General features: G+C 42.0%; 1 protein-coding gene across 1 annotated transcript; it reads left to right on the forward strand.

Annotated features, from left to right (window-relative positions):
• The first annotated feature begins 11,287 nt into the window (after positions 1–11,287).
• Positions 11,288–35,783, forward strand: LOC147618067 (adenylate kinase 4-like). Its single transcript, XM_086775310.1, has 7 exons — positions 11,288–11,424; positions 11,546–11,672; positions 11,919–12,064; positions 12,175–12,294; positions 34,428–34,595; positions 35,156–35,245; positions 35,351–35,783. The coding sequence occupies exons 2-7, from the start codon at positions 11,564–11,566 to the stop codon at positions 35,447–35,449; spliced, it is 732 nt and encodes a 243-aa protein (XP_086631436.1). The 5' UTR covers positions 11,288–11,424; positions 11,546–11,563; the 3' UTR covers positions 35,450–35,783.
• Positions 35,784–72,089: the final 36,306 nt, after the last annotated feature.

Genomic DNA, 72,089 nt, shown 5'->3' on the forward strand with positions numbered 1-72,089 from the left:
ACATAACTTTTCTAGCTCCTTGGTTCTAATCTTTGAACTCTTTCACATCTGTAGTAGTTGGATTGATCTCCGATATCTCTGGTGCCTCTTCATGCTCACCTTCTATGTAGTCCCAGTAACCCTTTCCCATCAGGAAATTTGTCAACCTGAACCTCCAAGCATGGAAGTTGTTCTTATCAAGCTTCTCAGCAACAATATGGTTTATGCCATCATTTGACATCTTGCCAGATACACAAATTTACCAGAAATATCACTATGGCTTGTCCTGCACAAGCTACTATTTTTTTGTAGGAGCGGTACTGTATTGCACTCAAATGTCACAGCCAGTGACCTCAATGTGCATACATACACCCAATGGCAACTGTTGACCTCCTTACAGCACACACAATGTCTGCACAACCAATCTGTCTTCCCGCAGTTTTAAAACAGAGTTCTGCAGAGAATCAATGACTTACCCGCAGTGCTCGAAATCGCCTGCTTTCCGAAAAACGGAGGTCCTAACACGCCCAAAAAGAGACTGGCATAATTATAGCACCAACTCATTTAGTTGGGTTCACACTATAGAGAACCCTAGTATGTATTTGGTTGAGTACCTTTTCATATGTGTGTACTCTTATCTTTGTATATGGTGTGTTGAGTGTTGGGTGAAGAAGAAGATTTTTAGCCTCTCACCTTGTGTATTCTATTTTAGGGTTTTGTGAGTGTGTGTGTGCTTGCAAGAGCTCAAGCTCTCTTCTCCCCTGCATCTTTTCATGGTATCAGAGCCTGGTTCATGCTAAGAGCTGAGGTACACGCAAGAGAAGTACAGGAAGCGGTACGAGAGTAAGAGCTTCATCTATTCTTCCCTATTTGTGTTGGCGACTACACCCTTGTCAGGAGCTCTACGGGAGGCACCGGCAAACGATCTCTGATTGAGGAGCTTTCTTCGTCGTGGGAGTAAAGCTATAGGGCAACTATATTGTCCTATCGGGCAAATATTTTTCGGGCCAAAAACGCATCACCGTTCAAGAAACGGAAATGCCTAAGCTTACAAAAGCTAGGCGCTGAAAACGAAACAAAGCTTTGACAAAAGTCGAGTGCGAGGCTAAGAAGGTGATGGGCTAAAACAAAAAAAGAGGATGAGGATAAACCAGACCTGCTTTGAGTACAAGACCATTCAAGACATACACAATTGACGAATAAAAAGTGGTCCGATTGACGATAAAAAGGTTAAGGAAGATGGTTTATCCACATCATACGATGGCCTAGCTGAGGTCAAGGAAATTGATATTACAGAGCCAGGGGAGGAAACCATGTTTATACACTCAATGCCCACCTCTCAGCATGTATCTCACTTTGATATATAATGCACATTTGTTAGGCCCCCGTTATGAGGAGTAGCCATGGTGTATATGTATAATGCACATTTGTTAGGCCCCCATTATTATGAGGAGTAGCCATGGTGTATATGTATAATGCACATTTGTTAGGCCCCCATTATGAGGAGTAGCCATGGTGTATATGTATAATGCACATTTGTTAGGCCCCCATTATTATGAGGAGTAGCCATGGTGTATATGTATAATGCACATTTGTTAGGCCCCCATTATGAGGAGTAGCCATGGTGTGTATAGTGGGAACCTCGGCTTAGATGCCGATGGGGTCATTATTGTTACCATTGATGATGGTTAGGAGATAGTCAGGGGTACGAGCGTTAGCTGGGGTCGAGGGCATCGCCCCGCCTGGGGGTCCCAGGGGGGCTAGCAGCCCCCCTGGCGAGGGCGGGAGTCCCTGAGGCGACGGTATGAGGAATATTCCCTAGAATATTTCCTTCGATACTGGGTCCATCATTAGTGGGGCGATGGTCGGTGGGCCGCGTTCTTGATACGCGGGCGGTGACTGTGTCTATGTAGTGTAACTGCCCTCGTTGTATACGCGTCTACCACACCGCCTACAATACTATATATGGACATGGTTGCCACCCATGAGCTAAGGTATCCAATGCTTGTGAGTATCCACCCCCTTCTACACTTGGTATATACTCCATCCAGAGTCTGTCTAGATCACCATCTAAGCTTTACTTGAGAGCGCATGGGTGGAAAGCATCATCACTTGTACCTCTTTGGTATAATCAGAATTTTAAATTCTCTCCATTGTGTATCTATTGCATTGTCTATTGTGCTTTGTCTTGCTATCTCTTTCCGCTGTGTCATATTCTTATAAACCAAACCTCTTTATATCGCCTAAAGACTTGACTCCAGCTGAAGAAAAGGAGCTCATTGCTCTCCTTAAGGAGTTTAAGGATTGTTTTGCCTAGAACTACAAAGAGATGAAGGGTGTACCACTTGAAGTGGTACAACACACGTTCCCAATCATGGACGGCGGATCAAGACCAACCAGCAAAAAACATACTAGATGAATCCTAGATATGTAGCAATTGTAAAGGAGGAAATTGATAAACTCATTGCTGTGGACTTCAGATAGAACATACGGAGTGGTTATCACCAATCGTGATCATGCCAAAGAAGAATGAGAAACTTAGGGTCTGTGTCGATCTCAAAAAGATTAATGTGGTTAAGAACGGTGTCTCCATGGACGAAGGTAAAGTCAAATTAATTTTGGAACTACCCCACCCACCACTTCATAGCATTTTATACTGAAATTGCCAGAACATTATATAGGTTACTCATTGTCTTCAAATGGACTGAAGAATGTCAAGAAGCATATGATAAATTGAAGAAAGCACTGGCCAATGCACTGTTATGGGCTACCACACCTCCAAGAGGGAACTCAACACATTCACCTAAAGGATGAGCAATAGATCACAACTGTCATAGGGCACTTACCAATCCTTTAAACTTGAGTCCCTTGAGGCCTCCAAGCTCACTTGTTAAGCTCCAACCTCCAAGCTCCACCTCCACGCTGTCACCATAGAGTCTCTCGCACCGTCGCATAAGATAATCACTCTCTCTCTCACTCTTCCACACAAGCATAGAGAAGAGGAACAATGTTAGAATTCTCTTTCTCTCTTAATCTCTCTCAAGAGACAAGGAAGAGCTCTTTATAGCACAAAGGGGATTGTGTCCTTTCATTATGAAAAAATGCCTTATATACATTTGGCCCTTATTCAAACTTGGGCGCCCAAAACTTAGTTAACTATTGGGTAGCCAATATCTCATAATGCACAACTTTTATAGTTCTGTTTCATGACACTTATTAATGTCCTCAATTGGAGGATCATGTTTGTTAATCCAAAATGGGATTAACATGCACCCAGCATTCTGAGACCACCCAATTGGGACCTTATATTCCATGTACACATCAATGCATCGAGCTTCGCTATAGGATGTGTATTGGCACAGCGTGGTCAGTTCAAATTGGACTACCCAGTCTGCTTCGCTAGTCGCCAATTGAATGATGCAGAAGTGCATTATACCACCAAAGAACGAGAAGGTTTAGTCATGGTCTATGCAGTCAAGAAGTATCGACATTACCTATTGGCCAACTTATTTGTATTCTTTGTGGACCATCAGGCCTTATTATACTTGGTGAACAAACCTCAATGGGAAGAATCACACGCTGCTTATTATTAGAATTTGACTTCACGGGGTCACAGTAAAAAAGCGAACACAGCATGTGTTGGCCGATCATATTACTACTTATGGGAAGATAACTCTGTAGTACCACAGCCCAGAGTGCTTGCAGATCTTGGAGGAATCAGAAGTCAAAGATACCACAGCCCAGAGTGCTTGCAGATCTTGGAGGAATCAGAAGTCAAAGACAAACTAGACAAAGTTGGCCTAGGACGAATGGCAGAATGTCTCAGTAAGGTGAGAACAACTAGAAATTCATTAGGATGGCCACTATTTGCATACAATTTCAACTTGATCAAAGCTCCATTTATAGTTTTTTTGGCAGGGGCCTATTGCTACTTTCTACTTGCAAGAGGACGTGCCAACCCTCGTTGATAGTGATTTTTCACTCTCCATGGCTTCCAAGCTCATTTGGACCTTCTTCTCCAAATTGAGGAGGTGGTGCCAAAACAAAGAGCCATCGTGGAATAGGACATGAGTGAGCTCAAAGCAAGGCATTAAGGCTAGGGAAGTACTAGAGCCTAGAAGCCAAGCTAGTGGTGCCAAAACAAAGAGCCATCGTGGAATAGGACATGAGTGAGCTCAAAGCAAGGCATTAAGGCTAGGGAAGTACTAGAGCCTAGAAGCCAAGCTAGTTTTTTTTCCTTGTGTGGAAAAAATGAGTAAGCCAATGTGGAGTTTTATGAAAGCCATGATTGTTACTTTGTGGAAGTCATGTGCCCACCATGTAAATACTTTGTCACATGCTAAGTGGCTTTCATTACCACATTACCACTACAAGGGGATTGTTGGGAATATTTATGGTAGTGAAAATGTGTAAGGGGTTAGTGAATAAACTAGTGCTAGGTGGTTGTGTAAACTAGAACTCTAGTGTGTGTGAATGTAGGCTTTTCGCCCCCATTCACACACACATGCACTTAATAAGTGCAACAATATTCAAAATGATGGTTGGTGTTAGTTAACATGTTCATATGTGAGAAGGCCGTCCAACACAATCTCTCTCTCTCTCTCTCTCTCTCTCTCTCTCTCTCTCCTTGCCTCTCTGGCCACCCTGTTATCATGAACCCCTCCCTTGCACACAACCTGCCTTAACATCAACCCAAACCCTACACACGTTACACCCAGAACCTACACGCATCACGATGAGGCCTAGTAAATTTGTCATCCTTTCCTAAAGTTAAAAAAATAATATCCAAAAATCGATTAATTAATGCGAAACAAAATTTGACACCCATTATTTATTCTCTATATATGCACCCAAATATATATTTTTTTGGGTTTCCATATATTAATTAATCAACAAAAATGTAATTAAGAACCTCATCATTGTGGACGAATTAGCAACTATCTCGATGTGGACACGTGTTCGTCTCTCTGGACGCATTGTATAGGCACATCGAGAAGCATGCAGAAGGGTGAGAAAGCTCATATTCTATCGCATCCATCCTCTCTCTAGGTTTACACTGCTCTGAGCATTGCATCCCTGAGAACTAACAAATAGCTCTGTTGGTTGGGATCCTCATGCCCTGCGACACACGCTGGCGTTGGAGGAGAGGTTGGGTGGGCTTCTTTGGGAGGGGATGGTGATGGGAACTGAGGGAAGTCTAGGGTTGCTAGGGTCGACGGCGGCCAAAGACAAGGCGGGTAGGGGAGTATAGGAGGGGCGGAAGGGGGTTTGGGTTCACTCTCGAGACGACGACGACGAGAAGGAAGGAGGTCGAGCGTTAAACTTAAGGTTTATGGTAATATAAATTAATGCCCGTGCATAGCAGGCATTAATTAATAGAACATGAATAAAAGTCTCAATATATATATGTCATCTATTTCTTTTTTCTAAGGATCAATAATAATTATATATATTACCTCACAAACTGTCCAAAAAAACTTGAGTACAACCAAGTAACCTATAAACTACTAAACTTTACATATCATTTTTATCCTCATTTAGGATTTTACACATAAAGTCCCATCTCTCCTCCTCCATCAAAAAACACGAATGCTCCTAAGAGATTTGATAGCCTGGCACGATGTAGGCCCCCATCATTGCTTTAGAAGTGCAACCACAAGGGGATTGTTTTTCTAGCATTCCCCCTCTCTTAGACCAAATCTTGACAGTAGGTCTGGTTCCCCCTCTCTTAGACCAAATCTTGACAGTAGGTCTTGTTCCCATAGGATTTTCTACAAATGCAACAAAAGTATGATCATCTTGCTTTGTTTTCCGGTACCACCTTTGAGTTTTTGGTCCAAATTTAGGGGGTCTCCTCTTCCCATCCCAACACCTCACCTACATCATACAATTCAACATTAGGACCTTACTCCTAGTATGTTTGAAGCTCCACCAAACCGTGGACAGGAATCAACTTATGTTCTTTTACAACTTTAGTAACAGCACATCCAGCTTACTAGACCTCATTTTATTCACATTGCAAACATGCCAGCACATGCACATTTATGCATCAAGTCTGATTCTTGCAGGCCAGTGCTTACAACCTTCATAAACACAATGGCATCCCTGTCAGAACATATTTCCCATAGGACATAGGCTCTGATGATGTTAAATAATCCAGAATGTTCATCAGTGATGAAAGCCATTTGCCCAAGATCTAATCCCCCTAAAATGTCTGGATGCCCAAACTCTTCTCAATCCATTTTGACAGCTCTTGAACCATGTTCCTTTGATTGCTAGGCAATCCCAAAACACATGTTTACCATCTTCTAGTTGATGACTTACACTTGGGACAACTACCACTGGAGATTTTTTTCTTTTGTAGTTTGGAGCCAATAGGTAATGGCCACATACATACCCTCCACATAAAAACCTAAAATTTCTTGGGAATCTGGCTATCCCAAAGACTCTTCCACCTCTTTTTCTAATTTAGGGGGCTCTAATTAACTTTCCAAATTTTATTGCAATACACTACACTGGCATCTCCTTTTCTCATTAGTGCATATAGCTCTCTGGTTTTGCCATCCTTTAGCTTAATGCCATTAAGCCAAACCCAATCTTTAATCCAAACAGAGATATAAGAGGAAGTAGAGCACAACTCTCTTTGAGATAGATCCAGTACTTGGGTCATCAAATCCCTTTCTCTACCATATAAGTGATATTCCAATATTATATGCTCCACATCCTTCCACCCCACTACATCACAATCCCAACAGTCACCCTAGTATTTAAGACCTCTGTTATTGAGTTTCTTTGCAGAGGAAATATCAAGTAAGGCTAGAGGGGGGTTAAATCTGTGTGTCCACCAAATACCCAAGCTAAACATTGAATTGCCAGTCACTCTGCCACCCCCATCCCAAGAAGTGAAATCTAGGCAAGCTTTCCATCTCTTGCATAACATTTTACAAACTGCTGAACTGGTAACCTTCAAAGGAGCAAATGAGAAGAGTTTGTCCTTCCAATTTAAGTCAATCCATTTACCTTGAGCCACCACATTAGAGAGTTCAACTAGTTCCCTCATTAATGACCAAGTAGTATTCTGAGATAAGCATCTAGGGAGCATCAGAGCAGTGCATTGAGTTGGCATATGAATAATACCAATGCCCCCTTCTCCTGTAGGAACTGCTAGTTTGTCCCAGGCTAGCCAAGCAGAGGTTTTTTTAAAATGCCATTCCTCCATAAAAAGTCTTGCCAAGATCCAACACATGACATAGAAACATAAAATAAGCATTCAGTACTGCATTGTAGATATCAACTCTACTGAACTCTGATACCCTCCCATTTTATTTTTTTTTCCAAAAACCTAGTTATTGCCCACTCTACCAATTATTTATTAAGTACCCCAACACCAAAGGGGACTCCAAGTAATATGACAATATGGCCCTTTTGAACTACTCATAGCCCCATCTTTGCATATCAAAATCATTATTCTCAGTCAAGCTGATAATTCTGGACTTCAAAATATTACATTTGGAACCAGAGGCACTGGCAAACTCTTGTACTGTCTCTAAAGCCAATCTAACATTATTGTTCTCAACCCTTAGAGATAGTAGGGAATCATCATCAAAACATTGAATAACTAGTTGTTCACTATGCTTAAGCTTTAGCCTAGTAATGTTCCCATTTTTGTGGGCCATTTCTAGGGAAATTACTAGAGGGTGAGAGGCAATAGCAAACAAAAGGGGGGGCTAGAGGATAACCTTGTCTCACTGATCTATTAATTTCAAACCCACCTACCACTCTTCCATTCAGCAGCACCTTAGAGTAACCTCCCCAAGCAAGAGTGTGAATGAAAGTTGCTATTTTGGTTCCAAAACCAAGTTTTTCCATCACCCTTGCAACAAAGGACCAATGAATTATGTCATATGCTTTCCCTAGATCCAGTTGTAACATGATGCATTTTTTATGGGTTTTAATAGCCACATCTCTTCCCAACAATGCAGCAAATATATAATCATATATTGACCTACCTTTGATAAAGCCATATTGTTTTATTGACACCACATCTTGCAGCACTGGAGTGACTCTAATAGCAATCACTTTGGCCAAGATTTTGTAAATCAGAGTCAACAATGTGATGGGTCTCCAATGACCAAACCTGTTATTACAGGCTGTTTGTTTTGGAATAAGCTTCACTAGACCTTCTTTGAAATCTTTATCCATAATCCTTGTATTGAAAGCTCTCTTATAAAAATCACCCACAAAGTCCTTCAAGGAAGACCAAAAGGCTATAAAAAACTATGTGGATAGCCCATCCCAACCTGGGGCTTTATCTCTCCCCAATTTTAACAAGGCACACCAACATTCTTCTACATCAATATCCCTTTCTAGCCACCTGGCTTTGTCTGGATCCACATTTTGACTCAGTAAGCCTAGCAACCTATCTTCGGCTTGAAATCTCCTCATAGAACAATCTCCCTTCATACTAAGAGTAAACCCCAAGAATTTTACCCACTTCATAGCAAGAGTGTTCATATCCTTCAAGGGGGTCCCATCCTCATCCAGAATGTTCCCCAAAACCTCACTATCACTCTTCCTTTTAGGAAGTTTGAATAAGCTACTATCTCGTTTCCTTTTGTTATTAAAGAATTTCCATTTAACCCACTTCTCCTGTTCTCTGGACCATATATCCTCCTCTTCCTTAATACTAGCTTGGCATTTAAAGTACAAGGCAATATCCTCTGCATCCAAACCTTTAGTTTGTCTTTTAACCAGAAGTTCCTCTAGTAAAGTAGCCCATTTCCTTTTTTCCCCTCTTCTTTCCTCAACTCTCAATTTGCCCACATTTCTAATAATCCCTTGCATTTTATTGGCAAACTGCCTCCAGGCACCGTTGGCCCCCTTTCTCCTTTTAAGTTTTCTAATTGCTTCTTTCGTATAATCTACAAAAAGAGGGTCCTTAAGAAGCAAGTTGTTCACTCTCAACTTCCTTGTGGGGTAATGAGAAAGATCCATGTCAGCCCCAACATTGATATTCTAGCCCCATCTCAGAGGCAAATGATCAGAAAGAGTAGAGTTGTAATCTACAGAAACCTTCAGAGTGTGAGGGACCCACACAGCCTGCTAATTAAAAAAGACCCTATCAATTTTGGAAGATGAAGACGGATATTGAAAGCTAAAATAGGTATGACCCGAGTTGTCTCTCTATAGGTATGACCCGGGTTGTCTCTCTTGTCACCTAAATACCAACTGTCCTTAAGGCCAAGTCCCCTTCTAAAATCTTCCCATTTTCCTTTCTCCTTCCCTAATAGGACAATACTTCCACCACAGCTATCCACCACCTTTTCCACCATGTTAAAGTCCCCTAGGACAATACAAGGAACTTGAATATTTAGGTTGGCAATCCAATTCAACATATTACTCCTAATTTGATGATTGTGAGCCCCGTAAATGTTGATAATCCATATTCTTTCCCCATTTAACAAAACCTCAATTACTAAGATTTTGCGTTGGCAACAACACTCCGATTAAGATCCCTCCTCACTATGGTCATAACCCCGCTGAATCCCAAATTAATCCCACCATAAAAGATTGCCCATTCACTAAACCTATTTAATCTAGAAACTTTCCCAAAAAGAATATGTTCTTGGATTGCCCATTCACTAAACCTATTTAATCTAGAAACTTTCCCAAAAAGATTATGTTCTTGGATAGTGAAAACTGAGAGACCCAGGCTTTCACTAATCCCCAAAACAAGGCGTCCTTCTTGTTATCATTAATGCCCTTAACATTCCACGTACATCTAGTAAATTCTAGGTAGTTCTTCATTAATGCCCTTAACATTCCACGTACATCTAGGTAGTTCTTCATGAAAGGGTAGTCTTCGGCACCATCTCAACCTCCTCTTCATTTCTTATATTATTCTGTTCATTTTGAATTCCTTTCCAAGCCTCCCCTACCATAAAATCAAATCTTTGTTAAGTTGAAGGGTGGCTATCACTACCAGTAAGTGGACTGAAAGGATTAGAATAATAGACTGGGCTCAAATTTCGAGGAGAATTCGACCTTCTACCCTTTAACCCCTGGCTAGAATGGGCTTTCCTGGCTTTTGCTTTCGCATGTCTAACGTCGGATTTCCCTTTAACTTTAATCCATTCCCCTTCCAAAGTACCTTTCCCAGAATCATTCATTACTTCTTTACCTTTCTCCTCATTCTTCTGGCTTTCTCTTGAAGATTTAGCTTTGTCCACTCCACTCACATACCCCCTTTTAGTTCCTCACTTTTAGCGGCAATCAGGTCAGGGCAATCTTTGGCAATGTGGCCGAAACCTCCACACCTAAAACATGCAATAGGGAATGCACCAAATTTAAGGCTTAATTCCAAGGTAACGAGTTGGCCTAGGTCAACATCAATTGATTTAGGAGTTTCAACAGAAGTATTCCAAGTGATACACACACTATTGCCCTGCCTCCCTCCCACCTCATCATTAGGAACATACAGCATTGGACCTAGAGCTTGGGCTATATCCCGCAAAGCAGGCTTGAGCTAGGGGGGCAACCTGACTACCTTAACCCACACAGGACATGCACTTTGCATACTTTTATTGACATCAAATAACGGATCAAAAGGAAAAACATGCACCAGGCGTTGCCCAAAGAACAGAGGCCCTTTATCAAATAGCATAGAGACAGCATGCCCCTTGATAAAGAGGACATTAAAAAAGCCTTTTCCCAAATAGAAGATTTTCGATGTAACGCTATTATGTAGAATACTCTCTTGAAGCTATCTTCCTATTTCCCCTTTGGATGGAGGTTTACCCGAACAGAAAAGGAATACATTGCACATTGAGAACAATCCTATTTGGCTTCTAACGAATTCCTGGTTGAGCTTCAAACATACCTTATTTTTGGTCTACACACATAATCTCTCATTCAGCCAGTCCGACACGCACTTCTCTTGGACCTCTCCGCCACAATCTCTTCTCCACGCCACTTCATTTCCTCCTCCACCTCTAGATCCCTACCCCCCCATCCATTCGCACTCTCTTCCTCTCCTTGGCACACCACCCATTAGACGAATCAGCCATGCAAGGCCCAGATCATCGACGTACTGGCCGCATACAGTAGCACGTGTGGAGTTAAAAGCCACTAACCCACTCTCTTGTGCACGCATCACCCGTCGCCTCACACGCTCTCCCTATACAAGGAGTGTTCTCTCTCTTCTTTTTTTATTCATCTATTTCTATTCTATGTTTCTTTGGAAAAACAATTTAGTGTAGCTATGATCAAAGGTTACCAAAATAAAATTTCAACGAGCGTACTCAGGAGTCGGCAGAACAATTTTATTTTTGGCCGTCCCTGAGGCATAAACATCGCTGACAACATCAACCAAAACACCGTCCCAATCAAAGAGAGAGAGAGAGAGAGAGAGAGAAGGGAAGACACACAGAGCTCGACACTCTGCAGGTACTCCCTCGCTCTCTTATTGTAATTTGATTGTAATTTCAGAACTTATTTATCGTATTTCCTGCTCTCTCTGGAATTGGGTTTTCTCTGCGCATTTTACGTCCTTTTGTTGTTTTTCCAGGCTCAAATTTCTGTGAAGATGGCAGCGTCTGCTGATCTGGTCGATGTGAAGACCACAGACCTGATGACAGAGCTGCTTCGCCGGATGAAGTGTGCTTCTAAGCCAGACAGGCGTGTTATTCTCGTTGGTATTTTCCCATACACTTCAAAACCCAACTCCTCCCTGCCCCCCCGTTCCGTTTACAAACAACAACGCTCGCAGGCTGGATTGTCCAGAGCTTATTTTTAAGTATGAAAAGCTTGCCTTTCCTGCCTCAAGTTAAAACCAATTGCCATGGCCTATCCTCTTTCCGCCACATGTGCAAATCAGTTGTGGGATTGTGCTGTATCCTAGTAGTCTTAATAACAAGCTCCAAATTCTCATTTGTGTGCAGGCCCTCCTGGATGTGGAAAGGGAACCCAATCACCTATCATGAAAGAGGAATATTGTCTTTGTCATTTGGCATCTGGAGACATGCTTCGATCAGCAGTGACGGCCAAGACCCCTTTGGGATTGAAAGCAAAGGAGGCTATGGACAAGGTAATACTAAAAGCATGAAGCTTTACTTTGTTATTATCAGCTACAACAGTAACGACGGTAAGCCTGCATCCTCTTTCATGGCTCACTTGGGCGTGGTGATGGAAGTACAGGGGGAGCTTGTATCTGATGAGTTGGTGGTGGGTATCATTGACGAGGCCATTAAGAGACCGTCTTGTGAAAAAGGATTCATCCTTGATGGCTTTCCAAGGACTGTTGCTCAGGCTGAGAAGGTTTTAATCTCGTCCTTTTTCTGAATTTCCTTTATGTAGGGCCTGTAATACTTCGATGTGTATTGCAACTACCTTTAGACACATGTTATTTATAACTTTCTCTTTTCAACTTCAAATTGCAAAGGGCGGCTAGGAAATCTTTTGGTGCAAGATAATTTGCGTTTCTTTCTTGGATTTGATCGCTGCTTGAGTGCATGAGTTTCCAGAGGCATGATCAAGTTCTAGTGTGACATGAGTGGGGATGAGTACTCTCAAGGTTGTACTTTGATTTTTGTTAAGTTTGGAAAATAGCCTGAACTTTCCATTGGTATATCTTTGTGCAGTATTAGTGGACATGCATATTTCTTTTAGAGTCTGGGTCCAAGTTGTGGCCAGCTGGTTTATATCAATTCCTTCTATCCAAAGTGCTGCAATTGCTCAACCAGCTACCCCGTGTGTTTGTGTGTATGTGTGCTTGTGTTTTCTTTAGTTCTTGCCTTCATCATGGTTGAGTTTGCCCTTCACCTCAAGTGAAGTGACAGAAACTCAGTTTGATGGTTTATTTATGAAGATTTGTCTACTGCAGTGACTTCTTTATGAGCATGAACGTGTATCTACTCTTGGGTGCTCATGATGTGAGTGGGGATTAGTCTTTGCTATGCAGGATGGAGTTAATGATTTGGATCAGCTTGTGCATAGCGCACGCTCCTTGCATTGTTGGTTTAGGCAACATTTACTTAACTATTTACTTGATCTCTTAGAACAAAAGCAACAAACAGAATGCTGTGCACCATTTGTTATGTGTGGATGTTGTGCCTATGAGTGCTCTGCACATTTTACTGTTAGTTTTTTCTGGAATTACAAGCCTTGTATGTTACGACCCTGTATTTTTCCCTCTGGACAACAAGCAGGTGGGCACGGGCACGGGCACGGGCACGGGACACACAGTGTGGACAGGCATCAAGTTTGTGTATGAAAAGGAAAACCTATAATTGTGGCCAGCCCAAGTGTGAAAGGGGACAAAAAGGATTTTTAAAGTTATAAGGTTTTTAAACCTTTGATTGCTAAAAATATTATTACTATATTTTGAAAAGCATGTGTTTATTCTAAACCTTTGCTTTTGGCTTTTTTAATCAAAAGCGCATCGCTTCTATTTAAATCGATGGGTGGCGAGCATGAGGTGGCCGTATGGGTGGTCGCCGTATGGAACTTCAGGGGTGGCCGGGTGGGTTACGTGGTGCTGCTGCTGCCGCCTGATCTGCTGCTGCTGCCATCTGCCGCTGCCGCCATCCACCGCATCCGCCGCCGCCGCTACTACTGCAGTTGGCCGCTGCTGCCGCCGCTGCTGTCGCTGCAGTTGGCCGCTGCTGCCTGCTGTTGCTGCCGCCACAGCGTTGGTTGCTGCTACTGCCGTTGGTTGCTGCTGGGCGCTGTCAGGCAGGCTGTGAGTAGCTATAGGTGCCAGATGGGTTGCTGCCAGCAACACAGGACACCAAACAGGCTGCCAGCAACCATCAACCAGACATGTGGGCAGCCAAGCAAACGTCAGCCAGTCGGACATTTCTGATGGCCGGTTTCATGGTTCCATTGCCGGGATATCGTCGACTTTCTCAAGGAGGTGAGCCCGTGGTTGTCACATCAAAAGCTTCGACATGTGGAAACTGAAAAGGAAGTACAGGAGACAATGCAGGATTATGAGTCTTTGCCTATATGAGGTGAAGAGCAAAAGCTAAAGATGAAGCTCAGGAGAAAAGACACCAAGGACAGGAAGTAGTCAGCCAGTAACAAGAAAGCAGATGAAGTGTTATGGTGCAAAAGATAGGTTGAAGGCTATGACTTTCGACATTTTGTCACCAGTGGTATCTTCACGGAGGCTTCATGGATTCGGAAGGCAGCTTCTTTCTATGTTTAGCAGTGGTGATCTACTATGCTTCATTGGGGACTTGTGCTTACCACTTGGGTGGAGTACAAGCAGGTTTTGGGTGCTTGTGGATGTATCCGATGAGGCTCAGATGGAAGAGGAGGAACTTGATGAGGTTCTTATTCCCGAGCAGATACTGGCACACAAGGAAAGAAACGTACAAGGTAAAGTTTCCCATCGCTATCCTGTGAAGTTCAAGAACTATTCACCAATGGATGCGAAGTGGATGGAGGAGGGTGACTTAGCAGATTCACCTTAGGTATTGCAGCTTTATCTTGACGCCTTTGAGTTGGAGCCGACTCTTGCGACGACTCATTCAGGTTCAGCAGAGCATGGGTCTCCATGCTCTGGAGCATTGCCTGATGCTCAAGAGGGGGGTAGCACCTCCACTCCCTTGTTACAGACACGCTAGTTTTTCATCTAGGAGTCGCTTGGTGGCATCTTTGTATTCACTCGAGGTACTGAGGCTGACAGTACATCTGCGTATGGGACTTCTATGATATTGTGTACTAGTCACATGAGATGGTAAAGTTGGGTATGGTTCACAGTCGGCCGCACCATGAACTATAACTGCAACTAGAAACGGTTTTTGCCTTTGGAACTAAAGTATGATTGAGAAAGATTAGGATGTTGATCTTTGTCATATGGTTCTGGCTGTCCTTGACCACAGGATCGGTCAATTGGATTTTGAGATGATGCTATTTGTGGAGTTGGTCTCCTTTGGAATGGCATGGTTTGGTTGAGCTCAAAGTTTGCAGCAACCTGAGCTAACACTTCGAGACTCTATGAAGGGCATAAGTCTTGGGAGTAGTCCTAGAGTTGGTTTGGTTCATATATGGATTGAACTCTATTTGTGCATGTATTTATACACTTTCCGAGATATTATGGTATTCTGGTGCCATTGGATCCTGGTACCCTTGAGAATACATTGGGTAATACTTTGGATGTGTCAAGGTGAGATGCATGTATGTTGGAATGATACATCAGGTACTTTACCATGTTCATGGTGTATCACTGAGTGTGGCTCCTGCGGGATGGCCATAAGTAGAGTGTGTAAAGCATCAAGAGGGTCATATGTGGAAAGTACTTCGTGGATGTATAGTTTAGATGCATTGAGTGCTTTCATATGCTCATGTTGTACCATCAGTCTTGGGTCCTGCAGGATACCCATGGGTGTAAGGCTTGCGAGCAACCCTGAGACTGTTATTGTTATTCTGGAGTGGGTAGAGCATCTTGAGGAGCATATTGTTTGCGAATGCATATGTCATGCATATGTTTGTCTTATGTTGAATGATGCATGGTTTTGTTTTTGGCTAACACAGGTTACGTGTTTCCACTTGGTTTTAGACTTTTGCTTGCAGGTTACGAAGGAACAAAGCAAGAGTTGTTTGTCACTTTGACGTGATAGTGTGGCCTTATTGTTCAGGATGATTGTTTCATCACCCAGATGCACCGGAGGGGCATTGCTTTGGTCATATGGGGAATCCTTCTTCATTGGATGCTTACTGTGTTATTGAGTGCAATCGAGGACGCTTGCTATTTTTCAAGAGGGGGGTATGTTACAACCCTGTGTTTTTTCCTCTGGACAACAAGCAGGTGGGCACGGGCACGGGCACGGGACACACAGTGTGGACTGGCATCAAGTTTGCATATGAAAAGGAAAACCTATAATTGTGGTGGCTAGCCCAAGTGTGAAAGGGGACAAAAAGGATTTTTAAAGTTATAAGGTTTTTAAACCTTTGATTGCTAAAAATATTATTACTATATTTTGAAAAGCATGCGTTTATTCTAAACCTTTGCTTTTGGCGTTTTCAATCAAAAGCGCATCGCTTCTATTTAAATCGATGGGTGGCAAGCATGAGGTGGCCGTATGGGTGGTTGCCGTATGGAACTTCAGGGGTGGTTGCCGTATGGAACTTCAGAGGTGGCCGGGTGGTTACGTGGTGCTGTTGCTGCCGCCGCCACCTTAGTTGCTGTTGGTTGCTGTTGCCGCCTGATGTGCTGCTGCCGCCAGGTATGCTGCTGCCGCCATCTGCTGCTGCTGCTGCTGCTGCTGCCGCTACCGCCGCTGGCATTGGCCGCTGCTGCCGCCACAGGGTGATGTTGCTGTTGGGCGCTGTTAGGCAGGCTGTGAGTAGCTATAGGCGCCAAATGGGTTGCTGCCAGCAACAGGACACCACACAGGCTGCCAGCAACCATCAACTAGATAGGTGGGCAGCCATGCAAACGTCAGCCAGTTGGACAGTCAGGTTGATGCCAGGTGTGGGAAAGCGGTGCAGAGGATGGGCACACAGTAGTGAATTTGGCCAATATCTCCACAGCCAGACTGGACAGGTTTAGACCAGCATGATAGAAGCAGGTCTATGGGTTTTTGGCATCGTGATTGGATGGTGCATATATGTGGATTTATCTGTCATGGAAACAAGACATTGGTCTTTCGAGAAGAAACATGACTTTAGTATCGAGGAAACAGGTCTATGGTTATGGGATACAGGTCTATGGTTTATCAGATACAGGTCTTTGGTTTCGTGTGGAAAGCATGTCTTTGGATTCATGTGAACAGGCTATAGTTTTCTCGAGGTTACATGGAGGCTGTGACTATAGGAAGGACATATGGTTTGGTACAGCCCTACTGCTGTTTGGGAAAGGGTTGTGGGAATCCATGGTTGAGATGGAGAAGACCTTTTCAAGCAGGGAGGTGTTGTACAGGTGTGTCTTCTCTATGGAATGCCTTGCTGTAGTAACAAGAGTTCTTATTTGGAAAGTCCTGGGTGAAAAGCTAAAAGGGATCCTATTGTTAAAGGATTCGACAAGTTGTACTTTGTACTCTTATTTGATCAAGTAAAGAAATACCGCAAGGGGCGCCACTGCGTTTTGGGACAAATCAATCAACATCTCAACTTCCAAGATGCTACACTGTAGAAAACTTGGTCATACCAAGAATGAATGTCGCAATAAATCTAAACCAAATCTTGTTTGTGACTTCTATGGAAAAATTGGGCACGTTGCCATCACAAAAAGAAGCAGGCAAACTACATCGAGGTCAAAACTATCTCAGCAAAAGAAGTACTCTTCTAGAGAAAGAACCATTGTATTTTTTCACCCCTCTTGTCTCTATAAAAAGTGTGATGTGATTAGCCTCTGAGACCATATGATGCATTCAAGCTGAAATTTATAATGCCAAATTAGCATATGAGCCAAATTAGCCTAGCACAAGATGAGAGACAGGAAGAGTGAAAGCCTAAAAATCGGTGTCCTTGTACTATTTGCAGGAGCATTCTAGCTCCCCTGTTTGTTTTCCTTTTTTAGGTTCCCATGGGTGATGAAGTGTTTTGTGTGCGAGTGTTTATTCCACCGCCCGTTAGATTTCTAAAGGCCGGTTTCATTGTACATCATAGTTGCATGAAACGGAAACGGAAATGGCAATGGCCGGCCTCTGGGAAACGGAAACGGCTCAAAACTAGGAAACGGTGGATGCATGATACATAATATAAAAATAATGAAAAAATTAATAACTAGGGAAAAGTTTGAGGAGTATACCATCATAATTTGAAATAAATAGTAAGCAAAATTTGTAGAAAATCACTAAGCAAGCACTAGATGAGAGAAATCAATGGGTGTTTTTTTATTGGAGATTAGGAAACGGAGAAACGGAAATGTAGATGACGACTCTTGGGAAACGATTGTTCCGGGCTAGGAAACGGCCGTTTCCTGTTACTATGTTGTACATAGCGTGGATGGGACAATTTTTTTGCCCCGACCCAATTTTTTGTGTAGCAGATAGCAAAACAGTATAAAGAACTAATGTACACCTATTTGTGCTATGAAAGGGCTGATGGAGTAGAGAGTAAGAAGACTTGTGAAAAGCACAATCATACACACGTATTCTACTCTTAACTTGTTGAACTTTGAGAGCTCAAGTCCAAAATATACAACACAGAGAAGTATAAAAGGCTGTGTAGAAGCTACGATAGAACAACACTGAGATAGAAGCCCAAGTTGATGAAAGTCACTGCTTTTTATCAAACTTCTTATCTGGCTCCAACTTCAAGTGTGCACAAGTGAGGACTTGGCCGCTCAATCTGGAATGATTGATCGCTGAATGAGGGGGTTGAGGGCCTTCGAGCCCCTGACAGGTCAGTTGGGGGCTGTTGGATGTTAGCAGTCATCTTTTGTCTGCACACTACACATTAGGGCCTCTGTTGTGGGTATGCCGCCCATTTAGGCGTTCCTCCATTTTTCCCCACTTTTCGTATTTTTTTCCTGTTTTTTCATGGTCGTGGGGCTGTTATTTGCTGGCCGCCTGGAGCTATACTGGCTGACTTGAGCCTTGTACCTGGCCGACTGCTTGTATGCAGTCGTGGACTTGTCTAGCAGCCAGTCGGCTGTCTCTGGCTGACTGCTTGTATGCAGTCGTGGACTTGTCTAGCAGCCAGTTGGCTGGCCGACTAGCATAGGGGGGTGGTATAAATACCACGCCTACCCCTACTTCATTGTATCGTATCATATGGGATCTTGTATATAGTAGAGTTCATATAGCTTCTATCTCTCTCTTCTGCATTTGTTCTTCCACACCTAGTTATGCGTTTTCAGGCTGGTGGTTCTCTCTTGCGTTTGCTCATCTTCATCGTGGAGTCTTGTTGCGTGTGCTCTCAGCTGTTTGTCTCATATCCGTTGTGTATTCCGACATAGTATCAGAGCCCTAGGTGGAGACATTGGAGAGCTTGTGGGATTGTTTCTTGAAGACCTTGGAGCTTGCGGGAGATTTGAAGAGCTTGCGGGATTGCTGGTTTTTTGGTGCTGACTGGAGATCTCTTGGGCTGTTCGGGACTTGGAGATTGGGTAGAAGGCAGCCATCACCGTCGGACAACCACCTTGCATATTAGTTGCAGCCTCTTCTTCATTTTTTTCCCACCCACCCTCCCTTCACAAGACCAAAGTAACCACCAGACAGACTTGCTTGAGATGGCTGAGAAGCACGTGAAGATCCCTACTCTCCCCACGTTCCTGGTGGATCGACAGTTGGACGGGACCAACTATGGCATCTGGAAGGTTATGATGGAGTCTTATGACTTTGCTGATTTCATTATTGTTGGTGTTCCACGGCCAGAGTTGGAGGACAGGGAGCTGTTACCCTCTACTTGGAAAGAACAGGAGGCTTAGGCATAGTTGTGGGATCGTGTCAATGCCCGTGTGCGTTCCTTCATCTTCCTTAATTGCACACCATAGGTGATTAATCATATCAAACATATGACGCTGGCCAGAGGGATTTGACAGCATTTGGCTTCTATGTATAACAGGGTATCACCCATGAAGTGGATCTCTTTGGAAGTGCAGATGCGAGTGATGGATCCTGCAAAGTCTTCGACGATGTGGGAGCATATCAACAAGTTGCAGGCTCTTCAGCAGCCATCACTTTGCTGTCTCATCTGACCTCTCAGTGCTCAGCTTTCTACTCCTCTTTGATCACCAGTGGCAGGCTCAGCACCATCACATGGGAGGAGCTTGTGCCTATGGTCCTGGACCAGGAAGAGCGTTTTACGAACCCTCCACAGGGCGGAGGTTCTGAGGCCTTGATTGGCCAGCGGTCGCAAGGTCGCAGTAAGGGCAAATGGAAGTCTTCAGAGGAGAAGTCTTTTGAGCAGGAGCCCGACTTGGATCGTGACACCTTGAAGGCAAAGAGGACCTGTAACAATTGTGGCGAGAAAGGCCATTATTGGAGAAAATGTCCTAAGTGGAGCACTGAGAAGGGTGCAGATTCCTCAGCAGTAATTGTGAAGACTCCAGCTTTTGTGCACTTGGAGATTATGGACACCGGCGTTTCATCTTCTTCGAGCAGGGAGGCGGTTGGACTCACCGCTGGGGACACTCGGGAGTCGATTCTTCATAGTTTTGCTTCCAGGCACATGACTCCTTCCCAGGTGTTATTACAAGATCTTCGAAGGCATGAAGGTCACATCGTGATTGGTGACGAGTCCACTATACCTATTCACAGTGAGGGCAGGTTTGAGATCATTCCTGATGGCAGAGGGGGGAAGCATTCCTCCCAGGTTCTTTTTGTCCCGTCTCTTGGTTTTCCTTTGTTGTCAGTGCATGAGGCTTGCAAGACCAGCGTACGGGTGGAATTTGATGAGCATTTTGTTGCTCTACGGGACGAAGTAACAAGCGAGGTTGTATGGGAAGGTGGAGTGGAGAATGGCATTTACAAACTCTCAGCACTCTCTCTTATAGGTTCTCAGTTAGGTGATGTGTGGCAGTTTCGTCATGACCACTTGAATGTGGATACGCTGCAGCAGGCTTTCTGAGACCAAATGGTGGATGGCTTGCTAGATGTTGGCAGGAATAGGCAAGGACATTCCAGTTCTTGCGTTCGTTAGTCAGAGGAGCCTTTATAGGTGAACTATGCTTTGATGTCTCGTATCATTCGGGACAAAGAGGCTCCTGTAGTTGAGGAAGCTCTTTCCCAGGGGACTTGTAGGAAAGCCATGCAAGTGGTAGATGTTGACTTGCAAGACGAGGTGTATGTTGAGCAGCCTCCAGGCTTTGAGATTCCGGGTTCAGAGGGGGTGGTTTACAGGTTTCGGAAGGCCTTCAATGGTCTTTGGTAGGTTCCTAGGACTTGGCCCTGTTTGGTGTCCTATTTTAGCCTCTAGGGCTGACCATGTCAGCTAGAGGGGCTGGTCACCCCTTACTTATTTTTACCCATATTTTATGCCCATTTTATGGAGTCTTGGGCACCTTTTATCCTAGTCGTGGAGGTTTTTTCCCTAGTCGTGAGCTGGTCGGCTGCCTACTTCTGGGCATATATATAGCCGGCATACCCTCACTCCTTTTTCATTGCTTAGCATTGTTTGCTGCAGTCCCTCACATATGAGTTCTTCTCCCCTCTTGCTCGGGACACGTATTCTTGGTTGATGATATTGAGAGCAGGTCTATACCTGTGTTTCCTCTCCATCTCTCTCTCTCTCACTCTCTCTCTTGTGTTTCCACTTTCCCTTCTTCCGCTGTGCATTCGAACAATCCAGACACGAGGAGATCTACATCAAGCTATGGTTTTACCCTTCGCTTTGGAGCTGTTTCATGGAGTAGCAAGAGGCAGCCAACTATTGCCTTGTCGTCTATCTGATATGGTCTAGTACCCAGATCCAGTCCCAGACAGGCGGACCTTATTGTGACAGCCGGTACGATAACCATGAAAATGGCCCCGTCCCTGGTAAGACTATACGAACAAATGCCTGAACGAGGCAGAGTACCGGGCTGCATGTGGTGCTGCTTGCGAGGTGGTGTGGTTGCAGAGGTTACTTGGCGAGATTGGGTTGCCCCTGGCGGAACCCACGGTCATCCGGAGTCACTTTGTTCGTGAAATTTTTTTTGCTGATGACATCTTGCGAGAGTTTTGTTTGACGGAAGACAATGTGGCAGACCTCTTCAGGAAGGCTCTACCTCAGGTGATGCTCCGGTAGCACTCTAGCTCACTGGGGTTGGTTCCACATCCATGAGCTGAGAGGGGGTGTTGGCAGTCATCTCTTGTCTGTACACTACACATTAGGGCCTTTGTTGTGGGTATGCCCACCCATTTAGGTGTTCCTCCATTTTTCCCCACTTTTCGTATTTTCCCCCTGTTTTTTCATGGTCGTGGGGTTGTTATTTGCTGGCTGCCTGGAGTTGTATTGGCCGACTTGAGCCTTGTACCTGGCCGACTGTCCCCTTGCTGGCCGACTGCTTGTATGCAGTCGTGGACTTGTCCAGCAGCCAGTCGGCTGTCTTTTGGTTGGCCGACCAGCATAGGGGGGTGGTATAAATACCACCCCTCCCTACCCCCACTTCATTGTATCGTATCATATGGGATCTTGTTGAAGGAGATAGTGCAAAGGAGATTGAGGGAGTTGGACAAGATCACCTTTTATAATACCAGTAAAGCTTTACAATGGCAATGGCCAGCACTGAGTGTTGAACTATTTGCAAGGGAAGTGGATGAATGAGTGAATAATGGGAAACGAATTACAAGAGTGGGAGAATTGGGACTCGAAGGCGCATTCTGTGCTTGTGCGGACCATCACTGAGGAGGTCTCACCGGCAGTGCAACTCTCACCAATGCTCATCGGGTATGGTCAAAATTGGAGGATCTCTTTGCTCGAGATTCATCAATGAGGGCAGTTACCTTGCAGGGGTAGCTCTACGGTTTGTTATTCCCTGAAAACAATTCTCATGAAGGCCAAGGTTATCCATGACGAGTTACTGGCTATGGGTGCTGCTTTGTCCTCTTCTCAATTGGCTGCTCTTATCCTCACCAAGCTTCCTCTGGACTATGATGTGATTTCTCGATCTTTTCGGTGCCAGGTCATATCCACTCGGTTGGATTTTGATGATCTTAGCTCCCTACTTTTGGAGGAGGAGTCCGTTCTCGTCTTGCAGGGTAAGTTAAAGGTGTTAGTCAACAGTTCTAACCAAGCACTTTCCTTAGTTTAGAAGAAAGGTCGGAGTTGCTGCCTTACTTGTGGAAAAAGAGGCCATCTGACCAAAGATTGTTTGTCCAAGAAAAAGGACAAGACCAAGGGCAAGTCTTCATCTCAGAGAAAAGGCAAAGACACGACACAGGATAGTGATACAGATTCTAGTACCACTTCTAGGGTTCCCAGGGTGCTTCCGGCTCAAGAGAACCTAGATGGTGTACTTCTCTACTACACATGCAGTTCCCCCCCATGTGCTTCCAGCCAAAAGAGGCTTGTGGGCGGGAGAGGGGTTTGATTGCAACTCCACTTACTGGTGCATGGGAACCATGATTTGGGGTTCCAAGCATTAGACATCTGGCAGGACATGGTTATCTTTGGTACAGCAAAGATTATGAACTGGATCTGTTCCAAGTTCATTGTTCGAGGCTTTTGGGACGTGATGTGTTCCGTCCACTGTTGGGGATTATGGGCGCGGTGTGTCCAGCAGCTCATCATCTATTCTTGGAGTTCACTGCACACTTGTGTAGGAATCTGTGGCTAAGCAAAGTTCTTTGCTGTTCGTGGTGGCATCTTGTTTCGAGGAAACAGGTTGGCGGGTGCTCTCTCTGAGGTGATTCCAGTATTCGCAGTGTTGGAGGGTCCATGGTTGCATCTTCATCGACTTATTTTCTTCCGACTCTTGTACACTATGAGCTGCAGAGGGGGTGTTAGAATTTGTGCATCTCAATGTTTTGGGGATCTACCATTTATTTGGTATTTTATCTATGTTCTCCTATTTATTTTGTCCAGGGCCAGTCGGCCAGCCCTAGAGGCAGTCGGCCAAGTCCCTACTGATAAAATACAAAATAAATGGTAGATCCCCAAAACACTGAGATGCACAAATTCTAACACTTGTATATAGTAGAGGTCATACAACTTCTCTCTCTCTCTCTCTCTCTCTCTCTCTCTCTCTTCTGTGTTTGTTCTTCCACACCTAGTTCTGCATTTTCAGGCTGGTGGTTCTCTCTTGCGTTTGCTCATCTTCATTGTGGAGTCTTGCCGCGTGTGCTCTCAGCTATTTGTCTCATATCCTCTGTGTATTCCGACATTGGACTGCTGGTGTGGGCTGTTTGATTGCTCATGCACTGGTTGATTGAAACTGCCCATTGATCTCCTGAGTGTCCCTTGCATACAAGCACAGACAAGATGGACTTCTGCCACTAATGGCAGATAGAGCTTAACATTCCCCACATTCTCGTCAAGCTAGTGGCCACTAAAAGGAAAGAGCCATCGAGCTCTACAAAGACCGAAAAACTCTCTTGCTCTGCAATAAGAGCCAAGAACAAGGCCTTGCAAAGGCTGAAAAAGAAGCCAAAGCAAGAAAGGAGAAGCTGCACAAAGGCATCTCACCTTCATCAACATGGCGCAAGTCATGGACTTGGAAGACGTTGGCTCAGCATGACCAGGGAGACTGCATTTGAATAGAATCTGGCCCTGGGTAACATAGATGCTAGCCATAATCTTATGTCTCATAAGACATGGTGTTTGCTAGGTAGGCCAACACTGAGTCCTAGCCAGGCTAAAATCGTAATTGTGGACTCATATGAAGTTTCTTGTCTTGCAGTTTTTCTATCGTGTCCCACATTGGAAATAATCCCTTGGAATGGAAGTTCTATGTGATGCCTGTAGGGACCATGCATGAAGTTCTTCTTGGACGTGGATGGATGGGGCATAACAAATGCCAAATTGATCGGGATTCTAGGACCGCAATACTACAATTGTCCTTATGATAGACTAAGAACCAGAGTCCTTAAGACCTCGAAGGGAGGATAGAAATGCTTTCGAAAAACAAAAGCTCTTCTTAGACCCAAAGAAAAGCTCGCCTTTAGCAATGCCATTAAAGAAAAGAGCCATGCTTCAACTAGAAGCCGAGGTAAGTCACCCTGTTCTATGAAAAGCCTTGTGTGAGCTGGTGATTACCTCAACATCAACTACCCCCTATGAGCAACATTGCTATTACATTATTCACTAACCCTAGTGACCTTGCAGAGAAAGTTTGTCATGAGCCAACAATCACTAGACCATAGAATCCTCAAAGCCATCATCAAGGTCGTCACAAGTGGGGGGTTCTTGTAACCCTCGGGTGGGGTTGAGCACTTTTGGAACACTATGCGTATTAAAACACTTAAATCACTAAAAAATTGGACACAACACATCACAAGATTGCAAAGTTGAAAACTGAAAATACACCTCAATGAGCCGGAATGATTGGCCCCTCCCTCAAATAAGCTTTCTTATCTTCGAAGACAAGATTACAAACTTCACAGGCTTTCAAAGCTAGATGTCCATGCACAATGGAGTGAAAGCAATTTCAAACACGTGTCGTTGTTGATGTTTTTGCTCAAGTGTTGGATCATTGCTAGCTGCTCCAAGTCTCTCCTCTGCTTCCGCTTGTTGCCTTCAACTATTCTCTCATGGTATCAGAGCGCAGGTTCTCAGGCTCTCGCTTCTAAACTTTACAGGAAGACTATCAGCCAGTGTTTCCTTTTCCCAGTCCCCCCTCCATGCAGTTTAATGCATATCATTTTTTGTATTTTGTCCCTACGCCGGACTAGTGGTAGCACCGTGCACTTGCTCCATTAGCCTCTCCCTTCTCTACTTCATCGCGCATCGGGTGGGCTCCCATCTTCACCCGTGTGCCTTGATCTCTGGAAGGAGTATAGTTCTACATCTTTCTCTCACCTCACCTAGCATCGAGGGAGGAGTGGGCACCCCCTAGGTACCTACTTGCAGCCTTTCCATTGTAAATTCAAGAGGGGTTCCAACTCAGAAGATTGCCTTGGAGAATCACCTTGCCAACCTGAAGATCTCCGATACTGCCAACATCATGGATTCCATCACGGAGTTTGTTACCATCCAGAAGCAGTTGGTCTCTTTGGGGAGCAAGGCTATTGATGAAGACTGTGCTCATCGGTTCCTTGCCATGTTCCCCGAAACTTGTGGTTCTGCAAAGAAGCCCACCAATTACACCTCTCCGTCTACCAACCAATCCTAGAGTTCCTCTTCCACCAAGGAGACGATCTTCATCGGCATTGAGGAGCTTCCCCGTGGACTCACCTGTTTCCGCTTGAAGGAGATAGCACAGGCAGAAGCATAAACAGTAAACATATGAGAGAGTGCAAAGGAGATTGAGAGAGTTGGACAAGATCACCTTTTATAATAGCAGTATAGCTTTACAATGGCAATAGCCAGCAACCGAGTGTTGAACAATGTGCAAGGGATGTGGATGAATGAGTGAATAATGGGGGAACTCCTTATTGTTGGTCGTGTCCTCTCCCGGCTAGTTTAGGTGTGAACCCAGCTTACTCATGGGCACTTTTTCCCTGTGACTGGACATAGGTTTTTTCCTCGTGTAAACACACTTATGTGTGTTGGGCACTTAGCCTTAGGCTTTTTAGTACTCACTTGTACTTTCATTTCATATCATTATTGAGTACATCTTTTCAAGCACTCACGTTTCTTTGTGCTTGAGGTTGTGTGTGTGTGTGTGTGTGTGTGTGTGTGTGTGTGCGCGTGCAGGCTAGCTGCCCTCCTAACCAACATTGGTATCAAAGCAGGGTGCTGCTTGGTTAGGGTTACACATCAGAGCAGGGTTACCCCCATTGCCCTTGAGCTTCTCCCTCCCGCTTCAGCCTATTGTACATCTTTTCCAGCACTCTCACGTTTCTCTGTGCTTGAGGTTGTGTGTGTGTGTGTGTGTGTGTGCAGCAAGCTAATCACCAATAGATGTAGTGATAGCTTGTGACAACACTAACATATACATCAACACATGACTAAGTTAGAGAACACGCAATGATGAGCCAAAATGGTGACAAGAGCCAAAGTTCACAAAGTAACACTAAGCTTGAATTAGACACAAAGTGCATACAACAATGCTGGAGCGCTCACACACTTGAGAAGGTGTAGAGACCATGCTTTTATAGGCCCTGGGAAGGGAGGCGCCTAGATCAAACCCACTTGCCCAGTTGCCCCTCTCATGCCACCTAGATGAGGTGCCTTGAATGATGGTCAATGACCATGGGTTACAAGCTAACCCATGGTTTACACCTTAGCCCATACACTAAGCATAAATGTATCCAACCCATGGATACACACAAAGTAATGGATGTAGATCAACATATTCTCAACACCCTCTCTTGATCTACATCTATACGACGCAGGGTGTATAGATCAAGGAACCACATAGGCACTTAGTACCACAAAGAAAAAAATACTTTCACAAAGAAACTAACTTTCACAAAGAAACTAAAAAGCCCAATCTCAATCAACAACAAGATTAGCCTCCTCTTCAGATTTGACTTTGACTTTGACTTTGCCTTTGTCTTTGTCTTTGTTGGTGCTGGTGGAGTTTCCTTTCTCTTCATTCTTCTTCTTTTTCTTGCAGTCTTTGATCATATGTCCCTTTTTTCTGCAGTAGTAGTAGATTCTTGGAGTCTTCTTTTTATCTTGGTCTGCAATCAAAGCCTGTTCACCCAATAGCTGAGGTGTGGTTGAAGACGATAAACTTGCCTCCATTCTTGTTTCCTCTAAGATTAAAGAGGATGCTGCTGAAACAAGTGTAAGGTTAGGTTGATTTGAAATGACTGAAACACATTGTTCAAAAGTTGGAGGCATACTATATAGAAGCTCAAAGACAGCTTCTTCTTCTAAGATTGTAACTCCTGCTCCAGAAAGCTGGTCGATGAGACACCTAAGATCATTCATGTGCGTGGCAATGGATGTCTTCTCAGTTTTTTCTAACCTATAGAGACGTTTCCTGAGAAATAGTCTTGTTGCTGCATTGGTGTGACAAAAAATTGCTTTTAGTCGAAGCCAACCTTCATGAGCACTAGATGCTGAGCAGACCTAATGGATTTGATTATCCTGAAGACCACTTATGATGAATGATAGCGCTTTTTGCATCGCTCTCTTTCCATTTCTGTATTGCCTCTGGATTTCTTGCTGTGGGTTTCCTTTCAGTCCCACTTGCAAGACCCCATAGATCTTAACGCTCAATGATGAGCCAAAATGGTGACAAGAGCCAAAGTTCACAAAGTAACAATAAGCTTGAATTAGACACAAAGTGCATACAACAATGTTGGAGCTCTCACACACTTGAGAAGGCGTAGAGACCATGCTTTTATAGGTCCTGGGAAGGGAGGCGCTTAGATCAAACCCACTTGCCCACTTGACCCTCTCATGTCACCTAGATGAGGTGCCTTGAATGATGCCACACTTTTACAGGCCCTGGGAAGGGAGGCGCCTAGGTCAACCCACTTGCCCACTTGCTCCTCTCATGCCACCTAGATGAGGTGCCTTGAATGATGGTCAATGACCATGGGTTACAAGCAAACCCATGGTTTACACCTTAGCCCATACACTAAGCATAAATGTCTCTAACCCATGGATACACACAAAGTAATGGATGTAGATCAACATATTCTCAACACCCTTCTTGATCTACATCTATATCACGCAGGTTGTGTAGATCAAGGAACCACATAGGCACTTAGTACCACAAAGAAAAAAATACTTCCACAAAAAAACTAAAAAGCCCAATCTGAATCAACAACAAGATTAGCCTCCTCTTTAGATTTTACTTCGACTTTGCCTTTGTCTTTGTCTTTGTCGATAATGGTGGAGTTTTCTTTCTCTTCATTCTTCTTCTTTTTCATGCAGTCTTTGATCATATGTCCCTTTTTTCTGCAGTAGTAGCATATTCTTGGAGCCTTCTTTTTATCTTGGTCTGCAATCAAAGCCTGTTCACCCAATAGCTGAGGTGTAGTTGAAGACGATGAACTTGCCTCCATTCTTGTTTCCTCTAAGATTAAAGAGGATGCTGCTGAAAGGCATACTACATAGAAGCACAAAGACAACTTCTTCTTCTAAGATTGTAACTCCTGCTCCAGAAAGCTGGTCGATGAGACACCTAAGATCATTCATGTGCATGGCAATCGATGTCTTCTCAGCTTTTTCTAACCTATAGAGACGTTTCCTGAGAAACAGTCTTGTTGCTGCATTGGTGTGACCAAAAATTGCTTTTAGGCGAAGCCAACCTTCATGAGCACTAGATGTCGAGTTGACTTGATGGATTTGATTATCGCTAAGACCACTTATGATGAATGATAGAGGTTTTGCATCGCTCTCTTTCCATTTTCGTATTGCCTCCGGATTTCTTGCCGTGGGTTTCATTTCAGTCCCATTTGCAAGACCCCATAGATCTTTATCTATTAAGGCCATTTGCATTTTGATGGCCCACGTGTGATATTTGGTGCTATCAAAGCGGTTATTTCTATCAAAGAACCGACCCTGGTGACTTGACATTTGGTCACAAAGTCCCTCTCTAAAACAAATACCCTTTATAGTTGGAGGGTTATTACAAATATGTTGTTTTTATCCAATTTCACCAAGTACCTTCCCCATACAAGTGCATATTTTCACATAGAAAGGGTGAAAAATCCAAACTTTTTGCTAAGTAGTAGTAGTGAGATTTGTGTGATTTTTTGATTTTGGGTTTTTTAATTTTTTCTTTTTGCTTTTGCGGTTACTTGACTCACAAGAGCTAGGCATCGCATGATTTCTTTATAATGATAGGACTATTACAAAGAATGTTTTCTCACAAAGGAATCCTTTTTTTCAGCACTAAATTAGAAGTGCCTCATTTGAACCACGTAGTATAAATCCACGTAGCATAAATGAGGATGTACACAATAGCATGTGCACCACCCTTTAGTTAGATGTAAAGGCTTTAGTTAGATGTAAAGGTTTTTAAACCTTCAAGGGTTAAAATAGTATCTTTTGCTGTTAGTGTGTTGGCGCTGTTTACTGAAGGCTGTTGAGGCCACATGGAGAAGGTTGGTGACGCGTGGAGAAGGTTGGTCCTAGCTGGTGAAGCTGTGTAGAGAAGATTTGGCCGCTTCTCAAGATTAGCTCTGGTCGTAGCTGGTGAGACCGCGTGGAGAAGATTTGGCCACTTCTCAAGATTAGCTCTGGTCCCAGCTGGTGAGGCTGTGTGAAGAAGGTTTGGCTGCTTTTCAAGATTAGCTCTGGTCCCAGCTGGCACAGTAAGGACTTCATTGAAGACGGCCCACCGAGTTGCACCTCTCAGAGCTGGCAGAGAGGGTCTCTCCTCCCAAAAAGATGTTGGGAGTTGAAGCCTCGTTTCTCAGAGTTATGGTGGCAGAGCTGGCAGACAGAGTTGCGCCACCCACAGAGATGTTTGCCTTTGAAGCCTCGTTTCCCAGAGAGATGATGACAGTGTTGGCAGACAGAGTTGCGCCACCCACAGAGATGTTTGCCTTTGAAGCCTCGTTTCCCAGAGAGATGATGACAGTGCTGGCAGACAGAGTTGCGCCACCCACAGAGAGATTTGTTGTTGAAGCCTCGTTTCCCAGAGAGATGATGACAGATGAAAGCCCACCTCCCAGGTAGCCTGCTGCGTGAGGTTGTGTTCCAAGCACAGTCGCCGTGTAGCTTTAGGAAGACTCACCTCCCAGGCGGCCTCCTACCTGAGGTCGTGCACCATCGCTGGCAGAACTGGCAGTAGTGTGAGAGCTCAGGACTGGCAGTAGCTCAGGTTTGACTGGCAGTAGAGAGGAGACTTTGCAGTAGTGATGAGAGGAGGAGCAGCTTTAGACATGCACAGTCTTGGGTCAAAGAAAGGCAAAAGGTGGCTGAGATGGAGATTGCTCGCACTCTCATAGAGTGTAATATCTCCTTCAATGTTTTGAGGACTGACCAATGGAAGAGGATGGTCATAGCTATAGCCCAGGTTGGACACACGGAGTCATGGTCAGGGCTTGAGTACAAAAAGATGCGCACCACGATGCTTGATGAGCAAAAGGCCTTGATAGACAAGGCATTGGTGCCAGTGAAAGCAGGTTGGCAACAATTTGGCTGCACTATCATTTCGGATGGCTGGAGTGACACACGGCGACGACACATCATCAATATTCTTGTCTCTTCATGCCTTGGTACGTATGTCTTATGCGCTCTGGATGCTGGGAAGGTAGGCGAATGCATCATTGCTGAGAGTATCTATGAGCATATTCGCCAGGCAATTGTTGAGGTTGTTCCAGAGAATGTGGTGCAGGTTGTAACAGACAATGCTGCTAATTGCAAGGCAATGGGAGACATGGTGGAGGCGGAGTTTCCTCGCATTGTGTGGACTCCGTGTGCAGCCCATTGCCTTGATTTGCTTATGGAGGACATAGGCAAGCTGAGTTGGGTGCAACCCACAGTTTCTGATGCCACGAAGATCACTACATTCTTCAGAAAGAAGCACCAGGCATTGGCTATCTTTAGGAGCCACAAGCAGCTAGATATGGTGCGGCCATCCAAGACAAGATTTGCCTATATGTATTTGGTGCTACACAGGCTTTTCAAATTGAGAGATCCACTATTACAGACAGTTGTGGATCCAAAGTGGAGAGAGATGTATCATTCACAGACAGAGCCCACCAAATACATACAGAGACGGATACTGGATGAGACCCTCTGGACGGATGTGCAAACTCTCTTAGTGGCTTTGCAGCCAGTATTTGTACTTCTGCGAGTCACAAACATGGAGGGCTTCACTTTGGGCTTAGTGTACCACCTCTTCATGCAGATGAAGAGTCATATTGCAGCGTGTACGTCCCTGACACAGAATTGGTAAGTAAAATCTTGATTCTTGATGGCCGATTACAGAATCTTGATTCTTGAGTCTTGACTTACTAATTGCTTCACTTCTCTGTTCATTTTACTCTTGCAGCCGAGATGATATATTGGCTATTGTGGATTATCGATGGGGGTATATGAGTCGCCCCATTCATGGGATGGCTGCATTCCTCCATCCTTTCTACAAGACGCCACTTCTCTTTCATAATAGGGAGGTGCTCACCTTACGAGATAGGTACATTAATAGTATGTATGATGTGGAGCAGCAATTGGAGATTGATGCGGAGCTCTGCACAGCTGGGTCAACAACTTGGGACCCTCATTTGCTAGAGCTGTTTCTCTTAGACCAGAGGCCACCAAGCTTCCTCTTACTTGGTGGCTTATAAAATTCAGCTACATGAGGGACCTGCAGATGCAGAGAGTTCTGGCCGGAGAGGTGCCTGGAGAGGGAAGCTGCCTATTCAGACTCCTCGAGCACGCGCGAATGAGGCCGTTCGCCTCATTCACACTACCCAGCAGGATGATGTAGAGGCAGGGACAGGGACATCTCAGGCAGCCCACCCACCTGTGCCCATGATGACAGGGCCTGAGTATGATGACGAGGGCAATGTCATCACGGAGGGTTATATGCTTGATTCTCCAGGGTCATCTTCCTCATCGGATGATGAGTTTTGATTTGGATTACCTTAGTTTTGATTTGGTGTTGTATGGACATGGCACATTTTGTCATTATTCATAGACTCATTTTCAAATTTCATCATTTTTTGATGTGAATTGTGAGTTGTCACGACTCACTTGTGACAATGTGACTTGTCTTAAGTAATAAGTATTAAGTACGATTAACTTATTAAGTATGATTGACGACTTGTGATTCTAATTTCTCTTTTTGAATTAGTAGGTTTGTGACCTTGTTGTGTCTCTATTTCGAAAGTTTTATATGTCAATGTGGACATGGATTGAAATTTTATGTAGGTGGTTGAAATTTCTGAGATTTTATGTATTTTTATGTATTTTTACCAATGGTACGTATTTTTACGTACCTTAAATTTTTTTCCGTACCAAACAACGTACAATACGTACGGATCCGTACAGTACATAACGTTTGGTACCACCTTGGAGAGATGTGTGGCAAGAAGCCTGCGTAAGGGAAATATATAGCCTTCTCCAAAAGCTAACTTTAGCTTTTGCTTTTGCATTTTTTTTAAAATTGGTTATATATATATATATATATATATATATATATATATATATATATATATTCTATTTTCTTAAAAAAAAAAGAAAAAGAAAAAAAAACACTTATAAAGCAATACTTGGGTTTTGAAACCCTTTATTAAGGTTTAGCAAAAAAAAAAACGAACGCAAGGATAACTAGACGTGGGTTTTTTAATAAAAAACGAAAGCTAAAAACCCCACGCGTTTGTTGTTCGCTTTTGGTTTTTTTTTTCCTTTGCCACTCGCTTGTAATTAGCGCGGCCCGTCTGACACCCGTCGGCCTGCGTGGACCACCTGTGAACGTCGCCTGTGTGCGCCTGAAGTTGCCACCCGACTGCTGCGTGTGCCTTTGGCCGCTTGCGCCTGCCTGCGCATACCAGCCCACATGCGAGGCTTGCCTACGAGCGCTTGTCCACGCAATTGCCTGCGTACAAAAGCAGTCGCGTGCTTGCGCCTGCACACATACTTGCCTGCTCTGCTTACGTGGACTGTGCAGCCACTCAAGGGCCACTTCTCTCCCTCTCGCTCTCTCATAGATTCGCACAGCCAATAGGCTGTTCTACTTCTCTCTCACTTCTTACAACAGCCGAGTGGCTTTTCCTTTTTTCTCTCTCAAACTGTTCACACAGTTGCAAAAAACACATCCAGCCTTCTTCTTTGCAAAGCAAACAACCCAACTAGACCAAAACCTTTTCACGGGTTCCCATGATGAAAAAGCAACATGCTGAAATTGAAAAAACAGCAGTATGCACAGAAAAACAGCAAGCTTCTCGAACTCATACCTTTTCTTGGACCTCATCTTCTCTACCTACCGACTTGCTCGTTCATGAGGCTTGCTCTGATATCACTGTCAAATCCCCATAGGATCGCCTCGTAGAACGCTCCTGGTACAAGACTCGAAACCTGCAAACAAACCAAGCAAATGTGAAGGGGGTGCAGGCCTGACTCACCTCCGAACCTTGACAGCCGTGGGCAAGCCCACAAGTCTTGGCTGTCCCCTCCGAGCCACGACCTAAGCTAACTAGATGGACGTACCGACCAATCTCTACGTCGTGACATCCCATACCGCCACGAAGCTACCCTTGCGGGCCTCGAGACTGCTGTCGGCCTCGGCTACATGAAGCAGGTGCACGTCTGCACTAGATCCAGGCTCCTGACCATAGAGCTCTCACAAAGACACGCGAGACTCTATATGACTAATGACTAACCTTGGCCACCCTTTTATAGGCTCTTGGCCGGTCATCGGGCGTCCACACTTGGATGCCCGCCCGTCCATACTTGGGTGCCCGCCCGTTAGTCTATCCCTAACTCAGCTCGCCAATCAGCTTGCCTAGCTCCAAGCTTCCCCAAACCTCGAAGCTAGTCTTGTGTGCGTGTAGCACACGGTAGATACACATTGTGCACATGACAAAACCATCATGGCTAGATCCAGGCATGGTCCACTAATGGATAGGTTGTTTTAAGACATGAAATAAATCTGTGAAGTAATCTCTCTTTCCAATAAGATCTTGGTTGTTGGACTATGCACAAGTTGTCTGCTGTTGATGCTGGAAGAGCCTCTAAAGCGTCCGGTCTCTCCTAGCCTGACAAGCAATGTGCTGGCTTCGAAGGCTGATGATTCCTCTAATTGGCTACCTCACCAATGGTAGAGCCTTCTAGGTTCCCTAGTACGTGCTTGGCTCAGAGGTATCCATTAAATACGGGTGACGTAACAGGAAAGCATAAAAAATTAAAGATGTTGTTTGTGCCAGCATTGCAGGTCAATTCAAGGAGGTACAGGGGTGGTGTTTTCAGACCTGCTTGGGTTTTTAAATTTTTGGAGTTTCGTTGTGCTTTGCGTAGGATGTTTTATATTCGTTATGTCAACAACTGAATTGTTGTGCCTGCAGCTGGACGCAATGCTAGAGAAGCAGGGTGTAAAAGTGGACAAAGTTCTCGACTTTCAGATCGCGGACTCCATCCTAGAAGAGAGAATAACTGGTCGCTGGATACACCCAGCAAGTGGACGATCATACCATACTAAGTTTTCCCCTCCACAAGTCCCAGGCATAGATGATGTAAGTAATATGCCAAAGATTCAGGATTTTTCTGTTTTTTATGGATGGATTGTCTGGTCTTTGGAATCGGTTAAATTTGCTGGGTTTTCTGAATCACAAGTTTGTCATTTGGTGTGGGTCTCCCAAATTTACATTGGATGTTGCGTATGATGTCATTCACACTTACATACTTGCATGCATGCATGCCATGGCAGATGCGCATACATATTACATACAGGCATCCATACATACGTTCATGTATGCATGCATCCATTCATGCATACACATACATCCTCACATTCATACTAGCATACGTATTCACCCATACGTACATACATACATACACACCAATGCATGTATCTATACAAACAGGCATGCATACAAACATGCATCCATCCATACACATATGTGCAGCTTACATACATACCTAATTATATATATTCATGTGTGTGTGGCGTACGTACACGACACACACACACACACACACACACACACACACACATGCAATGCATGTATATGTGTACACATGTCTGTCAAAAGTAGCTTTTTGTAATGATAATAAAACCAATGCACCTTTGCAGCTAACCGGAGAACCATTGATTCAACGCAAGGATGATAATGCAGAAGTTTTGAAAAGCAGGCTAGAGGCATTTCACAAGCAAACAAAACCTGTATGTTTGTAAAGACATTCAATCCTTTTTTAACAGCCAGATGCTTGTGTATATTTAAATGAAATTATTATGATTCAAATCCCTTCCATCCCTGGTTGTTTGCAGGTAATTGAGCATTATGTGAAGAAAGGAATAGTTGGTGCCTTGCATGCAGAGAAAAGTCCGAAGGAGGTGACAGCAGAGATCAGTGAGGCTATGAAATAGTTGTTTTTCTCGTCAAGTGGGCCACCTAGGCAATATGACTTAGAGGAGATAATCATGTTTTGTTGTGGATTAGAGGGGTCAATTTCTGACAAATTGTCAGATCGGCTTTATCTTTGCTTGTATCCAAGCCCGGGGGTTAATGATGATAAGCCATGTGTTTAGCTTTCACAGTACTGTTCTAAGCTTTTCAGGTTTCTTAAGTTTAGCTGACTGGCATAGGCTTCATTTTGACATTATTGTGTTTTTATGACAATTCCGAAGCATGCAGAGTTTTGAAGGAGAATTTTGAGCCAATCATCGTGCCTTAATCACCATGGTTGGTGTCATTCTATCATTGGTAATTGTGTTGCATAACCATGCCACCATACACCTCTGGCTGTTGGAGTTGGAGATTAGAGGCTTTTCTCAAAGAAAACTCCAGAAACCTATCACTTCTAGCGACTAATCTTCAGAGAGGGGTTGTGGCAAACAGCAAAGAACCAAGTGATGTGCAAAACTCTACTTAAAATTCAAGCTTGTAATAGAACCATGATTAATCTATAATTTTGCATGCCATAAAAAGTATGCAATTATATTTTTAATACTTCTATTCGATGTGTTAATATAAGGTATATAATAGGAATAAAAGCATACAAACAAACAAATAAACATAAACCTAAACCTGAACACAAATGCAAACACACAAAAAGTATATTATTATTAATGCTAGCTGCAAGTTGGGGTCCACATAGGAAGTAGTATGTGGCACAGAATGGAGGTATATGTTAGGAATATTGTTGAGTAGCATCAACGATTATCAACATACAAAAGTTCACTACTATTGAAACATGAAATATCAAATGTGCATGCTTAGGGATTCTGTAAGGCAAGAGAAATTTGAGTTGTGAGTTTGAAATTAAGTTGAGTTGCCTAGATGGGCATGTGCTTGTATGCCCAAATGGTCCTATTGAGATGCAACCCATGCTCGAATATGGATACGACAGACGGACCATCATAGAAATATCATGCGTTTTGTGCAGTCGGTAGCTTTGCATCCTCCTATCTATTCTCCTTTTGGCATAATGCATTGATTCGTCAGTCCTCTAATTAGGCTTGGTACAGAGGTGACTTACAATGCAAATAAGGAGGTGGATGATAAGTGTGTGGGAACATGGAGAGAAAAAAAATAGAACAGCCAGTCCATTCCAACCCTTGAAAAAATGTGTACATTTGAAGGCCAAGAAAAAGATTATAATGTAGGCACCATACTTTTTTATGACGGAAAAAAAGCTTAAAACTTGTTTTTTTGGGATAGCTTAACAAAACTCAAGTTGAAAAGTTGTTTTTTTTCCTTTTATATGGTTGTTCGAGCTTGAAAAGAGAGAGGTTACAATGTAGCACTAGACTTTTTTATGAAGAAAACTTAAAGCTAAGCATTTAGAGTTTTTTTTTTTTGGTTTGGGCTTTTACGTATGAGGTTTAAAAAACTCAAGTTGTCAAGTTGTTTTTTTTTCTTTTATATAATAAAAAGAATTAAAGGTGTGTTATGGCTCATCCTAACCTTCTTTGAAACGCATCCAAAAAGAGATTACCTGGTGAATCGTAACTGTCGTGATGATCTTTCCAATGGTTGAGCTCGTAACCCTTGAGGTCTCCAAGCTCTACAACTCTTTGAGAAGTAATTCTATCGCGTCTGTTGGCACACCGCCGTGTTGCACTAGAGGCCTAATGCTATTACAATGACTACTCTCATAATATATCCATGAAGTACATCACTTAGGATTTCATCCTAACTTGCTACCACACGTTCTTGAAGCGAGAATCGCCATGAATACTCCGTCACACCATTACGAGCGCTGTCCAAGTTGTAGCTTTGGACACTATTGCTTTATATCATGAATTTATGACCCTTCGGTGTATCTACCGTGACTCCTTGATGTAACATAATGGCGGTAGCTCATGTGCATGGGCTCATATATATAGATAGGTTCACGTCTCTAGGCTCACGTATCCAGGTTTACGCCTGAAGGCCTAGACGTCTTTTGAATGAACATAGCTCACGTACTTCGCTAGTATAAAATAGGCATACTTGGGCCACAAAATCTAGGAACTAGGCCTATGACAGAGTTGGTATGCACTTATTGTGTATTAAGTAATTTTTCAATAATTTTGAAGGATAAGAATTTTCCTTGAAATTTATTAATGGTATAGATTTTATGATAAGAAAATCTTCCAATCTAGGCTCATGTCTACAGATTCTTCACGTGTCCAGGCTCATGGCTCGCATCTTTGGGCTCGTGGTTCACATCTCCAGACTCACGGCTCATGTCTCGAGGCTCATAACTCACATATCCACGCTCACCTCTACAAGCTCACATGTCTAGATTCATATCTTTTTGTGCATGAATGTGAGCTCTGGCCCTCTACCTGAGAGCTGGTTTGGCCTAGTTTTTAATGGTTTTTGTAAATTTTTAGACTTAATGGGATAAGATTAAAGATCCTAATCTTAGTTAATGGTTGTAATATAACTAATTAAGTATTTTTTTATTTTTTTAATGGTTACCAATTCAATAATGCATGAACAAATTATGAATAAATATGAAATGCATGAACAAAAATGATAATTTCACTCTAATTTAGCCTAATAAAGCTCAATGCTTATGTTTTTAGAGTGGATTCCACTCCTATAATCACAATTGCTTAGCTAATTCTTAGATCAAAGTAATGAAATGTATGAGTCTTGGGCTCCAATTTCATGTGAATCACCCAAAATAGGGTTTTGTCCTACTAATAAGTGAACATAGAATGTTCTAATGCAAAAATAAACTCCAAATCAAAATAAAAAGTAATAAATAGACCTATCTAATGCTCCAAAACCATATGCTTTTTAGAGTGTAATATCTTAATCAACATCGGGTAATAGTTTGAAAAATGAAGCCAAGCCCTACGACACAACGGTGCCAAATATGTTTAAGTCAAGAGATTACTTTAACCTTGCTTAAGCATGTGGCGTCGTCGAGTTTTGCCTTAGAGCCATGATCTGCAACTTCCCAATGTGGGTGCACTAGCTCGTCGCGTCCTCACTTCATTGTCACACCAGAATGCTCCTTTGCCAAAGGGGTGAAGGGAGAGCTTTGTGTGCCTTAGATGGTTCTCTCACAAAAGGCGGGGGAGGAAGAGAAAGCTAATGCAAGAAGAAAACCTACAATGAAACCTATCTAACATGCATCCATCAAGCAAGCAAGATTCAATAGCATGTAAGCAAGCAAGAAGAGGAAAGAAGGAGAGCTCACTACTAGTAAACTATTGCAAGGGAATGATTATGTATTGCTTATTTTCAAAAATGCCTTTATATAATACAAATGACTAGTTTTTACACTATACCAACCAAACTTAAAAATGGTATGACCTCTATTACTAGTCTTATAAGTCCGTAGAATTTTCTTATTTGACATTAAGCTCATGGTAAGGCTGCTTTATATGTTCTAACGTTGTCTTACAAAAGTTAACTACACATTCGCATGGGTAAGATGGCAAAGCGCCTTATAATAAGTCGGGTGGGTGAAACCATGTTAACCAACGGAGTTGTTCACACATTGCAACCTAAGAAAGTATATACATAAAGTCATAGACTGTCCCTTTGGCATTAAGCACTAAGTAAGGCTGCTTTATAAGCTCTCACTAGAAAAAGGTAAGATGGTGAAACACCTTACAAAAGTAGCACCAAATGTAGGACAAGCAAGACCATGTTAATTGGAGTGGTTAATAGCTATGTAAAAGTAAATTTTTTGTAGCTTCCCACCTTGTTAATCCAATTCTAGGATTAACAAGAGCTACCGCCATTATCTTACATCAAGGAGTCATGGTAGATATACCAAAGGGTCATACATTCATGATATGAAGCAATAGTGTCCAGAGCACAACTTGGACAGGCACCCGTAATGGTGTGACGGAGTATTTATGACGATTCCTGTTTCAAGAGCGTGTGGTAGCCCGAATATGACTCGTCGTCGTTTTCAACGCTGTTTTTGTAATTTTTTTGTGGTTTTTGGGTTTTTGTAAATTTTCGTGGTTTTTGGGTTGTTTTTTGCCTCGATTTTTGGGTCGAATTTTGAGGCTATTGGTCAGAGGCCAAAATGGTCAATTTTGACTTCGGACGACCGAGTCCAAAGTCGAAGAGCTCGATGTCAGCTTTCCGATGAGCCCTAGAGCGCCTTCATCAGATATACGGTTTAGGAGATACGGGTCTCCAAACAGGGGTGATTTCTAGAGTTTTTTTTTTATAAACGGAATATTAAATTTATTTTTTTTCGGACCTTTTCACATGCCAAGCCGTTCACATCCCAGCCGTTTACGTACCAAGTCGTTCACGTCCCAAGCCGTTCACATCCAGGCTGTTTACGTCCTGCACTTTCACGTCCCAAGCCGTTCACATCCAAGCCGTTCATGTCCTGCACTTTCACGCCCAAGCTGTTCACGTCCCAAGCCGTTCACGTACCAGCCGTTTATGTGCCAAGCCATTCACGTCCAAGTCGTTCACGTGCCAGTCTGTTCACATCCTGCACTCCCATGTCCCAAGCCGTTCACGTGCCAAGCCGTTCCGCCCCAGCCGTTCACGTGCCAAGCCGTTCGCGTGCCAGCCGTTCATGTCCTGTACTCACGCCGGATCTTTTCATGCCCTGGCTTTTCACGCCTTTCTTTTTCTTAGAGTCTAGTGAGAAATATGAATTTTTCTTCTTGGGAAAAAATATTTTTGAATTTAAAATGAAAAGGGTATGGGCATTTTTCCAAAAAGATAAGTGGGAATCAAAAAAGTAAACCTTTTAAAATGACACACCTTACACCCTTCATAAATGATTCCCAAAATGGACAAATTGACAACTCATGAGCATCTACTCATTGAATGCTCATTAGCCTTTGTAAAAAAAATTAATTAAGAATTAATCTAAGATTAAGTATTTCACTAATCTTTCCCTCTTTTACACTAATCAAGAGCTCTAATTAACCATTAATCCCTAATTAATTCACACAATTGAGCACATCATTGGATAGAGTAAGGAAAAACTAATCTTTGTGCATCAACAATTGTGTAAATTAATCTAAATTAGGAGATTAATTAGACTCTTAATTATAGTCTCCTCTTTAAGGCAAAATTAAGCAGAGAGAGTCAAATTTCTCCAATTGATCAAAAAATTGATGTGATTAGGTGTTTTGATGCATCTAAATGCTCTCAAAACACTCAAAAATTCCAATTTCGACTACTCATATGATCAATTTATATCCCAATTAACACATTTTCTAAATTTTTAGCCTCTTGAACAAGATTAATAACCCTTATAACAATTAAGAGAATTTAGTCAAATTCAAGGATTTTTTATGGTTTTAATTTTTTTGAAAGATTAAGCTACTCCTAATGCTTGATAACACTCTAATCCAAACAATTTCAACAAAAAACACACAATTAAACTAGAATTAATGATTTTAGATCTATGTTTAAACTAAAGAGAGCTAACATTCACTAAAAATTACATTCTATTGCATTGTTTGACGCAATGGATGCAAACTAAGCCTAATACAAACTATGTGCAAGCCCTAAGAACATGAAAAACCACCAAAACAACAACAAAAACAACAAATTAATCTAAAAATTAAGCAAAAAGCATTCTTTTCAAAAACAAAAAAGAGAGCTATTCTACACCAAATCTCACATAAATCACCATCAAATCCACGTCTTTTTCATGGAAAACCATTAATAAAGATAATGGGCAATGGGTTATGCATAGATTAGAGGCAAAGCGATGGAAAAAGCCAAGGGATGGCTCCTCGGCAATGGCACCAAAAATGTTATGGCTCACCCTAACCCTCCTTGAAACACATCCAAAAAGAGATTACTTGGTGAACCACAACTGTCGTGAGGATCTTTCCAATGGCTGAGCTCGTAACCCTTGAGGTCTCCAAGCTCTACAACTCCTTGAGAAGCAATTCCACTGCGTCTCCTGCGCGAGCGTTGTTACACCGCCGCGTTGCACTACGGGTCCTCATCCCTCCTCTCACCTCACTTCACTCACACACACTCACTAGGATGCATTAGGGAGAGAGATTAACAAGATTATTAGCAAGAGCCAGACTCAATTGCATAATGGGAGAGTGTTGTATCATAAGAGAAATTCACTTATATGCATGGCCATAAGTGTTCACACTCACTTAAACTATGGCCGGCTGGGCACTTTAGGCTCATAAGAGGCCTAATGCTATTACAATTACTCTTAACTACCTCTTCTGAGTGAGATCCATAGTGTAGGGATCCTTCTTCTTGTTTCCATCAAGGTAGATCAAGCTCTTCATCCACACCCCATAGCTATATGGAGCTCTCTCATGTGATAACAGTGTGATGATTTGAATGATGAGCTAGTGCACCCACAATCGGGATGTTGCATACTCGGCGCTTCAAAGGCAAGTCCCCATGACTTAGTAAAGGCTAGGTAATCACTTATATAGAACATGTATGGCACCATCTCTAAGGAGTAGCCTAAGGACTTAGCTCTGAATTCATTCTATCCAAGCTATTAGGATTGCCCCTGACATTGTCAGTGTCTTGATTAGGAGGTCACATTCCAAAAGGCGTATGGTATTAGAGCCTTGGTGGATGTCTTTATGTTGTGTTTTCAATCTTGTTTGTGCAAGTTTTTTGCTTTGATTAGTGTTTTAAGTTGATTTAGAGTAGCCAACTCACATGGTTTAGATCATTTAGAGTGTTCAAAAAACATTAGGGGAAACATTTTTACAAATAACTTAATACTTTCACTCCAATTAGTGCAAATCGTAGGGATTTTTTAAGCCAAAGTGGGCCATCTTGAGTGAAAGGTTGGGGGTGTGAATTCGAGGGCGTAGTACCCAAAAAACCTTAATTTCTAAGGGCTCAAAAAACCAAGTTTATTAGAGCTCAAAAACAAAAGGGCACCTTACTCACAGATAACGATAACAACATGGAGTTGGGAAATAACGTAACGAGTTAGGTCAACCCATTAAACAATGGCTACAACACTTAGGCTGGCAATAACACAATCCTCATGTTATTGGGCGCTAATGTGAAAAGATGGGTTCGCTTTATCTTAGAGCATGCTAACCTTTCTCTCATATTTTCAAACCGAACCCTTACATCCCCACCTGTTGACTCACTCATTGCATTATTGGGCGCTAATGTGTAAAGACAGGTTTGCTTTATCCTAGAGCTTGCTGACCCACCTGCTCATATTTTCGAACCAAACCCTTGTGTCCCCACATGTTGTCCCACTAGTGAGTGAGTCCTCAAAGCTACTTCGCTTGCTCAAAATGCTGAATGCAACTTCTTCGAAACGAGAAAACTGTTGGAAATAACAATCGGATTGAATATAGTGCCTCAAACCACCACACCTCAAACCCACCGCCAAACATTCCGTCCCATCAAACGACTAACACTTAATAGAGTGCTTTCCAAATAAGAAGACGAGCTTTTTCCTAGTCTACCTCAAGCGAGGGTCTTGGAAGAGAGAGAGCCAAATTAGAACAGACATAGGTGGAGAGACCATGTAAATAACCATGCAAACACCTAGAAATGGAGCACCTCAATTCATCACACGCCATCTTCTCCTGCACGATCAGTGAGAATAGCAATGTGAACTTCATGAAAAGGGCATTTAACCATCCAATCATTGGCCAGAGTTCTAGTATAGGCATTGGGTAGCACCCTCAAGGTTTGCTCCAACGTCAGGTGTTTGACACCATTCTCTCTCCACCACCTAGGCCTTCACCTAAGCAATGGAATTGTACATTGTCCCAAGATGAGACTTGATGGCCTTGGCTAACAATCCCTACAATAAATGAGACAAGTCCCTTTTGCAACATCATTAGGGGTGGGTAGCTCAACTTGCAAGCACACAATTTGCAAAGCAGGAGTGCACTAGACCACTTTTTACACTTTTTCACAATAGAACCAAGTTACAATTCCTCTCCATTCAAATAAGGAGCAAGGGGCATGAGAGTTGAATTTCTTGCCTAGGGTGTGTTAAAATGCATTAGAATCAGCATCTTAACATAATAGAAATGCAAGAAAGAGATTAAGGCTAATGAGGATTAGGATGTACAAAAATAGATTAGAATCAACATAATAGAAATGCAAGAAAGAGATTAATACTAATGAGAAAACTAGAGCATAATGACAAGACAAGAGATTTAGCAAAAAGCTCATACGATAATCCATTAGACAGGCCTTTATATAGGCTTGAGTACTTCTCCATTAACCACTAATTGTAGCTCTTAATCTAGATTAATTCATCCCCTAATCTTGCCTAGATTTGGGCACCATCTCTCTTAAAGTGAGTACCTAGTTATAGGCTATATCCCAACCTTCTAAACCCAAGAAGGACAAGGGGCAACAAACTATCGAAACTAAAGGTGAAATAAAGGACAAGGAAAAAGAGCCTCTGGACATAACCCCAAAAGAGCCAAAAGCTACACATGATGCAAAAGTATCCACCTCAAAGGCTACCACACAAACCACAACACCCATATGTGTGACACATAATACAAAAGCCCGAAAGAAAATTCGCTCTCATCGCATGGGTAAACATAATGAAAACCTGATAATGCAAAGAAAGTTAGAAGATGAAACAAGTTCTAGTACGTCGCTAAGTGAGGATGAAACAAGTTTTGATTTGACACTAGGTGCACCTCATAGACCAATCAAGAAATTAGAACCCGCCCAACCATCCCAAATTGAAAATCAAGATCACATGACATATGCGGAACGTAAAAAGCAAGCTCAGGAGAGCATGCATAGCATGGTTGAGTGTCATACAGGATCACCGGTTGTGATTGAACCTCATAATGCCAATCCACCAAAATATAAGAACTCGAGGAGTATCACTTTCCCTTTCAAGAGAAATACGTACTCTCCTATAGAAGAGTCAATAGAGGTAGATTGCACGAGGAGTATCACTTTAGAACTCGAGGAGTATCACTTTCCCTTTCAAGAGAAATACGTACTCTCCTATAGAAGAGTCAATAGAGGTAGATTGCACGAATTATGCGGTTGAAAAAGCACGTGAGGAATTCGATGAATCCCTTACGAATCCCTTACGAAATTAAAGCAGTCTCTCAAATCCTCATTCGGAGGAGTGCTCTTCTCTCATGAGATGAAGCCAGTATAGTGTCAACACTTGCACCTTTAACGGCTAAACATGAGTTATACAAAGACATCAAGAGCTACATAGAACGTGATTGTATGGATTCGCAAGTTTCGAAACAGACCTCAGTTAGAATTGTCAGAGAACCAAGTGTACCATTATACACATTGGGTACTATTGAAAAAGCTAAGAGCCAAAAAGAGGATGAGAGTGAATGGGAATATGAAACTAAAATGAGATCTGGAGCGGAAACAAAAACTAAAACATCCATCGTTCCTCTTGATGATTCTATCATGGTATGACTAGATTTCCCTGCGAGCACTGATGTTAAGCATAAGCGCGCATTGATTAGCCCTCGAGCTAGTCATCACATCCTGACAATAGACACTTGGGTGTCATTGAAGAAACATAAACTCATCCCTAAATACAATGGTCTTGCAAGAGGAGCCAATGGACAAAACATTGAAGTTCTAGGTTACTTTAGCTATGCTACTAAAACAATCGGTGGAGATGTGAAATTTAGATTCCATGTTACCCTAGATTCCCTTGAGTATGATGTCATCCTTGGTGGAACTTGGGTACGTGACTTGTTGTATTCACTTGATGAATCCATGCAAATAGTCCCCTTGAACACTCTTGCAAGCATTGTGTAATTGTTTTTACGGGAGGAAGAGACCTTAGAGGAGCTGGAACTTCCAACCTCTCTTACTGAGAATATCCCAAGAATCATGGTTGGATTGGAACTCTCTAATAAAATCACCACAATTCAATCATAGCTTTATCTAATACGAGATCAGAATCTCATGACCCTCGAGTTATGGGATTTGTTAGGTCAACCAACACTCACGGCTCATCCTGAAAGAATTCCATTTACACAAGACTTGAACATGCCATGTCTGGGGTACTTTGAACATACAATGTATATTGAAACTAACTCCCTTACTTGCAAGTTTTTTGTGGTTGAGTATGTATTGGAAGTAGATTTGATCTGGGGGCATAAATGGACTATTGCTACCCAAGCACCACTGTGCTTTGCTAGTGATAGGGTCATCACATGACGGTCAATGACATAGAGTTGACAATACCATACTGCACGGAAGAGGATTCAACCCTAATGGATTTCTATGATGCTGAACGCAAAAAGTTACAAGCCTCTTCCATAGAAGCCCCTCTTATTAGGGCCAAAAACGGCTAGAAAAGGGCTGTTTGTTAATCTCAGGATTAAGAATTTATCCAATTGTGAATTGACACGTATACAAAAGTATGGCATTCTTGTCTCCTCTAAATGTCTTCTTAACGGTTCTATTTTAGTGGCGAACGGCTAAAACGGCTTAATTTAGACGTTTACGATGGCTAACATTAAAGTTTGGGTCCAAAATAGTGACATCTTGTTCCATTTTATATTTCAAAAAATCAAGCAGGAAGATACGAAATCTTCTCTTTTCAGGCTCTGAAAACAACGCTATTAATGACAAATCACCAAATTTTTTCAAACGTCTACTTTCCACCTTCCCTCCATTTTGGTATGGCTCATTCCCTTTTCCACCTTCCCTCCATTTTGGCATATGGCTTATTCTCCTTTCTTTGCATTTTCAAAAGGCTCACTATTTTTCTCTCATCTGTGAGCTTCTATGGCGTCCTCACATCGTCCTTCTTATAATATAACTTCTTGTGATTTTCATAACACCAGAGAGGATGGTGTTTGGAAACCCATGTCATTTCGTGTGAATGATTGGGTAACAATACTTCCCTCTTGCAAAGGTGCCCACAGGGTGAAAAGAACCAAGCGAAATGAAGTGAAATCCCATTGGAAAGGTCGTGTTCTTGCCTTCAAAGTGACCGACAATGGCTGGCTTGCAAAAGTTCAACATGTCTACATGGCCAAAGACATGGTGTTGAACTTGGATGAACATCCAATTCTCCATTCTTATTACTGTAATTTAACAAAACTTTATCTATTTGATACAACATAATATTTCTCCTTCTGATATATTTGTTGTTTGTTTAATTTCAGTTATCTTTCCATCAACAGCTGTGGAGTGGCAGCATGTTGAGAGCTTAAGTGGCACATTCAAAGCAATTCACAAGGGGATTACAAATGTAATGTATGCAGACAAACCACCTTCATTTTACAAATCAGTGGATATATTTGTGTATTTTGCAGAATACAGGGTTCCATCAAGAGAAGGTGTTCATGGAGAATTATATGACATACCTATTCCCACATTAATGTCACTCGAATGGGAAGTTCCTGATCCAAATACCATAACAAGCTTCAAATCCAAAATCAAAGATGATATTCTTAAAGCTATGTCTCCTGGAAGGATTTCAAGAAGGATAAAAATTCAATGGTTCTTGCCTATACATGTCTTTGTGTGGCATGTTTCAATACAATGGAATTGGAGAGGACAAGAACGATGTGGCTTAATAGAAGACTATCTACGACTGATCTGGACACTGTACTTGGAGAAGGATGGAGTACCAAGGAAACTTTTCATATTGGCGACAATATCAGTTGTAGAGTAAGCCCAAATTCTATGTCTATCACATACCAACTATGTCGTCAATCCCTAGTTTTGGGCTATGACTATAGGAGATGGAAAAGCAAGCTTGGTAGTTGGGTCCCTTTGGATTCGGAAGAGAATTGTCCAGAGTTTGAATTTAACATCATAGTCCATCCATTCATAGATCCTAGGAACCTCATAGTAACATCAAACTAGAGACTACAATATGTAAGAGAGTCGCTTAAGTTTCTGGAGACGAAACATCACTTGAATATAGATTCAAAGTAGATGATATTGTTGTCTATACAAGGATGGAGAGTGTAACCTCATGCATCACATGTCTTCCCCCAAAAAAAGTTATATTTGGGCCACTTGCAAGGGCAATTTTGTAAAGCTGAAAAGGATTTCTCCAATAATGTAATCAATATATTCTGCTAAATTTCGTCTTGACTTCTTCACAAAAATGGTCAACATATTGTTCGCAACACAAAACAAGGTTTAATAGTTGAATATCAAATTATTGATACTGAATTTAAGTACAGAATATAGTCCCAAAAAGGGTGTGTTCATATGGACAAAATGAACAAAACAAAAGCCAATTTGTGGAATCACTCAACAAAATCAACTTTTCTTTTGGCATAGGATGACCCTGGATCTTTAGAGAATCTTTCTCTCTTCTGTTTGCTTCGATCAAATTTGGCTGATTGAGGTTCAAGTTCCGGTGTTTTGAGCTCTTGAGGTGTTGGAAAGGAAGACTTTGTAGTGGATTCCTCAACTGGTTTGGTAAGTTGGGCTCTTCTCTGAGATCTTTAGGTGTTGGCGAGGGAGATTTGGTAGTGGGGTCTGGTTTTGGAGAAGGTTCTTTGGAGGTTGGCTTTGGAGACTTGGCAGTCTTCTTGGGGAACATGAAAAAGAAATTGAATGGAGAGCCAACATTTGCCCTCTTACTTTCTTTGTTGGATGAACGACGCTTCTGAATTTTAAATTTCACTGGTGAGTGAAACGGAAGACCTTTAGTAGCACTCTTCTCTTTGACAGGGGTCTTCTCTTTGCTTGGGGTTTTCTCTTTGACAGGGGTCTTCTCTTTGCTTGGGGTTTTCTCTTTGACAGGGGTCTTCTCTTTGATAGGAGTCTTCTCTTGAGCTGGTGAAGAGCTCTTCTCTTTAGCAGGAGGGCTAGGGGTCTTCTCTTTAGCAGGAGGGCTAGGGGTCTTCTCTGTAGCTTGAGGGCTCTTCCCTTTAGAATGGGTCTTCTCTTTAGTAGTGCTCTTTTTTCCCTTGGAAGATCTGCTCTTAGTAGGGCTCTTCTTTCTTTCCTTCTTCTCTTTGGCAGAGGTCTTTTTCTTTTTGGATGATCCATCCTTGACATGGCTTTTCTTCTCCTCCTTTTTTCTTTTCTTTGAAGTTGTACCCTTGGCTCCTTTATTAGGTGGAAAGGGGGAATCAGGATCAACTGGATTGATAGATCTTTCCAAAACCATAGACACTGCCTTCTCCCTTACCCAACTTACCCAAGAATCTGGATATTCATGCAACTAAGGCAAAAGAAAATGATAAAATTTCTTAATATGAGAAAGTCACTAAATGTATTGACCCAATCAATCAATGCTATTATTACATGAACTTACAGTAAGTGTTATTCTAAATCTTGACTCAAGATATCTCCAAGCATTAGCAAGCACCATCCATCCACAAGATGTTGAGTCTTTCTGCAAAGGAACTTCCTGATTGTAGTACTTAAAATCTTCAAGTTTGTAGTCTTCATAGGTGGAACCTAGAAAACTCAAGATAAGTTTGGCAGCACTGCAAGCATAAAATATTGAGTGTCAACCAAACAATTGAAAACTTACAAAATATTGCTCTAGAACATAAACCATGGTAAAGTTGATTCTTACATTTTACTTCTCCCATGAATGGATGCTAAAGAATTCATAAAGATTACATCTCTATCCAATAGATTGAAGATAATAAGACTCCAGTGGCCTCTGTGATAAGATGAATACTGTAATTAGTTGTGAATATTGTAATGATGGACAAAAGATAATTGAGTGTGAGTCTCACACTTCAACATAAGGGTATACAATGTAATTGCATGTCAGCATATCAAAGTTTTTTAGAAAACTTGCAAGATCCCCTTGCCTATTGAAAAGGCACTGTGTAACAAGGGGATCAAGAATGGTCACTTGCATAGCCATTGAGTCAGGAAGATCCCTCATAAGACTGGTGACATAAACAAAACATATCACCAAAATATGGAATCTGAGAAATTCATCAAGAAAGCAAAAGGAAATCCACACAAACCTCAGACAGATGAAGAGGACTGTGTCAGATATCTCAATATTGTGATTCACAAGCATACTTGTGTCTTCAGGGGCAATGTCACATCCGCTCCATGCATGGAGACATCTACTATCATTTGACCTGTTACATTCTGATAAAGTTCTGAATTGGATGCATGAAGAATTTCAGCTTGCTGAGAAAGAATGGCATCCTCTGTAATCTTCTCCTGCTCTCTCTCTTTCTCCACTTCTTCTTTAATATCCTGAGCTTTTCTTGTACTATAAGTATGCGAAATATCTTCAATAACAAAAACTGATTGTTTGGGTTGTCTTGCTGGAGGAATATTTAGAATTTCAAAAGCCCTCATATCTTGACTTGGAATGGGTTCCAAAGCTTTGTCAAACTTGTATCTAAGTCTGGACACAAGCACAAAATCTTTGCTCATAAGAGTGATCCTATGAGCAAATGCAGCAGCAATGTATTCATCATTCATAAAGTCGATTAAAAAATCCTCAGTAGCCTCTTGAAGACACATAAGGGCCTGTGACTCCCATCGGACTTTATCAAGATTTGTGTTTCTCATTTTGCCAATTAACCTTTCTGATATGTCCCTGACAACCCGAATAAATGGCAGTCGAGGGATGAGAAGACTAGTAGATTTCTGTGCCGCTCTGATCTCTCTTAGTGACTTCACCTGATAGTTTAATCTCTTTCTTGCTGTTGCCCTAGCACGAGGCTTTGGAGGAGGCTTTTCTTGCGACAACTGGCTTTTTGGAAGATCCTGGTTTGTCTTTAGCTTTTTCAGTCTCCAAAGGGGCATAGACTTTCCTTGCAGTCTGTTTTGTCCTCGCCATTGAAGTTAAAGAAAAAAGAGAGACCCGATCGAGGTGATTTGTGTGTTGAGGTGATTTGTGTGTTGAGATGATAAAAAAACTTACAGTGGCCCGAACTAAGCGATGGGGCGAATCCAAAGTGGTTGGATTAGCTCTATCGCTTGTTGATTCGGGCTATGACAAATGGATATGGAACTAAGCGATTGAAAGCTTCCAAAAGGATTGGAAATTCTCAATCGCTTGGTTCTAGATATGTCTGAAACAAGGTGAAAATATAGATCGCTTGCTTGATTCGGTATGGCCAAGTGATAGAGGAGGATCCGGAATGAAGCGATGAAGAAGGTTCGATTGATATGGATGAGATCTATCACTTGATATGGGTGAGAAGGGTAAAAGGAGATTCCGGGAATTTCGGAGGAGTGATCTCGCTTGATACCGTGTCGGTGAAAAATAGAAATGTTTTCAAGAAAATTAAATTTTTATACCTCGAATCCGTCGTACATAGGACCGTTGGATACACGTGTCATGCAATCATTTTTGCCACATGGCACAAACGGTCACCATTTAAGGTATTTTTGCCACGCTCCACGTGCTCCATCGGATATTCTCAAAAACTCTCTCTCAATTTTTTTCCTAAACTTTTGGACCACTTATTTTCGCTTAGTTGAGCTCTGCCATATAGTGACTTCCAAGCTCTATTTTGCAAAACTCTCTTTTTTTTTTTCGAACCTTCAAATTGCCAAAGCCCGCACCAAGCGATAGAAGCATTCCAAAACTTTTGGACCACTTATTTTCGCTTCGTCCAAGCTCTTTCATATAAAGACTTCTAAGCCTTCTTCATAATTATTCCAGCGTTTTTCTCAAATATCACAATGAGTAAAAGTGTTGAGGGACAACATGAACTTGTTGAAGAAAGCCCAAGTGAAAGACTCTTGAATGCTATTTTGCAAGATGGTCATGATATGAAGGTGTACGTAGATGCAGTGGAGATATTCAATCCAAGGTTTGTTCTTTCAGATGTTTTGATGAAGCTTAAGGACATTCTTGAAGGGGAGTAAAAACAATTTGAAATGTCAATTGAAGCTCATTGTTTTCATATCGAAGACAATGATTTTTGTCACCTTACCGATTTTACTCAGCTGTCAGTGGAGAAAGCCAAAGTTACAAAGAGGTTCAGTAGATTTTCAAATAGATTCTCTTTCACATGCCCTTCATCCATTTCTTGTCCAATTCATAAAAAGCTTTGTAACCTTGTCCCCAAAGATGTCTCCTTTCTTTTCTTTCTATTTTTGAGAGCAGAAATACAAGATAAAGAGCAAGAATCAGAAATTGATGCAGAGAAGGAGGAAGAAAACTTAAATGTCACCACAGTCTCAAAGCTAGAGAAAAGTGAGATTTTAGAAGAGGAAGAAATTGATGTTCAAGCTGAGGAGAAAGAAAGTGCAAAACTTGATGTTGCTGAATTTAGGGCTTTCACTGTTACTGAAGAGCCCTCAGAGGAAGCAAGCATATCTGAATCCTCTGTTACTGTTCCAAGCCTTCCTTTCTTCTATATCAATGAGAAAGATTTTATTCCTTTGTCCTATCTTCAATGTCTCTTCAATATCAGGGAAGACTACTGTATTGCAGCAATTTCAGAAGCTTGTGAGGTGACCAAAGACTTTATTGATACAGAAGTAGAGTCAAAGGAAGAGTTTTTGGCACTTGATTTGCAAACATCTGACCACTCATTTATCCCTGCTCCTGATGCACTTGCCTTGTACCTTAAAAGAGTGGATGAGGAGAAACCTTCCCTTAGAGATGAGGATTTTGAGAACAGGCTTATTGAGTTAGGTGTAGAGTCTTTTGGCAGAGATTTCAAGCTTCAGGCAGATTCTGATAAAGTGGAAAGGGTTGGCTCATGCAACTTGATGAAAGACAAAGTAGTAAGTGAGGATGAGTTGCAGAAGGTAGTTTCCTTTTAATCTTTTGCAAAATGTTATTGTGATTGTAATTTTTTTAAAGTGAGGTTTTTGTCTTGCAGATTGAATTGCTTGATAAGGATGATTTTCTAGGAAGAGCTAAAGGCAGCAGAGTGAAAGCTACAGAGACTAGGTCAAGAAGGCCTTCATCTGCTCTCATGCACTACTTACCTACATTGGATAAGGCTGTGTTCACATGAACTTCTCTGAAGATGCTGAGTTGCCAATATTTGCCTTGAAGGTGTTGTGAAGGTTCATGGGATACACTCCCCTTCAAATAAATGCTAGCAAGGTCTTGCTTCTAGAGAGAGCTGCTGCTCTTAGAATCTTTGGATATGCTGCAGGTTTCAATGCCTCAAGAGCAGGATACTTTCTTTGCTACTCATCCTCAGCTTCTACAGCTGAGGAGTCAGATATCAATCTTCTTGGAGGTTATAGAAGGAGAAAATTTTTGAGATACAGAGGTGACATGCCAAATAGTCCCAAGAGAATAAAAAACTAATGTACACACAATATTTTGCAAGGACTGATTATAATTCAGCAAATATTTTGTAAGAGGTACAAATGTGTTAGTAAATCATTAGTCTCTATCTTGAGGTGTTTGTGTAGTTTCAGATTGCTGGTTCTTTGATCTCATCCTTTGTAATTGCCTCCTGTAGAACCAATTGAATAATTCTTTAAGTGCATTGCTTCTTCTTTGACCACCTCCTCTTCTGGTACATCTGAAAAAGGAAGTTCTCGCTTGATAGTGAGACTTTTCCATTCCTTGTGTGTTCCATGTTGCAAGGGGTCCTTCTGTAGCAAAATATGGTCCATGCAAAAAATTGTCGAGTTTTTTCCAAACTTTCATACGTTTGTTGGCTAGATCTGGTCTACTTTTGACATTTGTGGTGATGACACATAGATGTTTCGAGCAGTTCCACATTGCATTGACTTGTTTGGTGTCATGGTTGCTCAAAAATCTTCTTGCTTTTGCTCCTCCCATTGAAACATCTTGCAGAACATCACCTGTACCTCTAGAAAGAACATGATCTTTTTTAAGATGCACTTCGCCACCATGGAAACCCATTTGAGAGAGCAAGGCTTCGCATTTTTCTATGCACTCATCTGCAAGTTTAGTCGGCTTAATAGAATATGCATAGTCCAGATGAAGTCGAAGCAATTTGTCCAAGATTCTTATCTCTGCATGCAATGTACATATATGCACATTTTTTAAATGTATTGCTAGAATTGGATCCCAAATTTTAACAGAAGTTGGATAATCGACAACATTCACATTATTTCTGGATGGTGGTTTTCCAATCTCATTTTCTGCAAGCCATTCTCTTGTCCCTGTGCTTGCCATGCAATAAAGACATGGATATTTGGTATTTGCTCCTCCACATACACCAAACATACACTTCAACGCCTTGAGGTCGGCACTCCAATGCCATTCCACAATGAAATCACCTATGTCGTCTACATGAAGGTGTTCACCTGCATTTTGGCTTTGAATAACTGAAGGAATGCCTGTATGTGAAAAGAGCCACTTTAATGTTTCATGACTCTCTACTGGCACATGAGCTGATCCAATCCACCCCATAGCTCCATTTCTAATTGAGTTTTGTGGTATGGAGAATCAAGCTTACCTTGACTATAGTCCAATGCTTTATTCATTAGGGATATAGATATTCTTTCCATTTTTTGACATTTTTGGATTTGAGCTTCATCTAATTTTATAACAAATACAAGTTTTCCTTCACAATCTATTTCTCGAATGTTGCAATATCTCACCATAAAAGATTGGACTTTTCTAATGTTCATCCAAATATTATTATAAACGTTGTATTCAAAAGATGATTTTTTTTCTCTCTCATATGGCATTGTTCCCTCAATATAGAAATACTCTCCGAAATGTTTGGAAATTTCCTCATTTAACAGAGTTCTATATTTTCCAACATTGTGAGGTCTAGGCAACCCAAAAGCTTTGATTTTGTAATACTTAAGGACCCTGAACACCAGGTTTTAGAGATGGCTCTGTATCCCTTTCTACTCACTCCCACTGTGTCACAAACTTCTTGCATTTGGGAAGGCTGGACCAATAAGTCCATATCTTTTAGTAGATGTTGAAAGACTAGTTTTTTTTGAGTTTGATTTTCAGGAAGTTTCAAAAGTTTCAAGATATCTGACCTATTCATAAGCTCATTCAAAAATCTTACCCTTTCCTGAGCATTAGACATGTCAAATCCTAGAAGGGTAGTAACATGATCTCTTACAAGTTTTAACCTTTTTTTCCTTTGTCCAGATCTCTCTGTCAAGTTAACTACATCCCGCATTTGTTTTACTCGTGCTCTTAACCCTATTGGAGTTTTTTTTAAGGTTTTCAATTGATCATTTTCTTGTTTCAAAGACACTATTTTGTTTTCAAGTTCTATAATTTTTGTTGCATTCAAAAATAAAGTATTTTGAAGATATGTAATATATTCTGCATGTGATTGAGAGTCTTGAACTATAACCAAGTAAGCCATCCACCCCATCACCAACAAATCTAATCAAATCATATGGTGTGTGAAAAGAAGGATACCATCCTGTTCTGGGATCCGGTGGATATAGACTTTCATCTGTCCATAGGTCAATATGCTTCTTTCCTTCGTTGCGAAGATGTTGAGCTTCATTCGCACATGAAAGGGGTCTTTGGTAGACACTCCGTGTAGTTGCATACTCTTGGTTGAGCTTGATATTCAAATGAAACTTACGATTAGATGTATCACTCATTACTAACAGAGCTAAAAATATTAGCAGAGCTATTAGAAGATGAGAGACGCAGAAGAATGAGAATGAGATGTAGCTTGTGAAATTCTTAGAGAAGCAGAGGAGTGAAATTTTTTGGAGAATGGATGAGAGCGCGTTCGGAGGGAATGGTCATTCAAAAGTAAGAGAAATAAGTATTTGCCGCCGCGAAGTCACTAACTACCGCGAAGTCACTAAAAGAGGACAAATTTTGAGACGAGCCATTAAAGAGTAGCATGAAAACGATATATTTTTTTAGATTTTAAAATATGTACTTAGATAGATACGCTTTAAATATCCAAAACGGCCAAATTTGGAGCCGTTTTGACCGTCAACGTTCTACTAATTAGCAAGTTAGTGAATTCCTTACTACACAGTCCATTTTGAGACGTTTTTGGCCCTAATGACACAATGACCTACCATCTGCATTAATGACCAATAAAAATCCACCAAGATAACATAAATCAAGGTATCTTAATGGTGTCAAAATATGGATAGAGAAGCAGCTACTTGTACTCAAGGCTACTACGAAGGTGCCAATCAAATTTGGGTGTCTGGACAGTCAAAGCCTCTTTCTCAATGCAACACTCAGAGGCCAAAGAAAAATAAAAGTACTCCCACAACACTGTAAACAAAAGCCTATGCGAGTTCCTCAACAAACTCCAACAACTCAACAAGTGTGGGTACCAAAACAATTACTGTAACAAGCACAAGGGTACTACCAAGGAAATACCAAAGCTTGGATTCCCAAGCGCAAAATCCTTTTGGCCCTGTCTAGCAAGCCATCCATAGTTTACCAATGTACATGTTATACCGGGTGTCCTAAATCCTTTCATTCCTCTCAAGGACAACCCAATCTCATTCACACCCACCTTATTAACCCACCTCGCTACACATCAACACTTAACTCTCTATCTCAAACCATGTGTAAAAGTTTAAAAAAATGACTACCCAGCTATGGACAAAGCTAGCTGACATGCATCAACAATCTAATGATCAAGAAAAGGGATAAGAAAACATCGAAGAAAGCAAGAAAGTGGTGAGTTGGTGAAATCTTTGAGTTGGAGTACACACATAGGGACACACCTTCTCCCATTGCCATGCATGTCACTTGCATACTTCACTATGGGCATTCACATTTTTTTTTCATATCTCACATCTCACGACACACACAAACACATGCACCTACACATTTTTTTTTCATATCTCACATCTCACGACACACACACAAACACATGCACCTACAACTAACCTTGTTAATGTCAACTTTCCAGGCACATCTTTGGATGGGGAAACCATGGCGGCAAGTGTAAGCATGGCCTAGTGGTACGACCCATCACACCTAGAGAATCCTCAACCTTGTAGGTACCTCCAAAGAGCTTCAATGCATATAACCTCTGCTTTGATTCCAACCTCTGCTTTGACTCCAACACAACCTGTCCTAGTATTCACTCTACACGAAGAAGTCTCATCTCTAAGTATCACGCTGTAAGATTTGGAACATACTCTCATGCCATGAAGATCAATGCAACGGTGGACAACGCTCGCAGGAGGCACAGTGGAATTGCTTCTCAAGGAGTTGTAGAGCTTGGAGACCTCAAGGGTTATGAGCTTGACCATTGGAAAGATCCTCACGATAGTTGCGGTTCACCAGGTAATCTCTTTTTGGATATGTTTCAAGGAGGGTTAGGGTGAGCCATAACATTTTTGGCGTCACTGTCGGGGAATCATCCCGTGGCTTTTTCCATCGTTTTGCCTCTAATCTACGTATAACCCATTGCCCATTATCTTTATTAATGGTTTCCCATGAAAAAGATGGTGATTTGTGTGAGATTTGGTGTATTGTGTGTTTGTTGTTGAAATTGTTTGGATTAGAGTGCTAGCAAGCATTAGGAGTAGCTTAATCTTTCCAAAAAAAATTAAAACCATTAAAAATCCTTGAATTTGACTAATTTCTCTTAATGGACTGGTTTTTTACGCCCAAAAGATTCACCATTTTTCACTCCCAAAAGGTTCATGTTTTCGGGAACCACGCGCAAAAAAAAAATCACAGTGTGAACCATTTCTTCACGCCCAAAAGGTTCATGGTGTGAACTATTTTTTCATGCCCAAAAGGTTCACGTTTTTGGAAACCGTGTGCAAAAAAAAAAACACGATGTGAACCATTTTTCACGCCCAAAGGTTCACAACGTGAACCATTGTTTCATGCCCAAAAGGTTCACGTTTTCGGGAACTGTGCAAAAAAAAAAACACGGCATGAACCATTTTTTCATGCCCAAAAGGGTCACGTTTTTTAGAACCGCGCACGCAAAAAAATTGAATTTAATATTTCATGAAGTCCAGTTCATGGCATGAACCATTTTCTACAATTTCATGGAACTAGAGTTCATGCACAAAAAAATATTTGCATTTAATATCTCGTGAAGTCCGGTTCACAGAAGGCATGAACCATTTTCTGCAATTTCACGGAACTAGAGTGCACACCCAAAAAAAAATCAAATTTATAAAACTCGTGAAGTCCGACATGAAAAGGGGTCCGTCGGCCCCCCCAAAAAAAGACACTCTGGAAAACACCCCTATTTGAAGGCCCGTATCTCCTAAACCATATATCCGATGAAGGTGTTCTAGGACTCATCGGATAGCTGACATCGAGCTCTTTGACTTTAGATGCCATCCGATGAAGGTGTTCTAGGACTCATCGGATAGCTGACATCGAGCTCTTTGACTTTAGATGCCATCCAAAGTAAAAATCAACCATTTTGGCCTTCGACCAGTGGCCTCAAAGTTTGACCCAAAAATCGAGGCAAAAAACTGCCCAAAACCCACGAAAAATCATAAAAATTAGCGCGAAAACAATGACGAGCCATATTCAGGCTACTTCTTGAGGGTCTAAACGATAAAATCATGGATGACTCAGGGAAACAAAGTTGTAGTACTCCAAAAATACTACAACTCCCTCATACAAAGTTTTTCAAAATTCCTTTTGAAACACTCTAAAAAACGTGCTACGAAACAGGGAAAAAATTCTCAAAATTTTTTCCATCTTGAGACAGTGATGGAAAATAGGTTTTAGAATCTCCTCTTCCATTTGGGAAGTTCCTAGCATACACTTTTTCCAAAAAAATATCTCGTGCGTATAGCGCCTAAGCTAATTAGGGTAAACGAACACCCATTTGATCCAACGAAGAGTACGCCAAGCCTCTTGAGGCTGTAATGGGCTGTGGGAGAATATAAAAAGCAAAAAAAAATGTGTGCTTATTAAGGAGCATTTAGGCACTCTGACATGGCCACGATAGAGGGATTGTCAGGGATCACATAAGGACTAAACCCAATGGCTGACGTCTTCGAGCCATTGAGATCTATGCCATAAATTCACCTCCCAATACCATTGGCCATGCTTGTAACAAGCGTGTCCTCAGTTTTGCACCCCCTATCGCTTCGATTCCTCCGGGCTTTGGCCCCTTACCTAACATTCCCGCAAACCCTTTCCTGGATGCCCACACCCTGGACATACTGACTAGTCTAGGAAGGGGGGTAGCCCAAGGACTCAATGAGTCTCTTGCAACAAGAGCACTCACATACGGCCTCAGTGACTCATAGAGAAATACGACCGTAAAAATTTCCAAAATTATGGGCAAATACGATAAAACAACAGACCCTGTTCAATTCATTTATATGTTTGAATAGAGATGTGAAGCCTTTGGAAATCCCAACTGCACCGCTAAGGTACATGCATTGAACTTATGCTTAGAGGGAAAAGCTAGTTGATGGTTCATCACATTGATGCTTGCGCGATCAAGACCAACTTCAAAACCTTAAAATCAGCCTTTATACATGGCTTTTTCAGACAAGGTGATCGAGGTGGAGTGCAGTAATAGAACTCTATTTGATTGAGTGTCAACCAAATGAATTCATTTGAGATTTTATCCTTAGGATAAAACTCTTGGACTCACGTTGTGAGTCATGGAAAAAATTAAACGATGTTCCATTGAAGAGATGTTTCATGATGGGCTTGAAGAATAACAGCTTACACAACTTGATCGTTGTATCCAATCCGAAAACATTCGATCAATGTTGTAAAGAAGCAATACGTTTAGATGACAACATGCTAGAAGATGATCATGCTACAAGGTGTTCCTCATCTAAACCAAGTGAAGCAATGGTGGCAAAAGAAAGATTGATCTCAGAATTGACATTCCCAGAATTTTATGCACCTTGCTTAAAACCCTACAGTCAACATTTCTAAGAGAGGATGAAAACCTTCAAAACCAGACATCCTTAATGCCTCTAAAAGTGAGGAATGAAATGCATTGTGTTGAGTGAAATCACTACGACCATCCCAATCCTCATTGTGTATACAAGGCACCTGCTCTTCTATACTGCATATATTGTAAAACCTTTGACCATGATACTAAAAAGTGTCCCGCTTCATCCACAATGGACTCAAAACCTCCATCTCCCGTGCATCGAACATAAACATTCCAAAGGGTAGAAACTACTCAAGAAGTAGTTAATCAAACACTTCAGTGTTTCTATTGTCGTGGACCTCATAAGGTGGCAGGCTGCATAGTTTGGAATACTTCCATGCCCGTAGTCACTGACACCTTGCGACCAATGTGTGAACAATGTGACATTGATCACATGTTCCAAGATTGCCCAAGAGGAGTTGCTTCAATGCAACTTGTCTCACAAAATACAACTCTTAACATCTAAAGTGTACAAAATGGGCAACTGGCCACCACAAAACCCTTGAATGTGCTTACACGCTTACAAGCCAAAGGCACGAGAAACAGTCAAAAGGAACGTAAAAGAAAATACCTCAACATGGTAGAAGAACATGCTTTAAAACAGAACCCAAAAGAGAAAACAAAACCTTCTAAACCTAAGAAAGACAAGGGACAACAAACTATCGAAACCAAGGTCGAATTAAAAGACAGGGAAAAGGAGCCTGTAGAGGACATAAACCCAAAAGGAGACATAAACACAAAAAAGCCAAAAGCTATACAAGATATTTAAGCATCCACCTAAAACTCCACCACACAAACCTCAACACCCATATGTGCGACATACGATACAGAAACCCAAAAGAAAATTCGATCTCATCGCATGGGTAAACATAATGAAAAACTAACAAACCAAAGAAAGTCAGGGAATGAAACAAGTTCTACTACATCACTAAGTGAGGACGAAACAAGTTCTACATCACTAAGTGAGGACGAAACAAGTTCTTACTCTTCGCTCAGTGCACCACATAGACCAATCAAGAAACTAGAACCCACCCAATCACCCCAAATGGATAATAATGATCACATGACATATGCGGAATGCAAAAAGCAAGCTTAAGAGAGCATTCTTAGATTGGTTGAATGTCTTACAGGGTCATTGGTTGTGATTGAGCCTCATAATGCCAATCCTAAAACAGCAAAATCAAAATATAAAGCCTAGAGGAGTAGCGCTTCCCCTTTCAAAAGGAAGACATACTCTCTACTACAACAGAGTCATTTGGAATAGATTGTAAAAACTATACACTTGAGAAAGCACGTGAGGAATTCGATAATTCCCTTACAAGATTAAAACAGTCTCTCAAAACCTCATTCGGAGGAATTCTCTTCTCTCATGATAAAGCCAACATCACATCAACATTGCACCTTTAAGGGCTCAACCTGAGTTACACCAAGACATAAAGAACTCTATAAAATAGGACTGTGAGGATTCGCAAGTTTCCAAACATACCTCATTAAGAATTGTTAGAGGGCCAAGTGTGCCAGTGTACGCATTTGGTACTCTTGAAAAAGCTGAAAGCCAGAATGAGGATGCAAGTGAATGGGAGTATGAAACAGAAACGGGATCTGAAGCCGAAAAAAAACCAAAACACCCATGGTTCCTTTATAAGATTCTATCATGGTATGGTTGGATTTCCCTACACGCAATGATATTAAGTGCAAACGTGCAATGATTAGCCCTCGGGCTAATCATTGGGCTAGTCATAAGATTGTGACAATAGACACTTGGGTGTCATTTTTAGAACAACCTAAACTCATCCCTACAAGTAATGATTAGCCCTCAGGCTAGTCATAAGATTGTTGAATAGATACTTGGGTGTCATTTTTAAACTCATCCCTACAAGCAATAGTCTTGCAAAAGGAGCCAATGGACAAAACATTGAAGTTCTAGGTTACTTTAGATACACTACTAAAACAATCGATGGCGATATGGAATTTACATTCCATGTTACCCTAGATTCCAGTGAGTATGATATCATCCTTGGCGGAAATTGGATAGGTGAATCATTGTATTCAATAGATGAAACCATGCAAATAGTCACCTTGAACACTCCTACAAGCAATGCAAACTTGCTATTACAGGAGGAAGAGACCTTGCAAGAGCTGGAACTTCCAACATATCTTACTGAAAAAATCCCTAGGATTTTGGTTGGATTGGAGATTTCAAATAAAATCACCACAGCTCAAGCATAGCTTTATCCAACACGAGAACACAATCTCATGACCCTCGAGCTATGAGATTTGTTAGGTCAACCAACACACACGGCACATCCTGAAAGGATTACCTTTACACAAGACTTGAACATGCCATGGTTGGGGTACTTTGAACATACAATATATATTGAAACTAACTCCCTCACTTGTTGCAAGTTTTTTTTGGTTGAGTATGTGTTGGAAGTAGATTTGATCTTGGGGCATAAATGGACTATTACTGCGCCCAAGCACCACTGTGCTTTGCTAGCGATAGAGTCATCATGATGGTCAATGACAAAAAGTTGACAATACCATAATGCAAGGAAGAGGATCCAACTTTAATGGATTTCTATGATGTTGAACGCAAAAGGATACAAGCCTCTTCCACAAAAGCCACTCTACACAATGATCTACCATCTACGTCAACAACCAACTCTGATAAAGCAACTACTCCTTCAACCCCATCCTCACCTACAAGGTTTGATGCCAAAACCTCGCAATCAATATCTATTCCTGAAGAAGTTCCCACAGCTCAACCATCTATCTCTGATAAGGAACTCAAAGGAAAGGCCCCAGAGCCTATGCATCTTCATCGACAAACCTCACCAAAGGAGACAACCACATGCTCAAAGGCCTCGTCATCGACAGCCACTCCACAAGAGACTCTAATCTCATCATCGTTCAACAATGCCCATGAGTCTCAAACCTGTAGCCTCTGCCGCGCTAACTAAAGTCAAGAAGGGCCCCAAACCTTTCACATCAACCCAAAAGAAAACTCCACCAAGACAACCACAATCAAGGTATCTTCATAGTATCAAGATGTGGGTGGCAAAGAAACTACTTGTAGCTCAAGGCTACTATGAAGATGCCAGTTAAATTTGGGTGCCTCGACAGACAAAGTCTCTTCATCAACGTAGCACTTCGGAGGCCAAGGAAGAAGAAAAGTACTCCACAACACCGTCCACAAAAGCCTATGCGAGTTCCTCAAGGAACTCCACCAAGTCAACAATTGTGGGTACCAAAAAGATTATTGCAAGCACAAGGGTACTACCAAAATACCAAAGCTTGGATTCCCAAGCGCATCACAAAGTCCCCTAAGCTTGCATAGAGAAGGAAGCCTGAGCACCAAGCACATCACCCACCCACCAGTTTATAATATTCATCAAATATGGGTGCCTGTGCATGTGCTTCAATAACAAGGATACTATGATGGTAATCCCATCATATGTTTGCCAAAATTGAACATTGTGAAGAAAGCCTCACCACCGATTTTAACCTCAACAACTTCACCTAAGGCTCGATAACAATGAAGGCCCAAGCAAGACCAAGCAAGTCACTCAACCACTCTCGTGCATTCAGCACCTACACAAGAGCTTATGTGTTCAAGCAACCCTAATGGTAACCAACAAACGAGCAGTGTTATCTACTTCCTCGATAACATGTGAGCCAAAAATTCAAGAATCAATTCCCACGTCTACAATAGAGACTTATGAACGCATCAAAGATAAACTCCCAATGTTCTTGTCAATTCCCACGTCTACAATGGAGACTTATGAACGCATCAAAGATAAACTCCCAATGTTCTTGTCACTCCTCTGGATGTCAAGAATCAATTCCCATGTCTACAATGGAGACTTATGAACGCATCAAAGATAAACTCCCAATGTTCTTGTCACTCCTCTGGATGTCAAGCATAATTGCACAAGAACCTCTTCCTCGCTGTCATGCTCTAGCTGACCCATAGAATCATTTCAATAAAAAATCATCGGGGTCAGAACCTGCACTTTCACGGGGTTATGCAATTTGATGGCCCCCCCCCAAAAAAAAACACACAAAATTCTATCTCATGGCCAAAAAAAACCTATAATCTCACGAGTTCAGGTTTCTCATGAAATATAGTCTGACAGCTTAAGAACCTGCACTTTCACGATTTAAGCCTTATCACGGCTTACTATTCTTTTGGCTAAATTGATGTAGCAGTTGCTCAATGAGTACAAATCCATACTCATGCACTAGAGAACATTTGCACCAAAGCCTCACCATTAACAACTTCCAGGTAAATCTATGGGGGGGCCATGGTGGCGAAAGCCTAGTCAATGGTACAACCCATCGCCAGGAATTTTTCTTCAAATTACAAACCTCTCCAAACAACGCCACCATCTTCACAAATCAATGTATCTTCAATCCTTAGTGAAGATATCTATATTAGTGAAGATATCTTCAATCCTTAGTGAAGATATCTATATTAGCCTCGCAAGTTGACGTAATTCTTTCAATCCTCACTAACAAGTGGCTACTTCAACACACAGAGCAACTCAATAAGAGACTATATGACTCAATTCTTGTACTTCATGTAAATCTCTTCATAAGAGCACTTAAATATACATAAAAACATAAAAAGCACATGGGTAGAAGAAGACAGGAAGAGGTCCTTCTCAACAACATTGGACAAGAATCTTGTCACACAAAGGGACATCATCAAAAGCCAATTCCTTCAAATGATGAATGTCGCTTCAACGAATCAAATAAGGAACTGAGAATCACCATCTCATTCTGATGATTAAGTCTACATTCCTCTAGAATCCTTCCCTCTCTTCTCTCCCATTATTAACATCTCTTATTGTCCCCACTAACAAAAATCACATGTAACCTCAAAAACAAATTGAGCCAAAAAAGGGGCTCACACAAATATAAAAATGTAATCATTCGCAGAAAACCCCACCCACCACCCCGTTAGGAATTCCCAATACACCACTAACCTATTCATTCATTAACTAGCTTTGCTTATTCCTTGCAGAGAGGAACAAATACCATTGAACATCACTCAATATCAATGCCATGGACAAAGCTTGTTCATTTTGCCCACACAAAGGTCTTCAACGCATTCACGAGGACGTGATCGCCATCAGGAAGGGGGGAATGTTAACCCAATTCTAGGGTTAACAAGATCTACCACCATTATCTTACATTAAGGAGTCACGGTAGAAACACCAAAGGGTCATACATTTAAGATATGAAGCCATAGTGTCCAAAGCTACAACTTGGATGGGCACCCGTAATGGTTTGACAGAGTATTTATAGCGATTCCCGCTTCAAGAGTGTGTGGCAACAAGATAGGATGAAGTCCTAAGTGATGTACTTCATGGATATATTATGAGAATAGCCATTGTAATAGCATTAGGCCTCTTATGAGCCTAAAGTTCCCGGTCGGACCTGCGTGTAGTCACGACTAACTCCCCAAGCTTAGGCGAATTGGTAGCTCAACATACCAGCGTTGGCTTGTCGCATTGGGTATAGTTGCATTAGTCGTTCGCTGCTCTTCAGGAGAGCCAAATAGGTGGTCCATAACCACATAAGTGTCGGGTATTGACTAGACACCGACACTTGTGGTGGCGATTCTATTGGGGAAAGGCATGCCAGGAAAGGAAGTAGGAAGGTAGAGGTTAGTTCTGCACAGAACTTCTAACATAGAAAAGCTAGTCGGGGTAGATCAAGAGAGAAAGTTTGCAAGTCCTTGTGTGGCGGTGGGCTCACAAGGGAGTCATAGGAGTGCAATGGACAGTGCATGGAGAATGATGAAAGCTTAAGTAGAGAAATGCGGTACTATCGAAGGCAGTCCAAAGCCGCCAAGAAGTGAAGGGCGACTGCATCATCCAAGAAGACTTCTGGAAGGGATTCTGTGCTAGCAAGAATGACAAAATCAAAAACCTCTAAGAAAGTAGGAGGGAGAGGAAGAGCAATAAGAGCTTCAAAAAAGGAGATAGGAAGATCAAGAAGAAGAAGAACCAGTATCTGTGGATAGGATTCTCTCAAATACCTGAAGGCAAGAGTGAGGAGGATCCAGATGCTCACATCGAGACCACCTTCTTGGCCACCTGACCCCCATTGCCACAGTACTCTACAATGACTCTGGGTAGCAAGGCCACCAGCTAGTATGGAGCACTTCCAGACGTTTGAGGAATTAAAGAAGGCTTTCCTGAAAAGATTCCGGAGAGATGAGACCATCACGGAAGTACTAGAAAAGCTACAAAGGCTGACTCAAATGAAGAGGCCACCAACAGAGGATTATGTGGTAGAATTTAGAGCATTGCTAATGCATCTGGATCAGCCCAACAAACCTACCCTAGCCACACTGAGCTAGTGGCTCATGAGAGGACTGAGGGAAAATTAGGGAAAAATCTCTAGAGACAGTGGTAGCCTCGTATGATTTGGAGACCCTCACCTTTGAACAAGTGGTAGTAGGAGCAACTAGAGTAGAAGGGATCTTGAAGCAAACAAGCACCCCAAGAAGAAAAGGAAGAACAAAAGGAAAAAGAAGGAAGAAGAAACTTTCAAGTCAGATTCTGGTGAAGATACCTCAAAATCTTATTCCAGTCACACAGGAGTCAAATGCCGAAGAGAAAAAGGCCTGGAAGGCATCAAGCAGGCAATGGATGTTCAAGAAGAGCCGAAGGCCACCCTAGCCAAGCTTTCCGGAGGACACACAAGATCCGGATTGAGACTTGATGTCTGGTGCACAAAGTGTAATAACCAAGGTTATACAAAGGAGGAGTGTCAGCAGATGAAAAGCACGTAGCAGCCATGGGATATGTACGAAAAGAGAAACCACACCATTGACACATGTTTTTATGACACTCAAAACAAGAATTCGAGAGTGGTGGAAAGGCAGCATAGTCAGCCCACAAAATAGGTCGTCGCGACTGTCAACCAAGTCGCACAAGTGGGCTTTAAAATAACAAACCTTATGGAAGAGGAGGTGGAATATTTGGATAGAGAGAAGTAGGACTGATATGCTATTACTGTAGTGGCCCAAGGCATAGACAAAATGGTTGCCTCATACTACAATGCCATCAATAGGAACTTCAAGAGGCAAGGCCGCAAAGAGAGGCAAACCTAGCAGGAGCTGATGCAGCACTGAATATGGTAAAGGTGGATCAATTGGAAGGAAAACAACAAGAAAAGCCACCAGTAGTGATGGTTGTGACAAGATAGCAAGGACTGAGCTGGAACAGCAAGAATTCCAAAGCCAAAATAGAAGTGGAAGCCAGAATAGTGGGTAGAGCAGGAGAGGGTCCGAAAGCATATCACCAAGCTTGTGCAGAGTGCACAGAAATGGTGCAGACAATGTAGGAAAGCCTGCTCCTAAGTGAGCATGTTGACACGAATCTAAACATGACAAGCTTGGTCAAGAAGAGGGAAGAAATTGCAGTAGGCAAGAAGCCGCTATGCAATGATAAGATGACTGAATAAAGGATGTCAACGTGCCAACTGGATCCCATTACAGTCCAAAGTAGTAGAAGCGTCCTGTAAAAGGAAATGGAATGAAATCCTAAGAAAGTCTAGATAGGAAAACTGACAAGAGAAGGTCAAGATAAATAAAGAGAGAAGCTAAAGGGGAAGAAGGAAAAGTGTACAAAGGCCAGGGTATGCCCAATCACAAAGTGAGGAGTAGCAACCCCTTGGAGAAATATGACCTGTTGGAGGATCTTAGCAAGATGAAGTTGAGCATCACATTGGATCAAATGCTGAATCTGGTGCCCATTATAGGTAAAAGTTGTTCCAGGCCGCCATAGTGCCAAGTGAAATATTGGTGCAAATGTCCACGCAGGAAATGGAGATTCTGGCACAGAGTCTAGGACTGTGACATAGTCATTCTGGAGAGGTGAACACAAAAATCAAAGGGTAGACAATGTTAAGGGTCATCTTGTATGGAGGATCAAGAGTAAATAGAATATCAGACAGCCTGGTGAAGAAGCTAGGAATTACAAATATGCAGCTTGCTCCATTCTAGATCCAAATGGCTGATCAAAGAAGAGTTCAACCAATTGGAACCATCAAGGGGGGAGAACAATTGAGGTGTCAAGATTTACATTCAATGCTATGTTTATAGTCTTGAAGATGACTAAGATCGCCAATAGGGTGCATATCCCATGTTGTTGGGAAGACTGTGGCTCAGAAGTGGAATAATAAAACAAAACTGGGATACATACATGATAATGATCCGGAGAGGGAAAAAGAAAGTATTCATCTCGGTTTTCAAGGAAAGACAAGTTAAATCTGGCCAGCCAACTCTTGCATGTAGAAGGCCTAAACTACTTGGTGGAAGGGATGGAAGATGATAAGGAAGAGCAGATCCTGAAAGAAAATCCAAACCTATTGTCACTCTTCAAAGTAGACATTGAGCAGATTGTACAGAGATACGATTCAGAAGTCTTGGTTGCTCATCCTCCTGAGGTGCTAATAAATGAAGAGGTGCCAACCAACTGTTGCATGTAGAAGGCCTAAACTACTTGTTGGAAGGGATGGAAGATGATAAGGAAGAGCAGATCCTGAAAGAAAATCCAAACCTATTGTCACTCTTCAAAGTAGACATTGAGCAGATTGTACATAGATACGATTCAGAAGTCTTGGTTGCTCATCCTGAGGTGCTAATGAATGAAGAAAGTACAAAGGAAGACAAGGAAGACACTCAAGACAGGATGGCAAAAATATAGGCCGAGCAGGAGAAGGCAATGGTTGCTCTCAAACAAGCAAGAAGAAGACCAACTAAAGAGACATAATATCAGAGTCTAGGAAGATGAGCTTGAGGAAGTAAACCTAGGAGATGATCAAGAACCCAAAATAATTAGCTGAATCTAGAATTCAGAGGAAAACATCTAGAGCTATTGAGATCCTACAAGGATGTGTTTTCATGGAATTATTCTAACATGAGAGGAATTGATCCCAGCTTTTATTAGCACAAGATCAATTTAAAGGAGGATGCAATTCCTATCGGGTAGAGTAGGTATAGAATGAATCCTAACTATGCATAGCAAATCAAAGAGAAGATGGATAAGCTGTTGAGAGTGGGGTTCATCTATTCGATTGACAGAGCAGAATGACTATGGCTATCACCCATAGTCATTGTCCCCAAGAAGAATGGGAAGCTCAATTGGAAACTGAATTCCTCCACCATATCAAATCCATTTCCTCTACCATTCATAGATTCTCTACTAGATGTTGTTAGCAGGACATGAGACATACTCATTTCTAAATGGGTTCAGTGGGTACAACTAGGTGCGCATAGCTCCAGAGAATAAGGAAAAAATAGCCTTTGTAATAGAATGGGGGGCTTTACCTCAAATGTGATGACTTTTGGGTTGAAGAATACTCCAGCCACGTTCCAAAGTATGGTGGAAGAAATATTCTATGAATATTTAACCACCTTCATAAGGGTCTTCGTGGATGACTGTAGTGTGTTTGGAAAGAAAAAAGACCACAAACACCACATGACAATGTGTCTAGAGAAGTGCAAAACAGGGAGACTGACCCTCAATATCTAGCCAAGTGTACCTTTGATGTCACATAAGCAGATCTCTATTGGGGCACATAGTGTCTACAAAAGGATTGGCGTAGATCCGGTAAAAGTCGAGATCATTGTAAAACTATAGTTGCCCAAGAATGCCATGGAGCTAGCTAGATTCCTAGGGACTGATCAAATGGCACACCAGATTCATGAGGTTCTTGGCGAATGTGGCAATACCCTTGTATAGTATGCCTTGAAGGATGCAAAATATGTCTATTCACTAGCCTATCAGGAGGCATTTCAAAATTTGAAGTGGATACTATCATCAGCACCAATTCTTCAGCAGAGCCAAATTTTAATCTGTTGTTCCATGTATTCATGGATGCTTTTGATTTTTCCATTGGAAGTGCTTTGATGTAGGAGTCACATGAAGGCTGGTTCTAACAGAAGACTATCAAAGCACATAGGAACTATTCCAACAAAGAAAAGGAATCACTGGAGATGATCTACTTGATCAAAAAATTCAGCCATTATCTGTTAGGTAATGTTTTTGAATTTCATGTGGACCACAAAGCACTTTTGTATCTGGTAAACAAGCCAACAATGGCAGGAAAATGTTGCTATTGTTACAAGAGTTTAAGCTCACCATCAAGCACATCCCAGGAAACAAACATGTACTAGCAGATTTCTTGTCCAAACTAGAGTCCAAAGAACATGACCCACATGCTTCATGATCACAATGCCACACTCTAGAAGCAGGTTCAAGAGGCAAACAACCAAGTATAGACATTGCAAGAACACCTAACAGCGGCGGCAGAGGCAACCCATGGGGATGTGATGCTAAAGAGTTTAAAGGAAACCAAGGAGCAAGAAGCTAGGTACCAAAGCGCTGGAAAACAATAATCTGATTCTAAGCCAAACTATTGTGCAAAGAATTAAATAGAATACATATTTGAAAGCGCAGCTAGAGCAAGCCAAAGAGCAACTTCAAAAGGAAGTCACAGATAACCAGGAGCAAGCAGCTCTCCATGCCCATCAAGTATACAGGAGCTCAAGCACACTTCCCTAGCCAAGGAAGAAGAGCTATAGGGCCAAATCCAAACACTATCCTTAACTCTGAAGGAAGCAAAACACAGAGTGACCCACTTGCAGCAAGAAAGAGAACAGAACAACAAAGCAAATGCGAAGAAGATTAGAATGCTTAATGATACCATCAACATCAGTCAGAGATGCTGAGAATGATGATCACCTACCAAGAAGCGATGGCGCAAAGCATAAAATAGCTACAAGATAGTCAACAATTGGCCACAGAAAGACTTCAAAGGATCACTGAGGCTCAAGGAAGAGAGGCTACCGCCAGATGAGTGCAAGAAGAAGCAACAAGAAACTTTGAGGAGTTGGATGCTGCCAAGATGGTCAAAGAAACAATGATTTCAAACCTTATTAGCACCAAGGATTCACGCATCCAAGAATTGGAACGTCAACTAGCCATCCAAAAATGAAGTCAACGACAAGAACTCACAGATGAGATGTGCCTACTCCTTGAGCGAGCCTCGGAGATAGGTTAGTTGCCAATAACTCCTCGGGCCCCTCCTCAAACTCTTACTCTCTTTTTGTCTACACTAACCCTCTCATTGCTTCAATATGATATAAACCTATATGAGGACCTAAGCCTAGGAGAACTAACACAGCAAATAACTGAATGTGATGCTGATCCCACTATCATCATGGAAATTTTTCAAGGGGACATAGTATTAATTGATCCTCAGGATATTTACTTTTATCCCTTGCACCCAATTGTGCTTAACCTTCGTAGTTGGTGTCGAATGCTCCTCCAGAACTCTGAAGTCCTAGACAACAGCGTCAAGAAATTAGACCTGTTTGTTCCAGATGATATTCCTGACACAACGGCCAACTACGAGGTTGTAGCCCAAAGTTATCAGTGGATCATCAGTCATGGGTGGCTAGAGGTATACAATACTCACCACCAACACTTAAACCTATGTGAATCCTCTTTATATCATCCTTATGGTATTCTAAAACTATATCATAATATTTACAAACATTTAGAATCCATGTTAACCAACATCCTTTCTACTTTTGATAAAACACATAGAGTATCCTAACATGAATCCTGAGGATATAACTGAGCTCCAAGATTTTATGAAGCTACACAAACCTAGCCACCCACCCCCAAGTTCATGCATGGTCAAGAAGAAACTTCAAGTTCATCATTTAACCCTACTTACCCCATGCATTCTAATGTCACCAGTAAATTACTTAATCTGTATCCTAATGCTCCGCCTACTACTAACAAGTCTCGAACAGACTGAATTTTTTCTACTCTCCCTTCTCAACCCTTAGAATTTCCCACTAACACTCTCGCCCCCCCAACAAGGAAGTATCGGCACTTGACCCGTCTCCCCCACAGAAAACTTAGGAGACACGTCACACACTCCCACAAGACACCATTGAATCTTTTATTGATGATACTATTCTGGAGTCCTTGTCTAGTGTGCAGAGTAAGAAGGATTCATTTTTGGGATGGGAATCCACTGCTAAAGCTAAAACTTATGTTTAAGGTGTTAATGCAAATAACACACTTTGAACAACCTTGGTGGATTTTACCAAAAGTGTACTCAGATGTCACACCGACAAAGCGACCTTATGTACTGTACCCTCTCTGAGCACCTCGCTTGGATTTAGAAGAACTCCTACCTTTGGCTGGAGAGGGAACTTTATGGTCTAACGTAGCACAGCACACCAAGTTAGCAAATCCACAATTGGCCGTTCTGTTGGAAATAAGAATGGTGACATTTATGATCAGTTATTGCTTTCGCAAGTGGAGGAAAGCTCATCTTGTCCACACAAGAGGGGGGTATACAACAATTATCACAGATGATACAAACCCCAAGCTGAAAGATTTTGGCATACAACTAGACTCAAGGAAAGAGTACCTCACAATCCCATAATATAGTCATGAATATATGTGTGCGCCACCAACTCAAAGAGTGGATCCCTTGTACATGCCATTGAAGAGAAGATGGACACCTTTGGAGTTTTAAGAGGCCAAGCAACGAGATTCACATGGCCTCTTGAAGCTCCAAAGGTGGAGCTTGGAGGATTGGAGCTTCTCAAGTGAGCTTGGAGGCCTTAAGGGACACAAGTTTGAAGCTTGGTAAGTGCCCTATGATAGTTTTGTTATATTACTCTTCCCTTAGGTGAATGCATTCAGTTCCCTCTTGGAGGTGTGGTAGCCCATAACAATAATAGTAATGAAGATATTACAATAAGCATACCAATTGGATATATGAGCTTGTAGTGAGATTGACGTCATAGGTGTCTATTACCATGGAGTGGTAGAGTCCAAGCAATACAAATATCTCATGC

The sequence above is a fragment of the Cibotium barometz genome, chromosome 35 (genome assembly GCF_041138505.1).
Source record: "Cibotium barometz isolate CiBa-2024 chromosome 35, ASM4113850v1, whole genome shotgun sequence".
NCBI lineage: Eukaryota > Viridiplantae > Streptophyta > Polypodiopsida > Cyatheales > Cibotiaceae > Cibotium > Cibotium barometz.

Excerpts from the sequence above, each read along its gene's own strand:
- LOC147618067 (XM_086775310.1), top strand. The coding sequence starts at position 11,564 with ATGGCAGCGTCTGCTGATCTGGTCGATGTGAAGACCACAGACCTGATG. Across the intron at positions 12,295-34,427 it reads CTGTTGCTCAGGCTGAGAAG|CTGGACGCAATGCTAGAGAA; the intron begins GTTTTAATCTCG and ends TTGTGCCTGCAG. Across the intron at positions 34,596-35,155 it reads AAGTCCCAGGCATAGATGAT|CTAACCGGAGAACCATTGAT; the intron begins GTAAGTAATATG and ends GCACCTTTGCAG.